We start from the raw sequence: 72,089 nt of genomic DNA, 5'->3' as shown, positions 1-72,089 counted from the left end.
GGCAGAAGAAGGGGGGGACAGAGGATGAGACAGTTGGATGGCATCACTGACTCAATGGACATGAGTTTGAGCAAACGCCGGAAGATGGTGATGGACAGGGAAGCCTGGCGTGCTGCAGTCCACGGGGTCACAGTCAGTAAGACACTACTGAGCATCTGAACAACAGCGACAACAAGAGAAGTGAGGTCACAGGGCAAACCACTGCCCCCAAACTGGGGAGAGAGGCATTTACAGAAAATTAGCACTTAGGGGACCATCAGCCTTGGTGGGAGTCAGAGATGGGCTAGAGAAACCAGTACTGAAACAATACTGGCTGGAGGCTCCTGTGAACAGATCTGAGATTTAAAAACTCCAGGGATACCCGGTCGTAGGGAGGGGCCCGCGCTTTGTGAGATTTACTGACCCGGCTCTCACACTGAGTGTCAGGGAAAAGCCCCTCATGCTTCCAGCAGGGGAGGGGACAAGGCGGCAGTCTGAGACAAGCTGCAGCATCCTGTAACACGCTCCGCCCGCAGGAGAAACTACTTAACCAGAACTTCATCTGCTGCGGTTTTATAAGAACCGAACTGACTTAGGAGAAGGAAAATACCTAACTCCAGGCCCCTGTAGCTCTCCACGTGGAGGAAGGGAAATACCCAGCTCCAGCCCACTCAAGCCACCTGTCACATCTCAGGAAGATGAGCTAAGAAACACTGTGGGGTTCACCGCAGAGGCACCAAAAGACTGGGGGCTGAACACAGGACTGAGAGGCACTCCCCTCCCCTCCCCTCCCCACACACTGCCAAAAACCTGCAGCAGTTCTTCCTACTGGGTACATCATGTCAGGCTATCAGTAAAAAATCACAAGGCATACTAAATTAAACAAACAAACAAACAAACAAACCCCACAGTTTGGAGAGAGAGAGAGCAAGCATCCGAACCAGACTCAGATGTGGCAGGGATGCTGGAATTCTTAGACTGGGAATTTAAAACAACAAGGATTAAGATGCTGAGAAGTCTCCTGGGTAGACAGCATGTAGGAACAGATGGGAAATGTGAGCAGAGAGTCAGAGAGAAAATCTGAGAATTACAGGGAACCGCTGGAGGTAGAAAATGCTGTAACAGAAAAGAAGACTGTCTTTAATTGGTGTCCTAGTAGACTAGACATGGCTGAGAAAAGTCATCTCCAAGCTTGAGGATATATCAATAGAACCAAAAAGCACAGTTACTAAAGACAAAAAATGATTTAAAAACCAGAATGGAATGTCCAAGGGCTGTAGGAGAACTACAAAAAGTGTGACAAGGTATAAGGGGAATCCCAGAAGGAGAAGAAAGAGTGAAAGCAACAGAAGTATCTGAAGCACAAATAACTGGGAATTTCCCCAAAATTAATGTCAGACACTAAACCATAGATCGAGGAAGCTCAAAGACATCAGGTAGGACAAATGCCTGTGTCTAGGCCGTATCTCACTTCTTCACATAGTGTAACTACATCTTTATGTGTGTGCTCAGTCACGCCCGACTCTTTGCAACACCCTGGACTGTAGCCCACCAGGCTCCTCTGTCCATGGGACTTTCCAGGCAAGAACACTGGGGTGGGTGGCCATTTCCTTCTCCTGGGGATCTTCCCGACCCAGGGATCAAACCCCTGTCTCCTGAATCTTCTTGCACTGACAGGCAGATTCTTTTGCCACTAAGCCACCTGGGAAGCCCTAGGCATGTCATATTTAAACGGCAGAATATCAAAAATAAAGGAAAAAATACTGAAAGGAGTCAGCAAGAAAATCACTTTGCTGATGGGCAGAGATAGTAATGACCCCTGACTTCTCAGAAACCAACACTCAAAAAGAGTGGAGGGAAATACTTGAAAGCTTGAGAGAGAGAGAGGAAAAAAAGACCAACTGAGAATTCTGTTCTGAGCAAAATGACCCTTCAAAAGTGGAAGAAAAAATAAAGACTTTCTCAGACAAAAAACTGAGAAGATTTGTTGCTGGCAGACCAGACTTGCAAGACCTATTAAAATCAGCTCTCTGGAGAGAAGGAAAGCAAGTCAGAAACTCAGATCTACATAAAGAAGGAGGAGCAAAAGAGGAGTAAGTGAAGGTAGAAGAAGAATGTTATTGTTCTTATTCTTTATTGATCTGACTGATAACCACTTACTCAAACTAATAGCAGGAGCCATGTATTCAGTCATGCACGCCTGCATGTGATGTGTGTGTATACGTATGGATAAGCGAACAGAATGCCAGTGATGATGCAAGAGAGGAGGGAGGAATCTGGATTATGTCTGTAAAGGTACTTGCACTCCCTGTCAAGTGGTCCACTGTTATTTGAAAGTGGACCTGTTCCCAGGTGGTCCAGTGATTAAGCCTTCGATCTCCAGTGCAGGGGGTGCTGGTTCGACCCCTGGTCAGGGGGCTAGGACCCCATGTGCATCATGGCCAAAAAAAAACCAGAACAGAAATAGCAGAAGCAACACTGTAATAAGTTCAATACAGATGGTAAAAATGGCCCTGGTCCACAAAAGAAGAAAAGGAAAGTGGACTCGGATCAATAGAAACGTGTGTGTGTGAACATATATGTACATGAGCATGCACTGCGAATTCCAGAGCAGCCACTGGGAGAAGCAGGACACAGCACAGAGCCACACCGCCCGGTCAGCGCACAGCCTGGGGAAGCTCCGGCCTCAGACGGAGAGGCTGAGCTCCGGCCTCGGGCGGGCGGAGCGGGGCGGGACGCGGCTGTGCTCACTTAAGTCTCTTAGCTGGAAGAAGGTGCTACTTTTACTTCCTCAGGTGGCTGGCCCTGGCAACCCTGGCCTCACTTTCAGTAGAGTGGGGAAGCCACTGGATGGCTTCAGAGGAAGTGATTTTGAATAGTGATGGCAGCAGGCAGGGCCAGAGAAAGTGGGGGAAACGTTCAATAACTCACTTCTAAAAGAAAAGCAGAGACATTACTCTGCCAACAAAGGTCCGTATAGTCAAAGCTATGGTTTCTCCAGTGGTCACATATGGATGTGAGAGTTGGACCATAAAGAAAGCTGAGCACCAAAGAATTGATGCTTTTGAACTGTGGTGTTGGAGAAGACTCTTGAGAGTCCCTTGGACTGCAAGGAGATCCAACCAGTCCATCCTAAAGGGAGATCAGTCCTGGGTGTTCATCAGGAGGTCTGATGCTGAAGCTGAAACTCCAATACTTTGGCCACCTCATGCGAAGAGCTGACTCATTTGAAAAGACCCTGATGCTGGAAAATTGAAGGCAGGAGGAGAGGGGGATGACAGAGGATGAGATGGTTGGATGGCATCACCGACTCAATGGACATGAGTCTGAGTAAACTCCGGGAGTTGGTGATGGACAGGGAGGCCTGGCGTGCTGCAGTCCATGGGGCCGCAAAGAGTCAGACATGACTCAGTGACTGAACTGAAAAGAAAATCCTGGGCTCAAAAGCCTCATTCCTGCCCCCACCCCCACCCTGTCTAAACTCAGGCAACCGATTAGCAGCAGTAGGTACGGAGCTGCATTCAGTCAACAAACGCTTTCGTCTCTACCTGCGTCCCTCCCCAGAGTTTGAGCTAATGGGACTTCCCTGGTGGTCCAAGGTTTACGACCTCCCCTTTCAACACAGGGGGAGTAGGTTCAATTCCTGGTCTGGGAGCTGAGATCCCATATGCCTTTCAGCCAAAAAAACCAAACCATAAAACAGATGCAAGATGGTAACAAATTCAACAAAGCCTTTAAATTGGTCCACATCAAAAAAAATCTTAAAAAAAAAAAATCTGAGCTACCATTTTCAAAGTCAAAAGGCAACCTATCAGAATTGCCTCTTTGGACTCTAGAGCGGGCACAGCCCTGCAGAGCAGCTGCAGTGGCCACGCCCCAGCCCCGGGCCCAGGTGTGCCCTCCCCATGAGCCCCAGCCCAGGGGCAGCAGGTGTGCCCTCCCCAGGACCACCCAGCCCAGGGGCAGCAGGTGTCCCCTCCCCAGGACCACCCAGCCCCGGGCCCAGGTGTCCCCTCCCCACGAGCCCCAGTCCAGGGGCAGCAGGTGTGCCCTCCCCACGAGCCCCAGCCCAGGGGCAGCAGGTGTGCCCTCCCCACGAGCCCCCAGCCCCAGGCCCAGGCGTCCCCTCTCCACGAGCCCCCAGCCCCGGGTCCAGGTGTCCCCTCCCCACGAGCCCCAGCCCAGGGGCAGCAGCTGTGCCGTGAGACCCAGGGTCCCGAGAATGCTGTGTGTCAGGAGCTCACTCCAGTCCTGGTTTGTTTCTGCTCTTTACACACAGCTTCCCTCACAGCTCAGCTGGTCAAGAATCTGCCTGCAACGCAGGAGACGCCGGTTCAATTCCTGGGTCAGGAAGATCTGCTCAAGAAGGGATACGCTACCCATACCAGTATTCTTGGGTTTCCCTGGTGGCTCAGCTGGTAAAGAATCCGCCCGCAATGCGGGAGACCTGGGTTTGATCCCTGGGTTGGGAAGATCCCCTGGAGAAGGATTCCCTGGGGTCACAAAGAGTCGGACATGACTGAGAGACTTTTTTCACCGTACCCACACTATTATGCTAAACCATAAGCAAGTGCTATTTTTACAGTTTGGCAAGAGCCGACATGGACAGTCTCATACGGCTCACCCTAACATGTTCCACCTGGCCCTGAGAGGCCTTTGGGCTTGAGCCGTAGGCATTTTAAACTGTTTTTCAGTTCCTCAAACTGCCGTGGGAACTCTTACTTGCAGGTCTTCACGAGTGCTGCCCCTGCCCCTTAAAGCCCTCACCAGGCGGCACTGGCGAGGCCGTGTCCTCCGGGAAACGTCGCCCGAGCCTCTGCCATCCGCACTGCTATGCACCCCGAGCCACCCCAACGGGACCTCTCCCAGTGCTGGTGACGACAACACTATCTAACACTCAGAAACGTGCTAATGCCAGACGCCCTTCTAGCAAGTCTAGTAAATCAGCTCTGCCTGCCTCTTAACCGTAGCTGGCAATGATCCTAGGCCATCTCTTTACAAGAGGATAATCATGCAATGAAGACATACACGGGTGCCTCGGAAATACTGAGAATTCAGCTCCAGATCACTGGAACGAGGCAAATATGGCAATAAGTGAGTCACATGAATTTTTTGGTTTCCGAGTGCATGTAGAAGTTATGTTTACACAAGTGTGCAATACCATATGTCTAAAAAACAATGTACATACCCTAATTTTAAAATACTTAATATTTGATTGCTATGAAATCTAACCATCATCTGAGCATCAGCGAATCATAGTGGTAATGTCAAAGATGACTGGTTGCTGTATCAGATGTGGCCATGAAAAAGTCTGAAATAGCGTGAGGATTATCAAAACATGAAGTGAGCAGATGCTGCTGGAAAATGACACCGACACACTCGCTTGACGCAGGGCTGCCTCAAAGTTCCAACTTGTAAGAAACGCACATCTGTGAAGGACAATAAAGCCAAGTACAATAAAACAAGGCATGCCTGTACCCAGGGCTTCCCAGGCGGCACACTGCTAAAGAATCCACCTTCCAACGCAACGAGTCTCAGGAGACCCAGGTTCAATCCCTGGGTTGGGTAGATCCCCTGGAGTAGGGAATGGCAACCCACTCGAGTATTCTTACTTGGGAAATCCCACGGACAGAGGGGCCTAGTGAGCTACAGCCCATGGGGTCGCAAAGAGCTGGACACGACTGAGTACATGTTCAGGCCTGTAGATAAGGCTTTTCTCTCAATCCCACCTGCCTGTATATAATCCAATCCTCCAACAACACTGTGTGGGACATACTTTTATTAGCTCCATTTTACCGATGAGAAAACTAAGGCATAGGGATGTACTGTGATCAGCTCAAGCCCAGATACCTGGTAAGGGATGGCACCACGTTTGAACCCTGTCTTTTTCCAGAGCCTCCCGAGTGACAGTGAGTCATCACCGTAGGGACTGTTTGTCTGTCTCCCACACTGGACCGAAAGTAACTCAAGGGCAGGACCAGTGTCCACACGGCCCTGAGGTGTGTGTGCAGCGCCGGCCTCCAGGGTATCTGGCCCAAAGAAGGCACCAGATGGGTGTTTTATTTACTGAACTTCACAGGAGGAACAGAAGGGATGGAGGTGTTGCCCAAGTATCAAGGGATTTGTTGCTGTTCCGACTCTAAGTTGTGTCTGACTCTTTGCAACTCTATGGACTGCAGCACGCCAGGCTCCTCCGCCCTCCACTATCTGCCGGAGTTTGCTCAGATTCACGTCCACTGAGTCCGTGATGCCATCTAACCATCTCATCTGCTGCTGCCACTTTCTACTTTCGCCTTCAATCTTTCCCAGCATCAGGGTCTTTTCCAATGAGTCGGCTCTTTTGAAAAATGCCGTGAACTACTACTTATGAGGCAGCTTGAGAACTAATTAAAGGGAGGGGCACAGAACTGAGAGGAGAGGAAACAGGCAGAAAAGGGATTTGAATGGACTCATTCTGAGGAGTGGGCGGGCGGAAGAGTCACGGGATAGAGCCTTTGGCTTTTCCCAGCAAAAGTAGATCAGGGGTGGAATAAATGATCACAGTGACTTTTCTTGCATTCTGATATTCTTGGAGAGGCAAGTAAGAGGAAAAAGAGAAAACCAGGGGCGTCGCAGCATGCTGGATGACATCTACCACTCAGACCTTTGGCTAAGCAGTTGTGGTCCTTACGCTTTTAGTGTTCATTTGGTATTTCACTGACTATTTACAATGCACGTAGGGTGTGCTTAGTAATTATTTTCTCTAGTGAACAAAGCAAAGTCACTAAACATCTGGAGATTATGCCCCAGACCCAGGCAGTTCAACATGGCAGCCACAAGTCACACGTGGTCCTTGAGCACGTGAAAGGTAGCAGTTGGGACTGAGAGGGGCTGAGAAAACAGATGCTGCAATTATCAATCCATCAAAAATAAATGAATATTAAAAAAAAAGACACCAGATTCTGAAGATTTGGTCCAAAAAATGAATTTAAAGTATCTCATTAGCAATCTGGAGAAGGAAATGACAACCCACAGTGTTCTTGCTTGGAGAATCCCATGGACAGAGGAGCCTGGTGGGCTGCTGTCCATAGGGTCGCACAGTCAGACACGACTGAAGTGACTTAGCATGCACGCGTGCATTGGAGAAGGAAATGGCAGCCCACTCCAGGGTTCTTGCTGGAGAAGCCCAGGGACGGGGGAGCCTGGTGGGCTGCTGTCTACGGGGCCGCACAGAGTCAGACACGACTGAAGTGACTTAGCATGCATGCGTGCATTGGAGAAGGAAATAGCAGCCCACTCCAGTGTTCTTGCTGGAGAAGCCCAGGGACGGGGGAGCCTGGTGGGCTGCCGTCTGTGGGGCCGCACAGAGTCGGACACGACTGAAGCTGTGACTCAGCAGCAGCAGCAGCAGCAATCACTCTATACTGATTTGAAGTGATTGAATATTCAATATAATATTGAGGTGGTAACACGATGGACGTTGTTTATCCTTAAGTCGTGTCTGACTGTTAGTGATGCCATGGACTGCAGCACACCAGGCTCCCCTGTCCTTTACTATCTCCCAGAGTTTGCTCAAATTCATGTCCATTGGGTCAGTGATGCCATCTAACCATCTCATCCTGTCATCCCCTTCTCCTCCTGCTTTCACTCTTTCCCAGCATCAGGGTCTTTTCCAATGAATTGGCTCTTTGCATCATGTGGTCAAAGTATTGGAGCTTCAGCTTTAGAATCAGTCCTTCCAATGAATATTCGGGGTTGATTTCCTTTAGGATTGACTGGTTGGATCTCCTTGCAGTCCAAGGGACTCTCAAGAGTCTTCTCCAACACCACAGTTCAAAAGCATCAATTCTTCAGTGCTCATCCTTCTTTATGATCCAAGTCTCACATCTGTACATGACTACTGGAAAAACCACAGCTTTAACTATAGGGAACTTTGTCATATGTTATGTCATGTATTATGTCATATATTATAGACGTGTTGAGTTTAATAAAACACACTGTTGAGCTAGACTGGGACCCTCTAGTGGAGGGTCTTGGGCCCTTGGGCTCACATCTCCTCGGGCAACAGAATACAAAGAAACTCTAAGGGATGAAAAACAACTGCATGCGTGGGCTGTTGGAGCAAATACGAACAGGATGCAAAACCACCACGAGCCAACCGCCCTCCTGGAGGCGCCAGGAGCAGAGGCAGGGACCGCCCATGACCCTGCACACTGGCCCACCGAGTGGGTGTGCAGACCCCCTGAACCTGCTTTTTGCCCCACCCACAGACCCGCCCCATTACTACCCCAAACACCCCCATGTAAGGGGCCAAGCAGCTCCTCTCCAAAGGGACCTATTTTTTGTCCTCACTCCCTCCTGCTGCAGCGCAAGTCCCAATACAGCCTTGGCTGGGATTCTCGATTTCTTTTTTATTTTTTTAATATTTATTTATATTGTCTGGCTGCACTGGTCTCAGTCGCACCACACCAGATCTTCGATCTTCTCTGGGGTGTGTGCGACCTAGTTCCCTGACCAGGAATGGAGCCCAGGCTCCCTGCATTGGGAGTGCCACACCTTAGCCACCGGGCCACCAGGGAAGTCCCCCGGTTCCTATTCCTTAAAGAGTCCAAAGGGCCTGTGTCTGTAACATTGTTATAATTAATATCACCTGTTTCTTTTTAGCTTCAGTGTGTTTCCTGCAACATTTTTAATGTCCTATGTGGTTTGCACTGGGTTTCTGTTGGGTGGCCCTTTCTAGGGGTTTATAAGCGAACATATAAATACAGGTATTAGCACAATACCCTGTACTCATGAGTGCTTTGAACAAAAAGCGAATCGGGGCGAGAAAATGGAGAGGGATGGGGGATGCCGGCGGTATTTCAGGTTGCTCATGGTAGGCCTTTCTGAGGAAGGAATATTTAGTTATCCAAAGAAGGAGACAAAGCTTGATTCCAAAAAGAACTTCATAGAATCTGCTCTTTCACTGTATTATCTGTCAAAACATTGAATGAATACTCATAGGAAAACTGAGGGAATAAAAACAGGTAAAATATTTTGTGCCTCCTCAAATGAATGACTTCCAGACTTAGCAGCCAAGAATAAAGATTTTCTCTTATAAACAGTCACAAATAATCAGAGAACACTCTTATTTAGGCACAAGTAGTAAAGATCTTACAAATAGATTTTCCTTTCCCTATAGCTATTGACAACCACATCATTCATTTTTATTTAATTCTGATAAAATAAAACCCATGGATGATGATGATGGGGCTGGGGACAATTAGAGCCTCAGGTCCCCAGGGCCTAGTTCTATTCCAAACAATAACTGTGTTTCCTGCATCTACAGAATAAATGCACAGTAGTGGTTCAACGGGGCAGAATCACTTATAAAATCTTCCATGTTAAGAGTGCTGCTATTACTGTGATAGGTAATCTGAGGCCCTCTCCAAAGTATGGTATAAAAACTTAGGCCCAGATTAGAGAGCTCTGCCCCAGGGAAATGAAAATAAACACAAACTGAAGCAGTGCAACTCCTGAAACTATAAAATGTAGCTGAACTTTGATCATCAGGAAGCCCTTAAAATGTCAGGTGTGCACTCACAGAGCTGTTTATTAGCGGATGGATTCCATCACCCAGAGGAGCCACAGGTTCACTGCAGTTTAATTACACTTGACAATGGACACAATGTTTGCTATTAGAACAATGAGATTGTGTACATGACTCAAGAGCTGTTTAGTGGATTCAACTCCAATGAAACAGTTTCAGAGTTCCTGCTTTCATACTCAGGGAGCCCTGGATACATCACAGATCATACCCTGTGGTTGACAGCAAGCCCCACACACCAAAACCTTGATGTAGACCAGACTCTGGGAATTAAGACTGTGACCACCACTTAGGAAAGAGTTCTACTGTATTTGTTTTATGCCTAGATCTTGGCTATACATGAATCAAAGTCTCTGTCTCTTCTCATCCCCCACAAGAAAAAAAAAGAACAGAGTATTTCCTTTATTTTCTAAAATTGCTTCCAGTTTTTCCTAGTGATTCTTAAAAATAGAAGCATGGCCAGTGGCTTAATGGTCAGCTCCTGAGACTGACTCATACATCTGAGCCATCATTTAGGGAGGAGGTACCTAGAAAAGTCCTGGGAAAAAATCTGTTTTAATCACTAATATGTTATGCTTTTAAAAATTAGGTTGTGGCCAGAATTCTCAGATTCCCTAAAATAAGAATGATTTGGGTTATTATTCTGTTGACTGGCCCTTCAAAACTTAAAAGCAGCTGGAAAGACCAAGTCTATACCCCATGAATGGAGAGCTACGTGTGTTTGATGACGTATGTTTGTATTTTTCACATAGATTTCATCTCTATCCTACCCACGATTCACGTGCCTGCAGCAGTCCACAGATACAAGCTCTTCGGTCGAGATAACAATGCTGGTAAAGGAAACCCCAAAAGGCCCAGAAAGATGCATTCACACAAGAAGGTCATAACAAAATTTCATTAGAAAGGAAACAGGTCCTTAAAACAGAAACTGTTGGAAGATGCAAAGAGGATAGTATTAATGTACTTAGGTAGAAGGCAATTAATCAGCCTCTTTGCTTCCTTAGTTTCCAGCTGTAGAAATATGCCAAGGGGGGAGAAAAAAACAACATCAACATCTCCCCTAATCCTATCGAGCGTAGGAAGGGCACTATTTTGACTCCAAAGCGAGGACTGAGAATGGGGGTGTGCGGTGGGAATGTGGGCTCTCCCTAACGACAGAAAGGCTTTCACAGTATCCGTTCCCAGACTATAAACACTCGAAGACTCCTAGCCAAGCACATAATAAAATTTTCTTCTGCCTCCCTCCCTCTCTCTCTCTGATTTCCTGTAGTTTATACTATTCACATGTAAATCGTGATTATTAGTGTAGCCTCTGACTTAAAGAATGGTGACTTTCTCTGCAAGTTTCCAAAGCTTTCTTCTGAGAAGAAAGCCATCTTTTAGGAGATATTTTACTGGTTGAGAAACGTATGTGTTCATTTCAGCAATTGTTAGATTTGAAACAAGAATATGAAAAATGACCCGCTGATAGTGATCACAACAAGAAACGTCACCCATGAAAGCCTGTCTCTACAAACAGAAGAGGAACACACACGACATTCTTAACCCAAAACTCAAAAGACGGTCTTGTGTAATAAGTCACAAATCTAATCCAAAAATCAAACAATATTTGCTCCAAGAGACGACACTCTGAAATTTTCCTACAACTGGTTTAGATCAAGAAGTGAATTTTCTCTCTTTCACTTGGGAAGTAAACACTGACTATGAGACTCCTTTCAGAGATGAATCATTTAGCCCCTGCCTCTGACGTGGGGTTAGGTCGTTTGTCTCTGGGATATAGTCTACCCTTGACTACAACTGGGTTCCGTTGATTTGTTCAAACGTTTTCTGGCAATTTCTGATTTTTTCAGACAAAGACCAGAAGCTTAAATCCCACTGAATTAACCCGTTGGGTTATTACCAAGGTGGAACAGAGCCAGAAAGCTGAAAACACACACACCATGCACTGTTGGGACATAAAAGTCTGCCTTCATAAGGACAGGATCATTCTAGGGCTCACACCCACCAGTTAGTTCAATGAACTGGAAACGTTATTCCTTCTTCTTCTTCTTTTTTTGAGCAGCAAGTACAGAAGAAACCTAATTCTGAGGTGAGCAATTCTTTTGCCTCTTAGAACACACTAGAAAGTAAAAAATAACTGTCCCCTTCCTTATAACACTGACATCTCTAGATTAACCAACAAACCAAAAAGGAGAGAGAAAGGAGGGAGAGAAGGAAAGTGGGAGGGGGAAAAAAGAGAGTGAATAAGAAAAAGAGTACAATGGTCCACAGTCACAGAATAAACCACGAAGACGCACATGGATGCACTATTCTGAAAACTCAAGTCACCCAAGTAGCTTCCATGTTCCATTAGTTGAAGAATACATTTAAATAATACCTCCAATTTGCATGCCGCTTAAGAGTTTATCCAGGACTTTCACATAATATCATTGTTTTGTCATCTGATATCATTAATTATCTTTTACACTGGAGAAAGTCCAGGATTAAGGGAGGTTAAATAAATAAGAAAGATCATGCCTCTGGTGCAAGACTGAGCCAAAACAGACCTTGGTATGGGAATCCTCTGGTGGCCCAGTGGTTAGGACTCTGCTCTTCCACTTCCCGGGGCCTGGGTTTGATCACTGGTGGGGGAATTAAAATCCCATAAGCTACGGGCCAAAACACAAATACAATAAGATAAAAGAGATCTTGTTCCATGCCTCAACCTTAGTTTCTGTTTCTTTTTTTTTTTTCTGATCCTGCTATAGCGTTCATACGTCTCAAACATGCTCACAGATATCCCCGAATTTTTATAAACCCTGTCACAAGATGATTCTGTAAGAATTAAAGCACTGCACTAGATCACACCTATCCGTGGCTCACAGTACATTAGGAGATCCCAGCAACCGGTCCCCCTCCTCCTATCTTACTGCTCAGAGAGCACTCAGGGATGGGTCGCAGGCCTCTCCTCCCAGCCCGGCTTCTCCTCCCACAGAAAACTACTCTCCCTCCAGAGAACCGGTTCTCCACGGGGGTGACTTTGCTCACTGAGGGATGTCTGGCAATATCTGGAGGTACTTTTCGGTGATCCGACGGATAGAGGGAGGTGAGCCCTGGCGTCCAGTGGAGAGAGGCTGGGGCACTGCGAGAGGTCCAACGACGCACAGACAGCCCCCGGCAAAGAGCTATAGGGCCCAGTGTACCAGTGCCGCCAGGGACGAGAGACCTCCTCTGGTCCCATCGCCCTGGGCCCTGACCTCCTCCTGACCCTACACCAAGCAGGGGCACGGGACCCACGCCTGGCCAACTGGGACTCCCCTTGCCCACAGGACTTTTGCCAGAGGTATTGGGGAACATGTTCTCTGTTTCTCTCTGAGATCAAAACGTTAAGGCCAACAGAAACTTGGACCCAGCAGACTGAGAATGAAGACAGAGAGAGGCAAGCAGAACGAAGAGGGAGAGAATTCCGAAGACTTGGCTGGAATCAGGCCCTGCCGCTTTTCCTCCTAAGCTTTGGAGCTATGTGAGCCTACAAGTTCCAATTTTGTAAGGGGATTTCTTTTTGGACTTTTGCTTATGCTAGTTTGAGGTTTCCATGATTTGCAAGCAAGAGTCTTGGCTTCTGCAGAAGTGAGTGAGACTGATATAAGAATACCTTAAATACTTTCTAACCAATGTTTTTAAGACTATGTCATTTACCAAAGCCAGTCACTCAGTCATGGCCAACTCTTTGCAACCCCATAGACTGTAGCCCGCCAGGCTTGTCTGTCCATGGGATTCTCCAGGCAAGAATGCTGGAGTGGGTAGCCATACCCTCCTCCAAGGGATCTTCCTGACCCAGGCATCAAACCCAGGTCTCCTGCATTGCAGACAGATTCTTTACCACTGAGCCACTGTGGAAACTCCTACTACTAACAAATAGCACTGAGGTCCACTAGTTAAAAACAAAGCCTCTTTCAAGTATATTTATTTTATTATTATTTTTAAATAATATTTATTTTTATTTACTTATCTGGCTGCACCAGGTCTCAGCTGCTGCGCAGAGGACTGTTGATCTTCAGGGCAGCATGTAAACTCTTCAGTTGTGGTGTGTGGGGTCTAGTTCCCGTGCTCTGTGCTCAGTCTTGCCCAACTCTTTGTGACCCCATGGACCATAGCCCACAAGGCTCCTCTGTCCATGGGATTCTCCAGGCAAGAATACCACAGTGGAGTGCCATTTCCTTCTCCAGGGGATCTTCCCAATCCAGAGATCAAACCCAAGTTTCCTGTGCTGGTAGGCAGATTCTCTAACTGAACCACCTGGGAAGCCCCTAGTTTCCTGACCAGGGATCAAACCCAGACCCCCTGCATTGGGAGCACAGTCTTAACCACCGGATCACCAGGGAAGTGTGATCTATGCTGAAAATAAGGAATAACCAAAATCACCAAAGTATGTTTTCCTTTAGCTGAACAGGGGAGAAACAAAGCTAAAGTTTTGAGGTTCATCAACCAGATCAAAGACCAATACATGAAAGAATTGAAGGAGTTATAGCGACCAGACTGAGCCCAAAGTCAGATCTCAAATGTCAAGGCAATCACTTGATAAACAATATAACAGGAGATGCACCTGAGTCTTTGACTCACCTTGAACCGAGAAGTCTGGGCTGTTGTAATGGATTCTTCCAGAAAACATTTCAAGGAATCTCCACTGGGATGGTTAAGAAGCATGTCAAAGTCAACATGTTTGGAGAGGGAGGGTCCAGGAGGAGCAGCACGGACTCTGAGCTGAAGAGGTGGAGCTGAGAGGCCCGGGAGACTGAAGCGGCCAAGTTCAGAGGGCAGGGTACCAGAGAGAGGAGTGCGGTGGGGAGACAGAACTCGAGACAAAGGACCCATGTGCAGGCATCGGCTGACTACTACCAGCACACACACCAGAAGAAACTTCACGAGACCTCACAGAGAACCACCCTGGGTTGGACTGGTGACGCCAGTGGTGAAGAACCGGCCCGCCAACGCAGGAGACACAGAAACATGGATTCAATCCCTGGGTCGGGAAGATCCCCTGGAGGAGAGCATGGCAACCCCCCTGATATTCTCGCCTGGAGAATCCCATGGACAGAGGAGCCTGGAGGGCTACAGTCCATAGGGGTGCAGAGAGTTGGACACGCCTGAAGCAACTCTGCGCAGCACACACAGACACCAGAGCTCATTCAGCCAGACTGGACACCCTCACAATTTCCAGACAATGGGCAGGATGTTCGGAAGGGTCTGGCCTCAGTAGCAATGAATAATGAGCCTTGGATGCTAAACACTGCTCTGATCTTGCTGAACAAACCTTAAAAGCAAGACCTGAAAGGACCAAACTATTTCCAGGTCATTTAACTGCATCCCAGAACAAAGCTTGAGAATATTCATGGAAACATAAAAACACCTCACACCCAACAAGGTCAAATGCATATGGGTGAACGGTTTAAAAAAAACATTACCAGGCCTACAAAGATGGAGGAAAATAGGACCCAGCTGATACTTGTGATGTGAAAGAACTGCCTGAGCAGCCCCCAGAACCATGAGAAATAATAAACTATTGCTGTTTTAAGACACAAGTTTGGGGGTGGTCTGTTAAACAATAATAAATAACAGGGAGGGGGATCTTCTCTCCTCTGGAGTGTTGTTTGTTTGTTTGTCTATTTTAATATTTATTGATGTGGCAGTGGGTTTTAGCTGTGGCACGCAGGATCTCTTAATTGCGGCATGTGGAATCTAGTTCCCTGACCAGGGATCAAACCTGGGCCCTCTGCATTGGACTCTTAGCCACTGGACCAGGAAGGTCCTATCTGGAGTGTTGAAGTGAAGTGAAGTGAAAGTCACTCAGTCATGTCTGACTCTTTTCAACCCCATGGACTATACAGTCCATGGAATTCTCCAGGCCAGAATACTGGAGTGGGTAGCCTTTCCCTTCTCCAGGGGATCTTCCCAACCCAGGGATCAAACCCAGGTCAGAGTTGCAGGCGGATTCTTTACCAGCTGAGCTACAAGGGAAGCCCAACTAGCCTCCAAACTGGTTTTCCTGATTGCCTTCTCACCCTCATAACATCTCAACGGCAGTCAGCGTGGTCTTTGTCATCTAGTCCAGGTCATGTATATCTTATGTTCCCAACCCCCAAGGCTCCCATGGCCCGCAGAGTAAACATGGAGTCACCACAACCACCCACAAAGCCCTCCACATCGCGCCCCTCCACCACCTGTGAAACACACTTAGGCCCCCAGAAGGAATCACAGTTACTCCTCTTTGTGCTCTCATACTTAAGGCACACCTAGAACATCCTGATATCATATTTCCTGCCCCATAGGAGAAATCTTAGCCATACAGTAGACTCAATACAAAAAATAAAACTAAAACACAACCTAACCTCACATCCAGGCTCCTCCTCTTGATCCTCTGGCTTCAATCATTTGGGTCTCCTTCCCACTCCTTAGTGGTAAAGAATCCACCTGCAGTGTGGGAGATCTGGGTTCGATCGAGACCCAGGGTTCAATCCCTGGGTCAGGAAGATCTCCTGGAGAAGGGAACGGCTACCCACTACAGTATTCTTACCTGGAGAAGTCCATGGACAGAGAAGCCTGGCAGGCTACAATCCATGGGGTCGCAAAGAATCAGACACGACTGAGCGACTTTCACTTTCCCACTCCTCAGATACACCTGGTAGCTCAAGCCTTGGAGCCTCTGCCCTTGCTGGGGCTTCTTTCTGGAACACTATTCCTGGATCTGCCTCTTCCAAAGGCTTCCCTTGGAGGAGGTCCTCCTCTGCCTGCCTGCAGAAAACAGGGCTACTTGCTGGTGTTCCCTGTCCTCTCCAGGTAGCACTGCACCCATTTGACATGTAATATGCTTTTCTTGGGCTTCCTCCATGGCTCAGACAGTAAAAAATCCGCCTGCAATGCAGGAGACCTGGGTTCAATCCCTGGATTGGGAAGATCCCCTGGAGGAGGGCATGGCAACTCACTCTAGTATTCTTGCCTGGAAAATCCCATGAACAGAGAAGGAGCCTGGTGAGCTACAGTCCATGGAGTTGCAAAGAGTTGGATGGGACTGAGTGACTAACACAAGAACAATGCTTTTCTTACTTATTTGTCAGTACCTGAGGGCAGGGCCTTTATTAATTCTGAATCCTGCTCTCTCTCCAGCAACACAATTGGCCTAAGACCTGAAGAAGGCAATCAATCAACATATTTGCTTGGTGGAATGAATGAAGAATGAAAAATAAATGAATCTATGACTGACTACTAAACACGGGGGCCAGACGATGCCAAGAATAAATTTTCTCCTGCAGAGGTCTGAACTAAGAGGTTCAAAGGATGACATTCTTGTAAATGATCTTACCCTCCAACTGCATCTCATCAGCTCTTCTAAATGCCTTAATTTTTTTGGTTATTATTAAAATTGCGCCTTTCTGTATTTGCATCAACAGCTCTCCTCCCTCTGCCATGAGGAGGGCTTGCCCTTCCAATGCTGTAGGCAAGATTCCATTTCCTAAGATTGAACCTGAAAAAAGAAAGAAAAACAAAAGCACCTACAGTGACCACAAAGCAAAACAATACAGAACCAAACAGAAGACAATGCGTGGAATGCAAGGGGGTACCAGAGGAGTTTCTGGGGTTCTAGAATAGTCTAGGTCTCGATCTGGTTGTTGTTCACTCAGGCTTGTTCAAGTGGGTGAAAATCCATAGAGCCATTTATGATATAAACACATTTTAAAGCAGACCTATTCATAATAAAAAGTTATCAGCAATTCTCTGGTGATCCAGTGGTTAAGACTCCCCACTTTCACTGCCAAGGATCTGGGTTAGATCTCTGGTAGGAGAACTAAGATTCCACATGCCTCGAAATGTGGCCCCCAAAGAAACCCCAAACAAACAAACAATAACCTACCTCTTAATTAGAAACTAACAAAAAAAGCATCTCAATAACCTACGTCTTAATTAGAAACAACAACAGCAACAAACTGTGATGAATGCTCAAGGTGCTGTACCCATCAGCGCCACGTCACACCTCACCTCCCCGACTGGGTGCCCACCATGTGGTCTGTGTCGTCTTGATGTCGGGGCACCTCAAGATCAGAATGAGGAACAGTCTTTGCTCTCCAAACACTTCCCATGGGATCGGGGCCAAGACAGCAACACTCCCAAATGAACCAACGATGACAATGAAAAGAGCAAGAAATAAAAAGCATGAGTATTCACTAAGCCTTTTCCCACACACCACCATGGTAATTACCAAATTACCATCTAATTTGGTAATTAGATATTTTTAAATGCCAAACTGCACTGTAGTAAATAGTGACCAACAGAAAATGGCCTGTTACCTACCTTGTGGGGCGCCAGCAAGTGCCCTCCCGCCCGGCGTCCTTGGAGCCAATGGAAGGAGACCCAGTTGCCTTAAGAAGCAAAAGAAAGCGTCGCATCTTCGCCGAAGAAACGACCGGGAGAGCTCCGGCTCCAGAGCACGCGCTCTCCCAACAGGCTGTGCGCGGCCCTTTGACTGGCAGCCGGGAGGGGGCGGAGTTCTCGCGAGGTCTGGACCCGAGTCTGGCGTGCAGCCCCTGCCCACAGCCCCCGCCGCCATCTTGATTGAGGCGGGGAGTCTAGCGAAGTGCTCCCCACACAGCCACCCTGCCGAAGGGCCTGAGGTTCCAGGTGCGAGGCCTCTCCATGCGGCCCCTGCGAGCCAGTGAAACTAGACTGAGCACGAAGGATAAGGAAGAAAAAAGGTTAGATTTTATTTTCTTACCTGGATTCTATTTTTATTTCTCAGGAATTGTTAATGCGGTTTACTGGTTCAAACCTAAATATCTCACAATGAAGGAAAAATACATTATAGTCCTGTCATAACAGGTGGCTCAGTGATAAAGAACCTTCCTGCCCATGCAGGAGAGGTAAAGAGATGCAGGTTCTGTCCCTGGGTCGGGAAGATCCCTTGGAGGAGGGCATGGAAACCCACTCCAGTATTCTTGCCTGGAGAATCCCGTGGACAGAGGAGCCTGGTGGGCCACAGCCCATGGGGTCACACAGAGACGGACATGACTGAGCAACTGAGCACACACAGCATACGTAAAATAGAAAATATAATACTGGATAGCCCTAAGAACCGAGGTATAAAAGCATGCTTAATGACTTGAAAGGATGCTCATAATGTTCTTGACTTAACTGTGGGGCAGGGGTGTGTACGACATGGCATCACACACACACACACACAATTCCAAAAAACATACACCACCGTGCTGTCACAGGCTCTCTCTCAGTGGTGAGATCGGGATTATGGTTCTTTTCCAGAGCTCAGCTCTGATACAGCCTCTTCTTTCCACTCTTTCCAGTCCCTCCAAACACATTTGCTCACTCCCAGCTTGAAAGATGACGCCACCCTGACACCCACAGTCACTCATGAGAGATGCTGAGGAGCCTCCCAAACCAGAATCATCTCGGAGGTTTGTCCTCTCTTCTGTAGATGAACCTGCATCCGCTCTACCTCCTCAGGTGTGTTTGCTCGCTCTCACCCGCTCTGTCTCTCTCACACACACACGAACCAACTCTACTTCCACAAAACTTTCTCCATGGTCTCTGCCTACCAAGCCCATCAGTGCCAAGGTCAGTGTCTCACAGTGCATCAGATACTTGAAAAATAAGACACCTGTGAGCACACCTGTTAAAGTAGAGGGTGAGAACTTCAGAAGAAAGCTGTGTGCAGAGCAATGTGGCTGAAACTGGTTTCTGTTCACTAGCAACTGGGTGAAACACTTGGAGGGTCTGGGAACCTTATGGGGAGGCCAGTGCGGTATTCATCACTAACATTATTCCTGTTTCCCGAGGTCTTTTTTAGCATGGACTCCAGGGGTGGAGCCAGCTCTCCTGACGCTAGGAGTGAGTTGCAGTAACGCTGGACACTGCGTGACTCCCAGAGAGTGTCTGAAGCCGGCGTCTGAGATCAGCTAGGGAAGGAGCACATTCCCAGTCCCTCCTTTACCCCCCAGCCCACCTCTGGTCGTGGAGGATGAAGACACACACATGCTGCCCTGGGTGCTCCTTTAAGTGAAGGCCTACCAGACTTGTTCATCGCTTCACTAAGTGTGAAGGATGTCAGTGCCACACGAGTGGTAGATGTTAGATATGTAGTTGGTTCACAGAACATGGCTGGCTGCCTTCAGAGGTTCATAGACCATGGTGGGGACAGATAACCAGGCAAAAAACAAGGCAGTGCATTCAGAGATCATGGTTACTACAAGGGTTGGCGGAGCAGAGACAGACCACCAGGAGGGAGACGGGATGCTTCCCAGAGAAGGTGACGCTGGATTTCCTTGGTATCACTGTGCTCAACAAGCAAAGTGGGCTCAACTCTTCAGCGACAAGCAGAGACCCTGAGTCTGGCAGAAAGGGAGTAGAGACAGAAGAGAGTGAAAACAGAGACCATCCAGAATGTGCAGACTCTGTACTTCCGTGCAAGAGGGAATGGGGAACAGGTAAAGGATGGCCTGGGAATGTGTTCCTTCCCTAGGCTATCTTAGACACCAACTTCAGACACTCTTCAGACAGTGAGGGGAGAGAGAACCACTCCTGGCCTTCCATCCGAGGCATGAAATGGTACCCGTTGTGTCCAAGCCTCATAGACCATAGTAGGAAGATCAGACTGGAGGGAGGCAGAACCAGATCAAACTGATACCTGTGATGGAATATTTGGTGTCAGCACCAAGTATATAAGAAGTAAAATAAATAGATAAAGTATATAAAAAGTCTATCAGTGTAGGGAATTACCTGGTGGTCCAGTAGTTAGGACTATGAGCTTCCAATGCAGGCGATCTGGGTTCAATCCCTGGTTGGGAAACTAAGATACTGCAAGCCTTGCAGTGTGGCAAAAAATAAATAAATAATTAAATATCTTGATTTTTTTATGGTGAATAAAAATTCTTTAGAGCATTGGGGAGATTTTTTTAATTTTTAGTGTTTATTGGGAGGACTAGGGCATTATTGGGCAGAATGGTCCGTCTTTAAAGGACAGGCTTCCCCCTTCTGATATCACAGAATTAACGTTCTCGAAAGTTTGAAGGGGCCTTTGTACTTACACATAGAATAACTGCCAGGCCACAGTCCTTCATGTGGGTTAACTCGGTTCCCTTTGCAGCCCTGCTAGAGTGGGTTATTGTTCACATTTCCTGATAAAGAACCCAAGGCCCCAAGAGGGCAAGTCCATGTAGCCGATCATGGGGAGCTCCCCTGTGAACCGTGGATTCCTGTTGACAGCACCCTGACATCTGTTGCATTCTTTCATCTCTTTGTCCCGTTAGTTCTCATCACAGCATCTTATCTCCATCTGCACCTGGGTGTGTGTTGTGTCTGCGTGAGCTCACGACCCCTCAAGGCCAGAACTGTGGGCGTCCCTCTCCTCTTCATGTCTCCTTAGGATGGAGAAAGGCAACGGGGTGGCCCCTGCAGGGTCCTATGGAAACAGGTTTGAAACCCAGCATCACCTCTGACTTGCTATGTGATTCAAATCAGTCTCAGTTTCCCCACCTGTAAAGGGGTGTGGTAAAAATACCAGCCGCATAGTGTTCTTGGGAAGATTGCAGGCTATCAGATGTAGCCAGTCAGGTGCCTGGCTCTCATAAATCATCTATTAATATTATTTTTTAAACTCCGCACAAGAAAATACTCCTAAGAAAAGTTTGATAATAGGGATAAAGTTTGATAATCTAGAGGAAGTGTTGGTACTGTTTGGCCCAGGAATTCTAGAGCTAGAAATCTGTGGATACACTCAGACAGGGATGACAGTCAACAAGGGTGACCAGGAGAGACATTGACGTTAAGATACAGGAGGGTTTCTATACTGATGGTCAAAAGCTGCTTCCCCGAGCCCATCCGTCCACCCCCCCCCAGGTTGCCTTGGCCTCTCCCTGGGGCCATCTGGGGAGTCCCAGGATCCAGCAGCTAAAGGGTTAACACTGGTTCCCCTGGGGAACCCCAGGACCCTGCTCCCTCTCACTGCCTGCTGCCTTCTGATTGGTCCAGACAACACTCTGGAGCTGTACCACCACCAGATCAGGGATGTTTCCATGTTTCATTTGTTTCTTTGCATGGTATTGGGGCGGGGACAGGGGGGATGCCTGGCACAAATCTGGAAGCAACCTAAGTGTTTCATAATAGGAAGCTCATTAAGTGAATTATGACATGTCCCTCCTATTGACTATGATGTAGCTTTATAAGAAAGAACAGTTGACTCTAAAGTGTAGACATTAAAGACAAGATGTACCTTTCAGCCACCAAGGCAGGTCACCTATGCATATATATTGTATAATTTCATTTGTGCAAAAGAAATGAACTAGACATGTGGGTGAATATATCTATGTAAAACATGTAATGAACTGTACATAGCATTCAACTGATACCACTTCTTATTTAAAATTTTTGGCCGTGCGTACATGTCACTATTATTTTTACATTAGTATTGTTTTGAGACAGATGGGACTCCGAACGAACTGTAGTGGGTTCTGGCCACTGCAAGAAAACTTGGCTAAAGGGACCACCGGGAGTCCTGGGAACCTGCAATGTGCACGGGAAATACAGGGTTAACACCCCTCCCCAGGCAGCCCGCTGCCGCAACCCTGCAATTAGGCTAATTAAGCAGCTTCAGGAGCTGGGCGGAAGTGTAATTTGCGGCAGACACCTGAGATCTTGAAGGTGGAGACTCCACGCGCTCCTGGAGGGGTGCAGGCTCCGTGGAGGCGAGGAGCTCGGTCAGGGCTTATCTGAAAGGATTCTCCTTCCAGACTTCAGAGGCCGCTCGGAACAGACTCCCCCCAACCCGGGGGCATTTCAAAGCATTGAGAACAGGGGAATCAGTACAGAAAGGGGGTGAAAAACAAAGTGGACACTCCCCATTCACTGAATTTTTTAAAGGGGTATTTTTCCATTCATTCAGAAAGAAAAAGGAGCCTCTCTTCACTGAATAAATATATTGGATTCTTTCAGGGCGAGAAGGTCTGAGCCAAGGCCTGGGGAGGAACCGAGGGTCCTGCCGGGGCTGCAGGCTGGTGGTTCGGGCTCTTTGCACCGCCTGTCACTTTCCGAGGGCCGCTGTGTGCCAGGCGCCGGGCTGAGGCTTCTCCTGTTTATCCATGCAGCCCATGTCTCCCAGGGCAACATATGCCACCACGTTTCACCCAGTCTAGGACATACATTTTTGGCCTTTATAACTAGAATTACCCGAGTTAGCAAATAAATTGCAGGATCCCAGTTACATTTGAAATCTGAATAAACAATATTTTTCCTTTTTTTTTTTTTGTATAGACATATCCCAAGTAGTATGCTCCAAATAAGATAAACTGATCCTAAGCACTATTCATTTTTAATCTGAATTTTAAATTTAACTGGACATACTGTATTTTATGTGGCAACTCAAAACATTTCTAAAGTACCTATAAGTCTTCAAGTCAGTGGGCCGTTTTATAATTAGTTACAATCTTTTTCTTCTTCCTGGTTCATGATGCTGCATTTCGGTGGCTTCTTGGAGTGGTCAAACTGTGATATTATTATGCCCATTTGACAGATGAGCAGACTGAGGCTGAAGGAGATTAATTCACTAGCCCCGAGGCTGCAAGCCAGTGGCACAGTCAGGATTGGAACCCTGGCAGGCTGCTCCAGGACCGCACACGTGATTACTGTGCTTCTAGCTGAGGAGCTACACTCCTGATGTCAAAGAGCAATTGATGGGTTCATTAGGAGCCACTCTGTTACACTTCTGATTTGTCTCTTTTTTTCCTTAAAATTCTGTAAAGACTTTTGGATCTTATCTGTAGTTTCTTGCATAAGAAGAGCTGGGGTTCAAGTTCAAGTCATAGATTACAGATTTTCTCTGGTATTAAAAAATGAACTCCTTATACACATGTGTATCAGTTTCTCAAGTATTTGACTATTAATTAGCACCTATAATTATAAGCCACCTTCCTGCCTAAGCATTCTATTTTTATAAGAAAGGGAAAAATAATGATAAAGTCAAATGATACACATTTCCAGGTATAGTTTTGTGTCAATAATCAGTCAGTTCAACCTCTTAGCCCTGCTACTGGATCAGAATAATTTCATATTCTCAGTGGTAACCTTGGGTACCAAGATATCCTCAAAGTCTTAATCATACTGACTCTAATTGTAAATACTTTTGAGGAAATGGTTGATAACAAATGAGAAAGATTTTTATTTCTCCCTTCAATTTCATACCAATAAAACATGCCTTTATATCTTTTCTCTAAATATTAAGTAAATTTTCCTCCTTCCATGGAGTAGGCTCCCAACCATCAAGTGGATACAGATGGTGCTGTAGCTTGCGAGTCAGAACAGAGGGTGGAGTGGGTGTACCTTGTTGCCCTGGCTGCAGCTGGGAAGGGGTGAGGGCTAAGGAAATAGACTCTAAAATTATCAGCTCATAACAAGTGTTCAAAGTCCAGCATTCATTCATCCAACAAATATTAATATTTATTTAGGCTTCCTATACGCCAGGACAGTTCCAGAACTAGAGACCTGGAATGAAAGGGAAATAGGAAGAAAACTCTTCACTCTCATGGAATTCATCCTTGGAGTGTAAAGACAGGAGATGAATAAACCAGTTATATAGTGTGGCAGGGAGTGATAAAAATTATGGAGGGAAGTACAGCAACCAGAGAAGAGGGAGTTGTTGGGGGTTCTGGGGGACTCTCAGTGGGAAGGGGACATTTGAAATGAGGGGTGTGATCACCCTCGGCATCCAGTGAATTAAGAATACACTAGGCCCCATGGGTTGTGACATCCAGGGCAGTGCTCGAGGCATTTCTTTTCTTTGTTTTAAATGTAATTCATTTAATTGTCAGTTTCATAGCTTTTTTTTTTTTTAATAATGGCTGTGTTTAACGACTGATCACAGAATTTCTTCAAATCTCCCAGTCAACTCTTGAGAGCCTGTGTAAATCAATTCCATTCACTTCCCACCCCCTGTTTGCTCATTTAATGCCTACCCATCCTTCAGGGCTTAGCGGGTAAAGACACCACCTGCAGTGCCGGAGATACAGGAGGCTCAAGTTCAATCCCTGCATCAGGAAGATCCTCTGGCGAAGGAAGTGGCAACGCACTCCAGTATTCTTGCTTGGGAAATCCCATGGACAGAGTAACCAAGCTGGTGGGCTACAGTACATGGGGTCGCAAAGAGTCAGACACTGCTGAACACACAGCTTCATACCTCAGTAGTCTTTGGTCAGGGAACTCTCAGAGCACCCACCGCAGGCCCTGTCTGCCTGTGTTGCCTGATTACATGTGAGATGACCGTTCTGTTGTCTGACCCTTGGAGAGGTCAGTTCCGTGAAACCAGCGTTCTGGTCTGTCCTGCCTCCAGGACAAGGACACTTCCAGAACTTTATACATAGTAGGTGCCCAGAGGACATTTGTTTAAGGCCTCCATGAATGAATATTTCCATTAAGGCTTTCTCCACGTCTTACATGTACAAGTTTTGGTGATATTGTAAAGTTATGTAAAACTTTGTGACCAAAGAGTAAATCATTTATTAAATAAACAGCTAGCTCACTTTCCAGCTCTTTGCAGGAGCTCTGTCTTTTTTATGTCCTGGAACCTGTTGGGAGTCTGAGTAAGCCCATGATGTCCTCTCAGAATTTTTTTAAATTTAAATTCATTTATTTTTAATTGGAAGATAATTGCTTTACAATATTGTGTTGGTTTCTGCCATATGTCAACATGAAATCAGTGACAGGTATACGTAGTCTCCTCCCTCTTGATTCTTCCTTCCTCAGAATTGTTTTTAAATCTATAAAAACATTAGCAGGCAAAGAAAACCAATTATATTAAAATGCAGTTACTTTTTAAAAAATCTAACAAATAATCTGATAATGTGTTTTTTATTAACACACTAAATGACAAGACCAGTGGGAAGTCTAATAACTGTAATTTTGAAGTAGCAATAACAGTAAAAGATATTTCAAATAATCTGTGACTGATGTGATATGAAAATATCTGATTTCCACTGGTGACAAAGTTTCAATTACTCCTAATTTTTTCTCATTTTTAAAATGAGAAAAATAATAACATTCAGGTTAGTGTTGTGTATTTATCTATTCATCTTGAATTTTACCTAAGGATCACTTGGGGCGGTCCATGGGCACCAGGTTAAAGATTCCTGTGGATAGATCCATTAGCCCAAGGATTCAAAGGAATTCAAATCAGAAGTCTCCACATAAGAAAGAGACTCTGATGGCAGCTACTGAAATAAATTCCTGCTAGTAAACAGATTTCAACCAGTATGTACTAAAATATGGAAAACTTTATTTCAGTACCAAACGGTTCCCTGGTTATGATTCAGAAAGCAAAGAATTCAGTACTGAGGTTCACCGGAAGCACACCATGGGGCAGAACGTTGCAGATTACATGCGTTACCTGATTGAAAAAGAGGAAGATGCTTACAAGAAGCAATTCTCTCAGTACATAAAGAATACTGTAACTCCAGACATGATGGAGGAGATGTATAAGAAAGCTTGTGCTGCAATATGAAAGAATCCAGTGTATGAGAAGAAGCCTAAGAAGGAAGTTAAAAAGAAGAAGTGGATCCGTCCCAAAATGTCACTTGCCCAGAAGAAAGATCCGGTAGCTCAGAAGAACCCAAGTTTCCTCAGAGCTCAGGAACGAGCTGCCGAGAGTTAAACCAAACCACAGTTTTCTATCGAGATTTTTCAGATAAGACAATAATAAACTTACTGAACAAGCAAAAAAAAAGAGAGACTCTGCAAATGAAAAGCCAAGATGTTCTGTCAGATGTTCCTGAATTCAGCTTCCTATGCCTGCCTCTTGCGGGCTTTGTGACCTTGGACACGTTCCTTAACTACTCTGAGCTTCGGTTCATCATTTGCTAAATGGGGCTAATGACAGTCACCTCCAAGGTCTGTTTCGATGCTAAAGTGATATAGAACCATGCCTGACATATAATCAATGCCCAGAAAATGGCAGCTACTATTTCTATTTTAATTACACCAGTTCTTTTTGACTGGGAAGCTCCAGTGCTTTTAACAGAATCAAACTGAGTCATTCACTGGTGACTCAAGTGAAAGTGTTCATCTCTCTGTCATATCCAGCTCTTTGCAACCTCGTGGACTGTATAGCCCACCAGGCTCCTCTGTCCATGGGGTTCTCCAGGTAAGAATACTGGAGTGGGTTGCTGTCTCCTACTGCAGGGGGTCTTCCCTACCCAGGGATCAAACCCTGGTCTCCTGGATTGCAGGCGGTCTCCTGCACTGCAGGCAGGCGGATTCTTTACCGCCTGAGCCACGAGGGAAGCCCCATAACTTAAGGGAAGGAACCTATCATGGGGCAGACAGCAGAGGGCCCATGTGTATCATCTGATTCTTCTAAGAGGACTTCAGGCTTTTTATTAGAAATCACCTTGATCAGAGGAGCTAAGAGGCCAAAGAGGAATACACAAGGGTACTGAAGCCTTGCCAGTGACATCCGCCCTCCAGATGCTGCAGCCGGACCCAGGTTGGGTGGTCCTCCAGCCAGCTTACCCAGGACTGCCCTGGTTAGTGCTTGTAGTTTCCATGGGGTTCTGTTTTATTTTTTATGTTTTAGTTAATTTTTTATATATGACTGCGCTGGGTCTTCGTTGCTGCAAGAGGGTTTTCTCAGGTTGCAGCAAGAGGGTGCCGCTCTCCGTTGTGGTGCACAGGCTTCTTGCTGCAGCGGCTTCTCTTTACTGCAGAGCAGACCTCAGTAGTTGCTGCACATGGGCCCAGTAGCTGTGGCCTGTGGGCTTAGTGACCCTGCGGCGTGTGGGATCTTCCTGGACTGGGGATCAAGCCCACGTCCCCTGCATTGGCAGGCGGATTCTTAACCCCTGGACCACAAATAAGGTCCTCCATGTGATTCTTAATAGCATCCTTTCTGTTCTTCATAGCATCCCAGTTTGTATGCTGTATTAGATAGTTACTGTGGGTAAGGACCCAAGCCCCTGATGAAATTTTTTTGAAGGAACAGTTAATATGACACATCTTCCCTTCCTTGGCAGAACTCAGAAAGGATGTTTGCAGGCTCCGGATTTCTGGTCCTTTTCTTCCAGGGTTCCAGAATCATTCTAATATATGGACTTTGGGCGTTTCCCAAGGTGGCTCAGTGGGTAAAGAATCCACCTGCAATGCAGACACACAGGAGACATGGGTTTGATCCCTGGGTGGGGAAGATCTCCTGGAGGAGGAAATGGTAACCCTCTCCAGAGTTCTTGCTTGAAGAATCCCATGGACAGAGGGTCCTGGAGGGCTCAGTCTGAAGGTTGGCAAAGAGCTGGACACAAGTGAAGCAACTGAGCAAGCACGCACGCAGGGGCTGGAGGCAGAGAAGCCTGGCAGTGAAGTCACCAGCCGGCCTGCTTTGCCTGGAGTGGAGAGGTGTTCCAGATGCGGGGTTTCCAGTGTGGAAACTGGGCCAGTCCTGGGGCAGTCAGGCTGGTTGGTCATGCTATTAATAACTGGACTCAAACCCTGACGCTACTCTTTACCATTTGCGTGACCTTGGTTATGTTATTTTTTTCCTTCTCTGAGCCTCACTGTTTTGATGTCCCAGTGGGAATAACAATGTTTACCCCCACAGTATTATTATAGGGATTAGGTAAGATAATATTTTTCATAAGGATTAAGGGAAGTAATATATAACCACCCCTCCAATGACTTCCATCCAAATAAAACTTAGTAATAAAACCCAAAGTCCTTATCGTGGCTTACGATGTCCTACACAGTCTGGTCCTTGGGTAACTTCCAACATAGCCCTTCCTGTCTCCCTCTGATCCCTCCGTGCAAGGGCTGGCCTTCACACTGGTCCTTGCACACCACGCTGACGCCTTCTGGGCCTTTGCACTTGCCGCCCCCTCTGCCCGGGATGCTAGTCCTGAGATGATCTCACCGTAGCCTCTGTTATCAGCGACATCTCTACAGAGAGAGCTTCCCTGGTCACCGTCTAAAGCGGCTTCCCTGTCACTCCCTATTCCTGTCCGTGCTCCACATTTGTCCCTCACTGCGTTTGTCACCCTGACCCTGCGTTTATTAGTACTGTCTTGGCTGCCCTGGGCTCTGTCTGTCTCCAGAGTGTGTGGCCCTTCACTGCAGCACGCGGGCTCCTCTGTAGTTGCGGTGTGCAGGCTGAGTTGCCCCACGACATGCGAGATCTCAGTTTGTTAGCCAGGGTCTTGGTCAGACCTACATTCCCTGCATAGAAAGGCAGGGTCTTTTTCTTTTTTTTTAATAAATTTATTTTTAAATTGAAGGATAATTGCTTTACAGAATTTTGTGGTTTTCTGTCAAATATCAACATGACTCAGCCATAGGTGTACATGCGTCCCCTCCCTCTTGACCCCCCGTCCCGCCTCCCTCCCCATCCCACCCCTCTAGGCTGATTCAGAGCCCCTGTTGTTTGAGTTCCCTGAGACTACAGCGAATTCCGGTGGCTATTTTACATACGGTGATGTAAGTTTCCATGTTACTCTCTCCATACATCTCACCTCTCCTATCCTCTCCCCTGAAAGGCAGATTCTTAACCACTGAACCACCAGGGAAGTCCCTAATATTGATTTATAAACCATCATATTCAGTTATCTGTTACTTGATTCTCCATTGATCTATACATTCCCTGAGGCAGATACTCAGTTTTAATCACTGACTACATCTCCCGTATACCTTGGGCAGTGGCTAGCAAGGGCAGGCTGTACTTTTAGAAAGAAATGAACTCATCTGACATAGCAACAGGGTCTTCTGAGTCCAGGAGATGATACCCATCCTTGTGGCTGCTCCTCTGTGGTCCTTTGGGAAACGCTGGGAAGGTCTGCTGGAACCTGTATGTGCTTTAGGAGATGCCTGCCAGTTTGCTTATCAATCGGCTGCATCCATGGCGTCGCAGAGAGTCGGACCCGACCGCAGCGGCTGAGCACACTCAGCATGCGGCTGGCAAGCGCCACATCACGTGTCGTCAGCCATCCCCCCAGCGAAGCCCGCGGGCTCTCTTCCCTTGCTGGAGTCCGTTTCTGGGGCCACGATGAAGAGGCATCCTTTCTGAGGCAGGATGTGAGGTGGAAGATAACTTTGAAAGCCAGGATTAACCTAAAATGACATTAGCCAAGTTATGCCTGAGAATCCCTTGAGCCTAAGTCTCCCGTGGTGTGGGTATGGCCTGGTATATACAGCTCTGGGCCCGTTTTGTACACATTCAAGGTTGGAGATCCTCTGAGCCAGACTAAAGGGATGCACACGGGGGGCCTGTCTGTGCCCACGTGCTTGCGGGCAGTCACATCTCCCCTTCCTAGGACGACTTCCCAGCAGGGAGGGTGGGTGGTACAGAGCTGGGAAGCGGCCTTGCTTATTGCGGGGCTCAGCTCCACACACACATGTTCAGTCTCTGTGGCCTTGATGGGAGTCCATAGATTTGTTTGCAGTTGTGAGAATTAATGGGGAGAGTGGTAATTGTGAAAATGTGTGTCTTTGGGAGGAGGGAAGGGGGACAGGTGAATTAAATTCAGCCTAAAAATTAAGTGTACATATGCAGCGTTTCAAACTGACTCCGCAATCAACAATATTTTCAAGTTTTAAAGATGCCAAAGGCAATGCTACTTTCTACAGAAAGAGGAAAGCTAGAATCATTCATTTATCCAATATTTTCATCCACTGTATTCTGCAGTGGCGAAGAGTGTACAGAGGTGAACGGCTTCAACAAAGTCCCCTCCCTCAGGCCACTTACATTCCAGAAGTGGAGACAGTGGACTGGTGAACAAATACACTTTGGCTGGCGAGGTTGTGGGGAAGCTGGACACTGATACGCTGCCGGTGGAAATATAAAACGCCAGCCACTCTGGAAAACCAGCTGGCAGCTCCTCAAACGTTTACATATAGAGTTACCATATGACCCAGAAATTCACTTATAGATCTGCACCCAAGAGAAAATGAAGAAACATGTCTACACAAAAACTTGAAAGTTTATTGGCAGAGTTATTTATGATAGCCAAAAGGAAGACACAACCCTGCCGTCCACCAACTACTGAATGTAACGTGTCTATACAGTGGAGAATTATTAGGCTTTACAAAGGAATGACGCCCCAAAGTATGCTGCACCCTAGGTGGGCCTTGCAAACCCTATGCTGAGTGAGAGAAGCCACTCACAAAAGACCACATATTACATGATTCTATCTATAGGAAATGTCCAAAATAGGCAAATCTAAGACAAAAAGTAGATGAGTGGTTTGCTAAGGGCTGAGAAAGGGGATAATAAAGAGTGATATCCAGAGGGTACCGAGTTCCTTTTTGAGATGATGAAAATGTTCTAAAGTTGACTGTGGTGATGGTTACACAAGGCTATGAATATACTAAAAACCATGAAATTGCACACTTTAAATGGGTGAATTATATGGTTTGTGAATGATATCTCAATAATGCTGTTAAGAACAAAACAAGTACATCCTGGGCCATCACGGAGAAAATTACTGTGGAGAAAACAGAGCCGGATGAGGGGACGCAGTGATTTTGGCAGAGAGGGGTGTGCTTTCGGATGAAGCGGTCAGGAAACCCCCATCTGGAGAGGCGGCACCGCGGCCAGGATGGACTCGAGTGAGAGCGTGCGCACGGTGAGTGGGGAGCGTCTGGCAGGGCAGCTGGAGGGAGGGGCCGTGGCCGGAGTGCTGGCTGTGTTGAGGAGTGTGTGGGGGCGGAGGGAACACGGAAGATGGGTGAGAGGCTGGCATGGCAGCCGTCCACCCCAGCCGGCCTCGGGTTGATGACCGAGGGAGGCGCAGAGGGACTGAGCAGCCTGCCTGGAGGCCCAGAGGTGAGAGCCCCCGGCAGACCTGAGGATCTGTGTGCGGGCGCCCAGCCCCAGCTGCAGTCCCCATGGGAGCTGACCTCCGGCCTTTGCTGCCTTACTGGATATTCAGCCCTTCTAATCTCATTGTCAGATGCACTAACTGAGTCATTTCACTGTGAGCTTATGTTCCTAGGAGGGAAGTGGCTAAACCCTTGCAAAGAAAATGGGGGGAAAGGTTAAACTGTAATGTGTAAGTCATATCCTCACCTTCTGTCCAAAAATTTATAAAATTAGGGGGCATGCACAGTCCGTGTATATTAAAAGGCTTCTGCCCAGACTAGTTAGGTTCAAGTGATTGAGGGATGTGAACATGTAATCCTGGTGAGAGACTTTCATTTCTAAGCTATGAAGAAAATTTGCATGACACACTGCTATTTCAAGAGCAAGTTGTTTTCTCAATTTTCTTCTCTTAACAAAATGCAGAATGACTTTGTCGTCATTCAGTCTCTAAGTCATGTCCAGCTCTTTGCAACCCCATGGACTGCAGCATGCCAGGCTGCCCTGTGCTCTGCTATCTCCCAGAGTTTGCCCAAATTCATGTCCATTGAGTCGTCAATGCTATCTAACCATCTCATCTTCTGCTACCCCCTCCTCCTTTTGCCTTCAATCTTTCCCAGCATCAGGGTTTTTTCCAGTGTACTGGCTCTTTGCATCAGGTGCCCAAAGTATTGGAGCTTCAATTTTAGCGTCAGTCCTTCCAATGAATATTCAGGGTTGATTTCCTTTAAGATTGACTCGTTTGATCTTCTTGCCGTCCAAGGGACTCTCAAGAGTCTTCTCAAACACCACAGTTCAAAAGCATCAATCCTTCGATGCTCAAACTTCTTTATGGTCCAAGTCTCACATCTGTACGTGACTACTGGGAAAACCATAGCTTTGACTATACGAAACTTGGTCGGCAAAGTGATACCTCTGCTTTTTAAGGGGAGGGTCCAGTGTAGCATAGATTTGGTGTAACGTGAGTCAGTAAGGGTTGGCCTTGCTACAGAAACACCATCTGTGTTCCCAGGTGTTTGTCAGCCACGTTTCTAGATGGGTGGTTAGGATGCCTGGCTTCTGCCATGGTTTGTGATGGGTTGCTGATGATGAGATAGAATGAGGTTGGCAAGTCCACTGGGACCCAGACAAAGAGCAGGGCTGTGGGGATGAGAGTTCCAAGCTGGGATTCTGGACCCATGAATGGCTGGACCACAGGTGGGCTCAGGACAGTGCTAGAGGCCACTCCATGGGCATGTGGGAGCTGACGGTTAAATCTGCAGGAAGCTCACAAGCCGGATGTTAAACACAGCTTTTAAAAAAAACTAATTCTATTGAAGTAGGGTTGATTTACAATGTTGTGTTAATTTTTGCTGTACAACAGAGTGACTCAGTTATACATACATGTATATACTAATATATACACATATATTTCATATTATTTTCCCCTATTAAATATAGTTTATGAAAAATTTAAAATTCTACAAATGTACAATTAAATAAAGGATGTTAAATACAAAGGATAAGCTAAGTGAAAGAAGCTAGACATAAAAGGACAAATACTGTGAGTTTCTACTTTTATGAGGTACCTGGAATAGGGACATTCATAGAGACAGAAAGGATAGAGATTCCCAGGGACTTGGGGAGGGAGAAGGGAATAGGAGTTATTGATTGATGTGGACAGAGCTGCTGACTGGGATGATGAAAACATCCTGGAAATAGTGGTGATGGTTATGCAACACTGTAAATATAGTTAATGCCCCTGAATTGGACACTTAATGGCTCAAGTGGTCAATTTGATGTATATTTTATAACACATATATAACTTGAGACAAATACTCAAAACTCATAACTTTCTAATGGTTTTCCTACATTTCACTTTTGCTCTTGAGATACTTAACTTGTATGGTGGAAATGGTACATGGCATTATTGCACATCTTTTGCCAACTCTGTGTCCAGTGGCTAAAGCTCCAGCTGACATGGTGGAGCAGGAAAACTGTCCGTCTGAGCCCCGTCAACCTCAGAATTGTGGGGGGGTGGGGGGAGTGACTCTTTGAAGTTACAAAATTTTGACATGGTGTATTACTCAGTGATCAAGCTTCCCCAGTGGCTCAGCTGTAAAGAATCTGCCTGCCAATGCAGGAGACCCAGAGATTACTGGTTTGATCCCTGGGTTGGGAAGGTCCCTTAGAGAAGGAAATGGCAACCCACTCCAGTATTCTTGCCTGGAAATCCCATGAATAGAGGAGCCTGGCAGGCTACAGTCCATGGGATCACAAAGAGCCAGACACAACTCAGCAACTAAACAACAGCAACAAGGGGGAAGTCAGGACCCCTGGCAGGGAACTGAGAGTCTGCAGGTCCAGTGGCATGGGCAACAAAGCAAGCAGAAATAAATCGACAGGAACGAACTACAATGCCCACGACAACATGAATGAGGCTCAGGAGCATTGCAGGGGCTTTCCTAGTGGTTCCGTGGTCGGGAGTCTCCTGTCTCTGGCGGGGGGGCCTTGTGCAGTTACTGGTCAGGGGGAGATCCCACCTGCCTCAGAGCCGCGAAGCCCCCCGCCACAGCTAGTGAAACCTGCACACCTGGAGCACGTGCTCGGAACAAAGAGGGGCCCCTGCACCCCAAGCAGAGGAGCCCCGTGTGTGGCAGAGAAGACCCAGTGCAGCCAGAGACAAGCCAATAAACCATAATAAACAGAACACATTAGAATTATGAAAGAAGCCAGACACAAACACCTGTGTGCATTTTGCCTGGTTCTATTTACATGAAGCTCTAGAACTGGCAAGCCTGTTCTGAGCTGTGAGAACTGCTGTGGGGGTGGGCAGTTATTACTGGGAGGAGACCCGAGGGAATTTATGGGGAGGGGTAGTAAGGGTGGGTTCTGTGTCAGTTAGGGCCATAGCTACAAATGTAGACATTTGTCAAAATGGTGAAACTCCTGGAAGTTTTTGCAACTTATCATATGTAAATTTGGACCCCAGTTCGTCATCATCAAGGCAGGCTTCCAAAGGCTTTCTCAGAAAGGTTTGGAGGAGCTGGCAGGCTTTCACTGTGAGCGTGCGGCTCCATGAGTCTCATCTTTAGGGAGGTATGGGCTAGGGGGCTGAGGACCCACAGGGCCTTAATGTAAGCATTAAATGTGTCCTCACTCGCTCCTGCTACTACAGAAAGGAGGGTAGTACATTTACATCTTCAGGAGACATGCAGGAAACATCAACAGAACATGCATGTAATTCCATTCCTGCCAGCTGGCGTGACAGGGGTTTGTCTCCAGTGAGGCCGGCTTTATTTTCCCAGGAGTTTGCTGGCAGGAAGGGCTGAAACGCTGTCTTCCTGGAGGGCGTGGCAGGAAGGAGAGCAGAGATCTCTGGGGAGCCTTCCACAGGAGTCAGGCCCCAAGCAGAAAGCTGGGAGTCAGCTTCCTGCTCTTGAGGCAGCATGTTGGCGTTGTTCTTTAGTCGCTCAGTAGTGTCTGACTCTTTGTGAGCCCATGGACTGTAGCCCACCAGGCTCCTCTGTCCATGGGATTCTCCAGGCAAGAATACTGGGGTGGGTGAGCCGTTCCCTTCTCCAGGGGATCTTCTTGGCCCAGGGATCGAACCCACATCTCCTGCTTTGCAGACAGATTCTTTACCATCTGAGCCACCAGGGAAGCTGTTTATGCAGCATAGAAGCCAGTAATTCTCTCTTAGAAGAATCCCTTCAAATACAGCCCACTGTTTGATCAGGGAGACTAATCAAATTGAATCATACCAATAGAAATGAACGCAAATCCTCTTGTAGAGCCCTCCAGCTACCCCTAGGCTAAGGGGAGCAAGTGTGAGAACCCTGGAGCATGTATTTTGGGGACTTTTTAGAAAATCACTCGTGGTCCCAATTTGGAATGCAGCATTTCTCCTGTAAAGACAACATAGTTAGAGTCATTTTAAAATCCCACAGAAACCAATTGAGGAACTGAGAACATGTTGGCGTGTTTTGAGCAGCCTATCTGCATTATTCTTCCTCAACCCACTCCAATCCCATGAGGTAGTTATTATTGTTCCATTTTACAGATGAGAAAGTTGTGGCTCTGACTTGCTTTGAGTTTGTCTTATCCTTGCTCTGTGCTTTCAGAATCCAGCAAAGTCAGCTTTTCGAGTTGTCTTAAGAGGAGGATGTCATTGTATAGCAGAAACTAACACAGCATTGTAAAGTGATCTTATTCCAATTTTTAAAAGTTTAAAGGGAAATAATTTACGTGTTCTGTTCCTTTTTTACAAGTCATCTGGAAATAAATCTCTCTGTATTCTAACTGAGCATCCTCTGGCTCCTGTGCTCGGGTTGGCAGTCACTGGCCCGAGTTACATCACTTTATTTGTGGAATGACTGGGAAGGAACGAGAGGCAGGCAGAACATGGAGAGGGTGCATCTGCGCCCCGGGAAGGCTTTGTTTCTCTCCCTTTGGTCCCAGAGATGAAAAGTGGTGGGCGGGCTGAGTCATCGCATCGTCAGAAAGCGCGTGTGACTGGGGTCCACGCTGCCTGCACAGATTTCCAGATTTCACTTCTGTGCAGTTGTTTCAACCACCATATTAAATTATTGTGGCTAATTTGGGTTTGGCAGTTTTCACAGCTTTGTTTTGTGTTAATCTGTGAGTTTGCTTTGACCTTAGGGTTCCTAAAGAGCTGTGAGGGTAAGAAACGGAGGCCTCCTCTTACATTGCTCTGCGTTTGTGTTGTGTGATTCAGTGTAAATGTTAACAGGGCATTTACGAGGCTATCTTTTCTTTGAAAGGGATCTGAATATTACTCACATTTCAGAGAATCTATATTTCACCACTGCTGCCCCAGAACTTTTTTTTAAGAACATACATTTCTCATACATTTCATAAAGAAATTTCAAACTTACTGGGAGTCAAAAAATGCAAATAAAAACCAAATATGGTTTCCTTTGTAACATCTGCAAGTGTGTGTCTGTTTTAAGTTTAAAGTCTTGAGTTTCTTGGAAGAAACAAATATATCCATCCACACTGTGCAGGTAAACTGTAAATCAGTACAGCCTTTGGGAGAATATAATTATACAGCATGCATCAAGAGCTTTAAAACTATGACAACCACTGCTTGAGGATTCAACAGCCAGGAATTCATCCTGAGTAGATAACGTGGAAGAGGAAGGAAGGGAAAAAGGAGGGAGAAAAAATGCAAACTGGAATGAGAGATTTGCTTAAATGTTCCCTACTGGCACACCACAGCCCTTTTAAATGATGCTAGTGAAGAATATTTAACATTGTGATGGAAAAGCAGTCCCAGATGTCAAGAGAAAAAAATAGAATTTTAAACATGTCCTAACTTTCCTGCAGTACATATGTTTTTAAACACAGAGAAAAAAGACTAGATGGATTTGTAAAAAAAAGTCAACACTGGTGATTGCTAGATGGTGAGATTAGCAGTGATTTTTTTTCTCTGTCTTTTTGTTTTGTTTTTGTTTTGGGGCTTTTAAATTCCCCACTGTGAGTGAATATAATTTTGGAAATCAGTATGGTGAGTGAACCTAGCATGAAACAAATTTGGGTGAAGGTCCCAGATGCATCAGTTCTTCTGAGTGAGTTTGAAGAAGTTATTTCATCTCCCTCAATGTCTGTTTCTTCATCAGTAACCCGGGGATAATGTTTATTCCTATTTTTTAAAGCTCTGAGTATTAAATGAGATAAAATGCGTAAAGGAACTTAGCCCTGAGACTGACAAATAGTATGAATTCAGTGAGTGTCATCTGTGATGAGAAAAGGATGATAAATGTTTTCTTTGAATCAACCATGTGTTTAAATGTTTTTCAGGCTTCTAAGTGTGCTAATCAAACATTTAGCTTCCACTAGGAATTTCTGCGAGTCAGGGTGAGCGAGGGAGAGAAATGCCCCGTATACCCTATAGTCTAAGGATATTTCTTTGGGGCTCTGAAAGTCCTTGTTAAGCCTTTTTTAATCACAGACTAGTGATTAATTCACAGGGGCAATTCTATCCACACCTCCTGCCCCTGAGGACATTTGGCAATGTCTGGAAACAATTTTGCCCATCACCACAGAGCATCTCAGCTTCCCAGGTGGTGCTAGTGGTAAAGAACCCGCCTACTAATGCAGGAGACATAAGAGATGCAGGTTTGATCCCTGGGTCGGGAAGACCCCCTGGAGGAGGAAATGGCAACCCACTCCAGTATTCTTGCCTGGAGAATCCCACGGACATGGGGTCGCAGAGAGTCAGACACGACTGTGGCAACTTAGCACACCTACACGCACAGAGCATCTAGTGAGGAGAGGCCAGGGATGCTGTGAACATCCGCCAGTGCGTGGACTGCACCCGCCGCTGTGAGCTCACTGCCTGCCCCAAGCTGCAATGCTGCCAAAGCTGAGAAACGTCGCTCCCGGTGTGATCACACACAGTCTGACCGCTGGGGGAGTGTGTGACCACGCGAGCCTGTTGCCTTACTGCCTTTGGATCCATTATATGTTTGTTTGTAGGACTGAAATGAAAACATTTTAGAAACCCCTTCCTCCATCTAACCCCACACAGAACTGTTACTTTTTCTCTGAAAACCCACCAGACCTCAGGGTCTATTGTGCACAGGATCGTAGGTTTGTTATCAGGGTTAAAAGATGAAGCATGTTTCTGTCTTTCTCTTTTAAAATAAAGACAGACAGACCCCCTAAGAACAGACTGAAGCCCAGAATTGTAACTGGGAGATAGTTTGAGGTTTGGAGTCTGACCAGTATGAGCTCAGTAGCTTCTTCACCTGCTCCCCAAGTGACCCTGGATGAGATTTTTCACTTCTCTTAAAGTTAGCATCCTTATATGAAAAAATAGAGCTAGCAGTACCTAGATAAGTGATGGTGATCACTAAAAATACCAAGAAGAGAAGAAGAGAAGCACTCTTGACGGTCACTTTGTTGAGTGGCGTTTTTGGCAAGCACCTCAGAGTGCCCATCAAAGAAATGCATTTGACCTGTAAGCCAGTGCCACCAACCTCAGGGATAATGGACTCGATCAGACAAATCACGCAGAAGATTACGAATACAAGTTGCTGGACAAACCTGTTTTCTAAAGTAACAAGTGCTGAAGCCCTGGTCCTAGGTGCCAGGAAAGGCGTTCACAAGGCAGTGCTTTGCCAAGAAATAAGTTATCAGATCAGAAGTAAATGTCACCGGTTCTTCAGTCGCAAAATCAGCTCCAAAATGCAAAGCTGGACAGCAGCTTTGCCACCCGGACGACAGGCACTCATTTGAGAACCTGACTTAATACGCAGAGAGGGCTTGTGAATGGTTTCCAAAAGACAGCTCCCACAAGAAGAAATAGAAAAAGCTGTCAGTGAACCCTGGGGTGTTTATCCAACCTATTAGTGAGGCTGTTGCCTTCACTACACACCTCCAGGGGGCGCGCTCACATCCTGGCCTATTTGGATTGAATTCCCGAAGCTGTGCAGTTCACAGGCAGCCTCATCAAGTCAGTGTCCTTGCTTAGCAGACGACAGCAATAACAGTAACAAGACAACAAGCAGAATGTAGTATTTGGGGAGGTTTTAAAAAGCGGTTTTATTGACATGTAGTTAACACTTGATAAACTGCACATTTTTACTGAATTCAGTTTGGTATTAATATGCTTGGTCCTCCGTGTATCCCTGTAAAACCACCACTACCAGTGGGTGTGTCCTTTATTCTCCAATTTCCTCTGTGATCTTTCTTTTCTGTCCCCAACACCATCACCAGGCACCAAAACTGCTTTTTGTCGTTACAGATTAATGTGTATTTTCTAGAGATTTTAGAGTAAGCGGAATCATACAGCGTGTAATCTTTTTTGTCTGGCATCTTTGAGCATAATGATCTTAAGATTCATTCATATTATCACATGTGTCAACAATTCATTCCTTTTGATTCCAAATAATATGCCATTGAATGGCCAAACAGTAATTTGTTTACCCATGCATCTGTTGATGGACATGTATGTGGGTTATTTTCAATTTGGGGCTATTGCTATTAGAGCCTTTATAAGCATTTGTGCACAAGTCTTCATACCTATTTCCTCTTCTCTTGGGAAAACACCTAATTATGGAATGGCTGAGTCATAGATTAGGTATATGTTTAACGTTTCGAGAAACTGGCAACTGTTTTGCCAAGCAGCTGTACCATTCTGCATTCCTACCAGTGCTATTGAGTGTTCCAGATCTATGTAATCACCAAAATTTTTAGCCAAGAATATCATAAATAATAAAATAACAATGACAATATTTTAACTATAAAACTAGCAGAAGGGTGCTTTTATTATTAATTCCCAGCATTGGCAAGGGAACCTGGGAAAGCCTTGGCAATATATATCACATGCCTTGGATCCTTATTTTATTGAACAGTTCCACTTGTGAGAATTTATCCTGAAGAAATAAGGATGCATGCAGAGATATGCCACACAGCCCTGGACCCTATGGAGGGAGGTTTTGCATCCGTTAGTCTCCTCGAGAAGCAATAAAAGCTGAGCATCAGAGCTTTACAGTTTACAGTCCCCAAGCTAGCGCCTCCCTTCAAACCTGGTTTCTGTGACTCTCACAGTGTTTTTTAATCATTTGAATTTTTTGCCCACATTTCAAAATAAGGAGCTGTCGTATAAAGCTCAACTTTCTGAACATGTCTTGAAAAATTAAGAGATTAGACACACAGTGGGCCCACATGGAGGCAAGAAGAGGAACGAGGCGCCCTCCGTGCGTGCTCAGCTGCACGTTCAGTTGCTTCCGTCACGTCCGCTTCTTTGCACCTGCGTTAGCCGTAGTCCACCAGGCCCCTCTGTCCACAGCACTTTCCTGGCAAAAATACTGAGGTGGATTGCCGTGCCCTCCTGCAGGGGATCTTTTTGACCCAGGGATCAAACCCGCATCTTCTGCATTGCAGGTCAGTTCTTTACTGCTGAGCCACCGGGGAAGCCCCTAGGCACCCTGCTATACTGGGCCAAATTTATAGAATTTATCACTCGCTAGTACAAACTGTGTGTCCTTCTGTCTACTGGGAGTACCTCTAAGGGTAGACACCAAGATTTATTCTTCCAGTGGGGGAAAGAGATAGGGAGTTTGGGATGGACATGTACACACTGCTCTATTTAAAGTGGATAACCAACAAGAACCTGCTGCGTTCGCACAGGGAGCTCTGCTCAGGGTTTTTTCGGCAGCCTAAGTGGGAGGGGAGTGTGGGGGAGAGTGAACACATATATCTGTGTGGCTGAGTACCTTCGCTGTCCACCGGAAACCATCGCAACATTGCTAATTGGTTATACCCCAATATAAAGTAAAAAAATTTTTTTAAAAATCTATTCTTCCCCTCCCACCCCACCCCAGGACCTAACACAGAGAATTAAATATCTGTTGAAAAATGAACGGTTGGAAATTGCAGTTGGTTTGAGGTGTGCAATTAATTGAAACTGAATCCACTGAAAGACAAAGGCAGTATTCTGTTGGTGAGGTGCCAACAAGAGTCGCTCTCTCCATCCTCAGGAAGAATGTAAAATCAGTTGTCTTTTCAGGACTTTTGGTAACACCTATCGACATTGTAGGTTTCCCAGGTGGTAACCTGGGACAGTGGTAAACAATCCACCTGCCAGGAGATGCAAGAGACTTGGGTCTGTTCGATCTCTGAGTCAGGAAGATCCTCTGAAGAAGGAAATGGCAACCCACTCCAGTATTCCTGCCTAAGAAATTCCATGGACAGAGGAGCCTGACAGGCTACAGTCCCTGAGGCCACAATGAGTTGGACATGACCACGCTACTGAGGACACACAAACAGAACAACATATGTCGACATTTTAAAGCCGCGTGCTGTTTGATCTGGTTACCCCGCTTACAGGAGCTGTCAGGCAGACAGCGCTAGCACGTGGGCATTTGTGAACACGAATCTTAGCACTGTTGGACTTCCCTGGTGGCGCAGCAGATGAGAATCCACCTGCCAACGCAGGGGACGTGGGTTGGATCCCGGGTCCCGGAAGAGCCTACAAGTAGGGGGGCAGCTAAGCCCATGCCGCACACCCCCCAAGCCCATGTTGAAGAGCCCACGGCCGCCACTGCTGAGACCACGGAGGCCGCTCGCCCCGGAGCCGGGCTGCGCAGCGAGACGAGCCGCCTCCATGCGAGGTGCACACGGCAGCGAGGGGTCGTCCCACTCGCCTCAAGCAGAGAACGCTCAGGCAAAGCCCCCAAATGCAGGGAAGCCAGAAATAAATAAGTACAGTAAAATAATCACCACAGTATTGTTTGTGGAAGCTGGGAACTATCTAAATGTCTCTCAACAGGAGGCTGAGCAAATAAACGATCATTTATGCAGCAGCATACTCTGCAGCTTGAAGGAGTCTGTGCAGATACAGAGCAAGCTCCACAGCTCAGTGGAAAGGAAAAGGCGAAGTGAAGTGGTTGGTGTGTCTGCTGCTCGTATATAAGAGAGCAGGTGTGTACGTGTGTTTGCGTGTGCATGCCCACTTGTATGTGCTAATATGTGCACACAACAAGGGTTCTCAGCCTCGGCACTGTTGACATTCGGAGCCAGATGGTTCTTTGCTGTGGGGTGGGCCGGGGCGTTGCTGAGACCCCTGGCTTCTGCCCGCTCGGTGCCCATTGTGCAGCTCGTTCAGCAGTCACAGCCGAAGCTGTCTCCAGGCACTGCCCACCGTCCCCAAGGGTCAGATCACCCCCGCGGAGAGCCACTAGCCCAGACCGTCTCTGCAGAACATGGCAGAGCCCTGTGACTGTGGCTGCCTCTGAAGGTGACAGCTGGAAGGTCATGACCAAGAGAGGAAGGCCTTGTCTGAACATTTAGCTTCAACAACATGAATATTATAAACGTTTCATTTACATTTTTTCTGATGTCCAGATGCCTTTATTCTTTTATTCATGAGTACAATTATTTTTTATTTATTTAACAGCAGAAACATGTACTGGGGTATAGCCGATTAATAGTGCTGTGACAGTGTGAGGTGGGCAGCGAAGGGACTCAGCCACACATATACATGGATCTGTCCTCACGCAGCCCCTCCCGTCCAGGTTGCCACAGACATCGGGCAGAGTTCCCTGTGCCATTCAGTAGGTTCTTGTTGGTTCTCTATTTTAAATAAAGCGTGTGTACGTGACCTTCTCAAAGTCCTTAACAATCCCTTCCTCCGCCCCCGCCACTCCCAGCCCACCCCATCCCCCAGCAACCAAGAGTTTAGGGATAGAAAAAAAGAATAAAAATCAATTATTGGTTGTCTTTAGGTTGTTGGGATATTACTGAATGGGTCTTTCATTATTTCTCTTTCTTAAATTTTCTTTAATCCAGATGCCTTTAAAACAGAAAGCATTTTTTAAATTAAAATGTGTTTGACATGTAACATTGTGTAAGTTTACGATCTGCACATTGGGCTGATTAATTTATAATTGCAATGTGATTGCCACTGTCGTGTGAGCTAATGTGTCCATCGAGTCTCATAATTACTTTTTTGTTTGTGGCGGAAGTAATTAGGATCTAGTCTGTTAGCAAATGTGTTGTTTCTAGTACGGTATTGTTTGCGGCAGTCACGATGCCGTGTGCTAGATCCAGGACTTCTTTTTCTACCAGTTACAAGTTGGTACCTTAAACGTCTCTCCTATTCCATCACCTGTCCCCACCACAGCTTCTAGTAACCACCATTCTACTCTCCAAGACAGAACGGCTTTGGAAAATACAAAAAGTTCTAAAGCTGCTTGGCAAGGAATTCATATATCTCTTTTTAGTTTTTGTTTTTTTTTTAAGTAACAGGCTAGATCATATTAGAGACTACATAATTTTTTTCCAATTTGCCCCATTTACCAGGTGGGAAAACTGAGTCAAGAAAACTGAAAAGTCCTAAAGCCGTCTTATTTGTGACCAGTTTGCAAGCGGCACCCGAATTCCCTGAGACCCAGTCTTTGCTGCCAGTTTGGGTCTGTGAGTCTCCACTGTAGAAAACAGATCTCTCCAGTGAGTTAGAAACTCAGGAAGGTAATACTTGTAACTCGTGTTTCCCAGCCAGCAAATGTCCGTCTTTGCTCCAGGGCAGTTGAAGTTGTACAGTGGAGGCTCCCTCCAGCCCTGAGACTCGATACGTGACGAGTTCTAGCTGGAAACATTTAATCTCCATCATCTGTTTATAACAGGAACCACAGTCTCTGTGCTCTTTACCTCCTGAGTCAGTTCTTCTGGTAAATTATGTGTGAATTATAAGTAATATCTGTATGGTGCTTCAGAAAGTGCTTCCACCTACGATCATGTTGTCATAGAGATCCTTTCAGAAAGCTATGAACAAACTTTATAGATGAGAAAATACCTTCAGAGAGGTACATTAACTTGCTCACCATCACAGTTAGTGCAATGGGGTAGCCAAGTTTGGAACCAAGATCAACCGAAAAGTGTTAGTCGCTCAGTTGTGTCCAACTCTTTGCGACCCCATGGACCCACCAGGCTTCTCTGTCCATGGGATTCTCCAGGCAAGAATACTGGAGTTGGTGGCCATTCCCTTCTTCAGGGGATCTTCCTGACCCAGGGGTCAAACCCTGTCTCCCACATTACAGGCAGATTCTTTACCATCTGAGCCTCCAGGAAAGCCCAAGGTTAAACCTTTGCTCTAGAAGAGCCTTCATCAACATCTGACACTTGCCAGTAAGAATCCCATTAAAAATAAAAATAACTTTCCAACTAAGGAATTAAATTGTTAATTAAGAACCCAGACTAGTGAATGAAATAAGACAGTAAAGCATGTAGCATCATGCCAGGCATATAGTAACTGCTAACCACCTGTTAGTCATTACGATGAGCCAGAGATCTTCAAATACCAATATATATATAGTTTATTACTGAAGATATCTTAAATTGATAGTGTAGGGGTGAGGTACACCCATCAGTCTATATTATTTGGCTGCACAAAGTTTTTTTAAACATTTGAGTTGATTTCCAGCATGTCATAATTGGGCCATGTCACGTGAATGATGCTGACATAGGGATTCTGCAGGAACACTGGCGCCTATGGGCTGGAGCTCCACAGCCACTGAGCTCGGAAGACGGCCTGAGTCCTTTCTGGTTCCCACAGACTCTGCAGCCTGAAGTTAGGCCTGCGGCCTTGCAGCCCTCGCGGGTGGTTCAGAGAGGACCCCGAGGTAAAATGACGAGTCTCGGGTCTCAGCTTTGCCACTTCCCAACTGGGTGTTCTGAGGCCAGTCATTTCACCTTCCTGAGTCTCTCTGCCAGGAACTGTGGTGCTGCTTCAATAAAGCAATCTGCATAAGAGAATTTAGCACACTGCCTCTTAGACAGCTTTCGATAAAAGTTAGCTCTTCCTGTCGTTAGGTATGGAGGCAGAATAGCGGCCCCCCTAAAGATGCCTGCATCCCGATCCTGGAATCTGTGAGTATAGTGCCTCCTGTGGCAAAAGAGATGCTGCTGGTGTGATGAAGTTAAGGATTTACATGAGAGAGTGTCTTTTTTAAAAAAATTTTTTTCAGTTGGAGGACAATTGCTTTATTACAATATTGTGTTGCTTTCTGCCATACATCAACATGACTCAGCCTTAGGTACCATGTGTCCCCTCCCCCTTGAACGTCCCTCCGCCTCCCACCCCGTCCTACCCCTCTGGGTTGTCACAGAGCACCAGGGTGAGCTCCCTGAGGGACACGGCAAGTTCTCCCAAACTGTCTGACATAGATGATGTGTGTCTTTCCTGCCACTCTCTCCATTCGTCCCACTCTCCCTCCCCCGCTGTGTCCACAGGTCTGTTCTCTCTGTCTGCGTCTCCACTGCTGCCCTGCAAATGGGTTTAAGAGAGTATCTTTGATCACCCAGAGGGTCCAGTATAATCACAGGGTCTCTGTAAGTGAATGATGGAGGCGGGAGGCTTAGCATCAGAGGAGCTGTGACGATGGAGGCGGAGGCTGAAGAGATGCTCTTTGAAGATGCAGGAAGGGACCGTGAATCAAGAAAGGCACATAGCCTCCAGAAGCTGGAAAAGCCAAGGAAGTGGGTTCTCCCCTAGAACCTCCAGAGGGGATGTCTGACCTCTAGAACTGGAAAATAATAAATTTCTTTTTCAAGCCACTAAGTTTGTTGCTGTTTCTGGCTATGATTTTTCCCGTGGTCATGTACGGATGTGAGAGTTGGGCGATAAAGAAAGCTGAGTGCCAAAGAATTGATGCTTTTGAACTGTGGTGTTGGAGAAGACTCTTGAGAGTCCCTTGGACTGCAAGGAGATCCAACCAGTCCATCCTGAAGGAGATCAGTCCTGGGTGTTCATTGGAAGGACTGATGTTGAAGCTGAAATTCCAGTACTTTGGCCACCTGATGTGGAGAGCTGACTGATTTTGAAAAGACCCTGATGCTGGGAGGGATTGGGGGCAGGAGGAGAAGGGGACACCAGAGGATGAGATGGCTGGATGGCATCACTGACACAATGGACATGGGTTTGGGTGGACTCGGGAGTTGGTGATGGACAGGGAGGCCTGGCGTGCTGCAGTTCATGGGGTTGCAAAGAGTCGGACACGAGTGAGCGACTGAACTGGAACTGGAACAGGAGTAGTAAGAAACTAGCATATTAGGTTATCTTATCCTCACAATAGTTCTATAAGGTTGCCTATTCTCCCCCTTTCTGCAGAAAAAAAAAAAAAAAACAGGATCACTGAAGCTTAAGAACATTGTTCAAGAGCCCAAAGCAAGGGAGTGGCAAAACCCACAGTCAGTTTCAAAACTCTGAAATCCAAGTGCAAGATTCTCCTTGTTGTTTAGTTGCTAAGTTGTGTACGACTCTTTATGACCCCATGGACTGCAGCACGCCAGGCTTCCCTGTCCATTACCATCTCCCAGAGTTTGCTCAGACTCATGTCCATTGAGTCAGTGATGCCATCCAACCATCTCTTATGATCCCCAGTTACCTAGGGTCATTCAGCTCCTACTTAAATGATCCCAGAAACGTAAATATACTGACTTCCCGAGGCCACTCTTCCAGTGGCTGAATTGGACTTGCTGTTACGTCTTCCGTAGACTGAGCCACCTGCTGCTGCACTCTGCAGTACTTAAGACACTCGGTTACTAGTGAAGCAGCCCAGTTGGACTAGTGGAAATAAAAAAGGGAGGGGATTTATAACAAGGGCACAAAGGAGTCCTGTGTCCAGGAAGGCAGTTAGGCTTTCGGAAGAAAGAGCGCCAAGAAGCGGGAAGCTCGTGGACTCGCCAGGTGGTCACTGGGTAAGACGCTGTGTTCCCAGTGCAGGGGATCTGGGTCCGGGCCCTGCTCTGGGCTACAGCCCGTGGGATCGCAAAGAGTCAGACAGGACTGAGCAACTGAGCGTGCACGCACACACTGGGAACTAGATCCCGCTTAACGCAGCTGCTGAGCCCGGGTGATCTGGAGCCTGTGTGCCGCAGTGAAGACCCTGTGCCCCAAAACAAGACCCAGCACAGCCAAAGTCAATACTAAAGAAAAAAGTGAGGATGAGAGAATCCAGCCAGACAAGACCCTCCATCTTTCACCTCTGCCTCTCTACATTCCTGCCTCATTCTTTTCTTCTATAGGTTGCTTTCTCTATTACTCTCTTATTATGGCGGCAAATGGCTGTTCCGTGTTTACACATATCAGATGCTATCATGGAGAAGCAGCCTGGCAGTCCATCCCCAAGGCAATTCCACATTCCCCAGAGCAAGGATGGATCAATCTGGCTTCTGGCAAGCATCCACGCCTTGTCGCATCAGCTGTCACAGGAGGGCAGGGTTGTGAAGGACAAATGCGTCCTCCAGGGACTCACCTCACTTGAGGTCATGGACTCGGGGTACACACAGGAGTGATGGAGAAGCTGTTGTGAGCTGAACTGATACCCCAAGAGGTATCACACTTATCCCCCCCAAAGTTTGCCAAAAAACTATACAGATAGTAAGCCAGCTTCCTCCATGTGGAAGAACTTTGGGGCTTTCAAAAAGCTCCCTCTTGGGCTCCCCGGGTGGCTCAGTGGTAAAGGATCCGCCTGCCAGTGCAGGAGACGCAGGTTCGATCCCTGGTCTGGGAAGATCCCACATGCCTCGGCACAACTAAGCCCCTACTCTGCAACTACTGAGCCCGTGTGCCCTGGAACCTGTGCTCCACAACAAGAGAAGCCGCTGCAGGGAGAAGCCCACCCCCACAGTGAAGAGCAGCCCCCGATAGCCACAGCTAGAGAAAAGCCTGAACCACAGCGAAGACCAGGCACAGCCGTAAGTGAGCTGTAAACAGGCACTGGGGCTGCCCAGGTGGTGCAGTGATAAAGAATCCACCCACCGATGCGGGAGACCCGGGTTCCATCGCTGGGTCGGGAAGATCCCCTGGAGTAGAAAATGGCACCTACTCCAGTAGTCTTGCCTGGAAAATTCCAGGGACAGAAGAGCCTCTCGGGCTACAGTCCATGGGGCCAACTGAGCATGCACACAAATAAAAATTATTGGGAAAAAAAAGAAAGGAGCTCTGTCTTGCCTTGTGGTCATCTCCTTCCCTGGGAAGCATCCCTCGGTCCTTGGGTCACCCCCCACTCTGACTGGCTCATCAGCCTGACTGTTGCCCCACCACCCCTTCAGTCTGCACGACTTGCAGCACCCCTGCTCAGATTTACCTGTGTCTCCACGGCTCACCTCCCTGGTCCAGATGCGGGCTGCCTCGCTCCTTTAAACTGTGTTCTTCCTCTGCCTGCCTTGGAGCCTCGTACCTTCCCTGGACCCACCCTCTCCTGCCCCTGCTCACGCAGCCTACGATCATTTCCTTGGCAGCTGCATACATCTGGCTCAAACTGAGCTTGTGGCCAACCAGAAGCCCCAGATCTGCTTCCCAGGAGCTGCTGTCTGGCCACATCTCCCCATTCCCAGACTTGAATAATTGATGCCAGAATCCACGGCAATACCTGGTAAATGTTCTTATTTCTTCCAGGGCTTCTTCTGGTGCTATGGAGGGTCATTGTGAATCCTGATCCTATTATGTCAAGTTTTGGTCTCCTAGAAATTTCACCTGTATACCTTAATTTTTCAGTTCTGAAGTGCAGTGATACCCAGAATAGACCAAAAATCAGTGCTCAAAGGCACACCAGTGGATACTTCCTAAGTTGCCATGCCTCTATTAATCAACATTAAATATACTAAAAATACACTTGCAAGTAATTTCTGGTTTTATATTCCTGGAACAGGAAGGGTGGCTGCACAAATTCCTCAAATGTTTTTGATGTTTCATTTTTATAAGGATAGAAAAGACCCAAGAATATGGAGAAAGCTCTGGAAACCTTTAATTTAGATGAATCTGAATAACTCTCACAGAGTCAACAGCACTAGGATTATTGAACTTACTTCTCACATCAACCCTGAGGTATTTGTATTCCAGTTTTATAGGTTTGTAACCAAATTACACAGAAGAAAGTTTTTTTCCTGAGATCTGAATAAAGGCTGTTGACAACCTAAGTGCTTAACCCGAACACAAGAGGTGAGCAAATTATTTTCTGTAAAAGATCAGACAGTAAATATTTTAGGTTTCAGGGACCATCTAGTTTCTGTCTTGGCAGAGGGAAGGCAGCAGTAGACTATATGTAAATAAATGGACATGGCTGTCCTCAAATGAAACTTCATAAAAGCAAGCAGGTGCACCCCATTTGGCTCACAGACTGAGGTTTGCCAACCCATCCTAGAATGTTCTTCCTTCCAAATCTGCATGGCAGAACCCTACTTAAGAATGCAGCTCAAATATGACCTTTAAGTTACAAAACTAGAATTTGGTCCCTGGATCATCACTTGCCAATCCATCCTCAACCATCATGCCTTCTAGTTTTGTGGGTTAATATATCTCACTGAAGAACTTGGTGTTAGTGGCTGAATGGAGACCAGAGCCAGAGCCAGCAAGTTTGATGCCTTTCGTCTCCTCCAGGGCTTCCTGGTGGCTCAGCTGGTAAAGAATACACCTGCAGTGCCGGAGACCTGGGTTTGATGCCTGCGTTGGGAAGATCCCCTGGTGAAGGGAATGGCTCCCACTCCAGTATTCTTGCTGGGGAAATCCCATGGACAGAGGAGCCTGGTGGGCTACAGTTCTTGGGGTCGCAAAGAGTCAGACGTGACTGAGCGAGTAACCCTTTGAACTTTTGCACTTTGATTCATCTCCTATTTAATACTGCCCTGAGTGTCAGGAATTCCTTGTGAGGCTATTTGTTTTGATACCTTTTTGTGTAAATCCCCGAAATAAATTCATAACAATCTAATACATATACTCACACAAGTGCACGCATGCACACACACGCGTGCACACACACACACACACGCCTCCCCTTGCTCTGAGTCCTATCATATGATCTCAGTTTCCTGGTGGCCATGCCTTTTTCCTCTGACCAGGGCATTGTAGCATTCCATGATTCAGACTTGAGTGCAGTGCTGATTCTGAGTCCTGCGTGATCTCCTGCATGCGTTTTTAAAAACAAATATTTATTGACGTATTTGGCTGCATGCCTGCTAAGCTGCTTCAGTCGTGTCCGACTCTTTGTGACCCTATGGACTGTAGCCCTCCAGGCTCCTCTATCCATGGGATTCTCCAGGCAAGAAGACTGGAGTGGGTTGCCATGCCCTCCTCCAGGGGATCTTCCCGACCCAGGGGTCAAACCCAGGTCTCTTGCCTTTCGGGCACTGGCCGGTTCTTTACCACTGGCGCCTCCTGGGAAGCCCCTTCCTTGGCTGCCTGAGGCCTCAGTTGCAGCGCACAGATCACTGTAGGGTGGCACGGGCTCGGTTGCCCTGAGGCATGCGGAATCTCGGTTCCCCCAACCAATTGTCAAACCGAGGTTCCGTGCATTGCAAGGAGGATTCTTAACCACTGGACCATCGAGAAGTCTCTGCATGCATGAAAAAAAAAAAAAAAAGGGAAATGTACTCTGGAAGTTTGAATGCAGGCAAGGGTAAAAGGCCCAGGAAGCAGAAGAGAGATGGGGCACGATGAAGGGGCCGCGGCCATCGTGGCGGCCAGAGGAGATGTCACGGGCGACTTTGAAGAACCGGTGAGAGAAATGGGACCAGAGTCCTGATGTGAACGTGACCAAGTTGGACAGAGCAAAGCAGGCGTTTAATGCTGATTCAGAGGAGGCTCCCATTTCCAGAGACACACCCTCCCAGGAACAGGAAATTCACATCCTAGCGACACTCACTGGGCATTCTGCAGGCAAACCTGTCCTGTGAGCCTCTGGCTAGCTTAACTTTGTTTCTCAGTGTTAACAGTTTTCAGGCAAACTGTCTGATGGGTCCCTTTAGCCTTTAGAAACACAGAAGACATAGACAGTGATAATTGGTTGGTTTTAATGACACAAGAAGACACAAGTAAGAATAACAAAAGTCCTGGACTTTTCATCAGGTTTATTTGCGTTTTTAATGCTTAAATAAGACTTGTTCATTTGTTGGGACTTCCCTGGCAGGCCAGTGGTTAGGACTTCGCCTTCCAGTATAGGGGCTGCAGCTTGAGCTCCTGGTCGGGGAGTAAGGATCCCACATGCCTTGTGGCCAAAAAACTGAAACGTGAAACAGAGACAAGATTGTAACAAACTCAATAAAGACTTTTTTAAAAAGTAATCCACATAAGGAAAAAAAAAAGACTTTTTTTGTTGTTGTTATCTAATGGCCTTTAACAGAGTGCTTAACAAAACGGGAGCTATCATCAGACCCACAGTGCAAATCTCAATTACGGAGTCAGGCCAGCTTCTTCAAAGCTCACCTTCCTCATCTGTAAAATGGGAATATGAGTGGAACTGACCTCACATACCACCAGGTGTCCTCCATTTCTCCAGTCTTGTGGCCACTCTAGATTTTTTCCCCCCAATGTAGCAGAAATTTACTGAACAGCAGGAGGAAATGGAGGTGTTTTCTGAAGCCCCTACCCCATCTTGGCCACTGGAAATTTTTCACTAGAAATATGTGGTCTTCATTATCCTGCTTCCCACCACCCCACCCTCCCATCTTTGACCTCTTCTGCCTATATCTCTAGGTTCTTGAGATTTCTGCCTATCTTGAAATTCCACCTTTTCCCCATTCCATTGTTCTAACTGATCCTCATCAATTTTTCATATCTATCCCTTAACCCTTCTGATAACCATACTTAGATAGCTGGACTCTTCTACTCAAAGAGACCATCGCAGTATCTATGAAAAGCCCTGTCCTTTTGACCCAGCAGTTCTATATAATATGAAGGTTTATCTCTCTGGTAAGCTCAGGAAAATACTGCCCATTGAGACTATTCATGTCAGCACTGTTTATAGCAGACAAGAAAGCAGCCATCCAAATATTCAGCAACCAAGAACCAGTCAAACAAACCTGCATGTGGTCATAAAGGAGGATCTTTTGCAGTTGTGAAAAAGAGGCAAGAAGCTCTCTTTGCACTAATGTGGAAAGACACCAAGATAAGTGAAACAAGCAAGATATCTAAGAAGATGTATGTTATACCAGAGTTTGCCATGAGAAAGTAAAACATTGAACAAGAAAATGTTGGTACGTGCTTCGCGTACAAAAGAAGACTCTGAAAGGACACCCAGGAAACTAACAGAAAGGGGCAGAGGAGGTAGGAATGGGTCAGGTGTGAGCAGGCATAGGACTCCTCGTGCCGTTGCTTTTATATGTTATCTTTTCAAACCATGTGAGTGCATTAATACTCAAAAGCTTGAATTTTTTAAAAAAAAGCTATCAAGGTGTATAGGGCACCAATAATTTTCTAAGAGGATGTTGCTGCTTGATGTTAAAATGTTTTTGTTTCTCTGCATTATGTAAAAAAATAGATGAAATTAGGTAAATCATGTCCTTGGAATGGTACCGCCTGCATAGAATGTAGTGAAAATGGAGGTTATTCAAGGCAGCATGTAGAAACGATCACCATGGAAAACACCTAGGTAGTGGTATCCTTGTATTACCTGTATATTAATGCGGTGTAAAGTAAAGAGATTGAATTTGGACTTCAGACCAACCTGGGTGGAAGCCAGCTCAACGCCCGCTGCGTCACCCTGAGCAGCTCAGGTCGGCCACAGACCCTCGGCGGCTGCGTGCGGTGGGGCTCACCACACACCAGGAGTGAGTGGTGTTCGTTTCTTCAACACGTGAACTCTTAATACTTACCGATAACGTGCCAGGCGCTGTTTTAGGCTGAGACAAGACCTTAAAATCTAAACCAGAACTTCCCCATGAAGAGCATGTTTGCCTTTTAAAGAACACTGGCAACATCTGAAGACATTTTTCTTCTTTTTTTAAATTTTTTTTTAATTGGAGGATAACTGCTTTACAATATTGTGTTGGTTTCTGACGTACATCGGTGTGAGTCAGCCGTAAGTACAGTGTATTTCCTCTCTCCTGGGTCTCCCTCTCGCTCACTTCCATTCCCCTGCCGCCCAGGCCCTCATAGACCACTGAGCTGAGCTCCCTGTGTTACACAACCGCTTCCCTCTAGCTCACTCTTCCACACGCAGTCATGTATATATTTCACTGCTGCTCTCGGTTCAGCCCGCCCTCTCCCCCGGCTGCGTCCACAGGTCCATTCTCTGTGTCAGCACTGGAGATCGTTTTTGTTGTCACGACTCGGGGCGCAGAGGAAGATGCACGTGGTGGGTAGAGACCAGAGATGCAGCTGAAGACCCTGCGATGCACAGACAGCCCGCAGCCCCAGACACAACGTTGTCTGGCCCCACTGGCAGGAGTGCCGAGGCTGACCGCTCCTGCCCCACCCTGTCCTGGAAAAGAGAAAACAAAGTTAGAATAAACAAGTAAAAGGCAAGTCCTGATACCGCTCCGTGCCATGAAGTCAGTGAATCCAGGAACGGACAGAGTGGCCGGGATGGCTCTTGCCTGGGACAGAGGGGATGTCAGGGCGGGCCCCTGTGTGCACACGTGCTCACCCAGTCCTGTCCGACTCTCTGCGACCCCGTGGACTGCAGCCCGCCAGGCTCCTCTGTCCATGGGATTCTCCAGGCAAGGACACTGGAGTGGATCGCCATTTCCTCCTCCAGGGGATCTTCCCGACTCCAGGATCGAACTCACATCTCCTGCATTGCAGGCGGCTTCTTCACCACTGAGTCACCACCACAAGCCACGGGGCTCCTTGAGGACAGGACGTTTCCTCTGAATACTGACAGGAAGGAGCTGGGCAACCTAGTGTCTAGGAGACAAGCCCTGGAGGCCCAAGAGAAAGAGAGCAAAGCTTTCAGGCCCAGCCACGCCTGGCTTGTTCAAGAAGGAGGAGGCTGCCAGAGTGAGGCTGCAATCCGGTGAGTGGAGGTACCTGGAGGTGATTCAGGTACCAGAGGAGGAGCAGGGGCCAGACACCTGCTGAAAGCTTCTGTCTCGTTCGAAGTACGGGAGCCCAGTGGGGAGGTTTTGCACAGGGAGCTGGCCTGGTCAACTGTGCATTTTAAAAAGCCATTCTGGCTGCCCTGTGAACAATCTGTTGAAGCAGGGCAAGAATGAAACAAGAAAAGCAGTAGATGGCACTTCCTGCTGGTCCAGTGGGTAAGAATCCACCTGTCAACGCAGTGGACACGGGTTCAATCCCTAGTCAGGGAAGATCCCAGAAGCCTTGGAGCAGCTGAGCCCCTGCACCACAGCTACTGAAGTCTGCATGGCTAGAGCCCCTGCTCTGCAACAAGGAAAACCACTGCAATGACAAGCACCGCAACTAGAGAGTAGCCCCCTGCTCGCTGCAACTAGAGAAAGCCCATGAGCAGCAGTGAAGACCCAGAGCAGCCTCATAAATAAATACAAAGGACGAAAAGCAGGTAGATGCACCATCCAAATAAAAAGGGGTGGGGGGGAGTACCAGGGAAAGGATCTGTGATCCATTTGTGGAGATAAAAACCTGCTAGGACTCTGTGGAGAAGAGAATTAATTGAATAGCCCCAATCAAATGAGTCACCTACAAAGCAGTCTATAAACAAAAGGAGCTTAAATCTTGCAATTTGAAAGTTGTAATTTAGTTAAGACCCAACTTGAGAATGCACTAAGATTTTCAGCTTGCTCCACTGCCCCAGCATGCTGATGGAGGGTGAGTTGGCAGTTTTGATGTTTGAAAGTTTTGGAGTGAGGAAAACAAAGATGAACACCAGGGAAAATAAGAAATCTAAAGATGCAACAATAATTCCAATTTGGGGAAGGTTACAAGAGATAGTCGGTGTGCTCTGATTCTTCAATAGGAGGTTATCAGAAGACTCAGGAAATATTTCCGATTAAAAAAGAGGATTCTGAAATATACAGGTCTCCACTTCGGAGTCTGATGCTCACATAAACAGTGGATTGTCAGCACAGTTGACGGTGGAAAAGCCACGTCAAACACGGCATTAACTGGAGTCCATGTCAAGCCACTTACAAGTGGCTGTTTAAAGATTTTTAAACATAGGGGATATTGTTTATGAAACGTAATCTAATCACCCAAGCAAGAATGACATGAATTCCACGGCAACTGTGGAGATTAAAGAAGTGTTTTAAGGACAAACTCCGCATGAATCCCTTATCTCCCATCCCTGCTGTAAATTTTGCTCACCAAATAAAAGCTTTCAGGAAAAATGTTGAGGGATAGAGACAATCCACTCTAGGGAGAGAGACTTTCAGAATCCCACTTTGAAAGTGGGATATAAACACCACTAACCCTATGGGATTAAAAGGCATCGTTAGGCTTTGTTCTGTTTTATATAAAGTCTAAAAATAAGAAGAAGGTAATATTAATAGCAGCTGCTGTTTACTACGTGTTCTATGTGCATCAGCTCTAATTCTCCAAAGAATCTGAGGTCTTCCCTCTGTAGATGAAGGAAGTGGGGTCCAGAGAGGCTACCTGACCTGCCCAGAGACACACAGCTGTTGCAGGGTTTCCAGGCTTCCGACCTGGCGAGGCGTTCTCCAAGCCATGCCCCCGTCACATCCTGAGCGAGCAGTCCGGTGTCTCTGGGCGTAGGGGACGGAAGAGAAGAGACACCACCTTCAGAGACTAGCAGCCCGCCTTAATGGAGCACTCTCAGGGTGCTCATTTCTTCAGCTCAAGGTTTCACCTAAGGGTACCTCCTCTGATTCTAATGATAAATCTGGGAGTGTGGACTTCTGCTATTCCCATGCTATAGCTGAGTGACCTAGGCTCATGTAGGCTCAGTAACTTCTCTTGAGGTCACACCACCACTGATTGGTAACAGGATTTGAAACCCTCTGGAGGGAGGCACTTGGGGATCTACATGCTTAGCCAGTCCTCTGCTTCGAAACAAATAGGAAAGGAAGCACAAGGAGGCAGGAGGTATGATGGAAGCGCGAACGCAGCTCAGATAGACCCTCATCTCATCCTAAGTTCGTTACTTCTCATTGTTGTTGTTCAGTCACTCAGTCATGTCCGACTCTTTGCGACCCCACAGACTGCAGCACGCCAGGCTTCCCTGTCCTTCACTATCTCCCAGAGCTTGCTCAAACTCATGTCCATTGAGTCGGTGATGCCATCCAACCATCTCATCCTCTGTTGTCCCCTTCTCCTCCTGCCCTCAATCTTTCCCAGCATCAGGGTCTTTTCCAGTGAGTGGGTGGGCTCTTTGAATCAAGTGGCCAAAATATCAGAGCTTCAGCTTTAGCATGAGTCCTTCCAATGAATATTCAGGGTTGATTTCCTTTAGGATTGACTGGTTTCATCTCCTTGCTGTCCAAAAGATGCTCAAGAGTCTTCTCCAGCATCACAGTTCGAAAGCATTAATTCTTCAGCACTCAGCCTTCTTTATGGTCCAACTCTCACATCTGAACATGACTACCGGAAAAGCCATAGCTTTGACGATACAGACCTTTTCATAGCAAATATTAAATGGTAATTATGTTATCCTGTGAGGATGTATTTGTTCAGTGTATGTCTCCATGTAATCAGCTGTAAGAAACTTGTCTTGCTTGACGTCTCAGACACAGTGCCTGTGAGAGCCAGGCACGTGGTCCGTGCTCCGCCAGTACCCTCTGTTTCTCTTGATTTTTTCGGTTTGAGTCATGGAAGCAGTCACTGAAGCGGGGAAGGGGATGTGCGGAGGGTCACAGAATGAGGGACTAACTAATGACTAGTTAGTTAATCGCTAACTAGTTAGCGCTATAGTCATAGTTAGTGCCTAACCTAGAAAGCAGGCACGTTTGCTTCCTGCCTTCCAAAATCCGGTCTCATTCTTTCCCCCAGAACCTTAACTCTAGCTCCACGTTGATCCCTCGGTCAAGAATTATCCTCCACGTGTCCAATCAAAGAAGGGAAACTTAAAAAACTTCAAAATGGGCAGCTCTGGAGCTCGAAGATCCAACCTGGAACATCATTAGGAGTATTTAGGGCAAAATTGTTACTTTTCTAGTGAGCGACATCTCAGGGGTGTCATTCCCTCTATCCGTGCCTAGGACGTGGTTCTCTTTGGCTGGGGTGGGATGCGTCCCGTTGGATGTTCTAGTTCTTACTGACCCAGCTTTACTCTGCTTCCTGCATCTTGACAGCACAGAGGTTACTGACATGGAAAGTGACTTTGTAGTAGGTAAAGGCGACAGAGTGCAAGAAAGCTGGCTCCAGGGACCTGCTTGGCCATGGGAGACAGTGTGTGTGTGTGAGTTGCTCGGTCATATTTGACTCTTTGCGACCCCCATGGCCTGTAACCCACCAGGCTCCTCTGTCCAAGGAGTTCTCCAGGCAAGAACACTGGAGTGGGTGGCCATGCCTCCTGCAGGGAATCTTCCCGACCCAGGGATTGAGCCTGGGTCTCCCACATTGCAGGCAGATTCTTTACTGACTGAGCCATGAGGGAAGAGTAGGTAGTAGGAAACAGATTCGGGACTCAGAGGCTTGTTGCGTCCTAACCAGCTGCCCACCTGGAAGGTTCGTCCTTCATCTGCCACACTGAAGAAATAAATGTAGGTGAGGCCAGCCCGTGGGGCTGCACTTGTCTGGGTAGGATCAGAGTCTTGGCTTTTCAAGTCAATACACCCAGCTTATGCCACTTTACAAGCTGGGCTTCCTATACTTCTCCAAGTCTTGTCTATATGAGATTATTAATAGGACCTCCTTAGAGTTTTGGAGCCAAGATTAAATGAGATAGAGTATAAATCATTTAATACAATGGTTAGGGGGAAAAAGTGCTTGATAAATGATTGCTATTATTAATGTTATTAACAATCCTTCATTTATAAAAAGAGGTCTCCATTCTTCACACGAAACAGAAATCTTCACTTTCCTCTCATTTTTTTCTTCCTCAAAAGGAAACAGAAACTTGCGGCCAGGACAAAAATGATAACACTGCTCTAAGCTGGCGCAATAGTTTACTTTTTCAGGTCACCATGTTTATACTGGGACGATGCTGGTGAATCTGTTAATACTAAAGCAAAAGGAAGTGTAGCCCAGACCTTTCAAGTGGCATCCTTGATTTTCATGTTTTACCCCTTACCTCTGCCCATCCTTCTAGTGATCATCTGTATTTTTCAGGTATGTTTTTCCTGCACGAATCCCATCTACCCCACTTTTTATAAGCGTGAAGATTAAGTGGACAAAGACAAATTCAATTAAGCTGCAGGCTTCAGTGGCCAGGAGCTATTTTTCTTGGAGAAGGAACGTCTCAGGGGTGGAGACGTGTGTGCACCGCACTCCTGAATGAAAAGGAGGCAGAACTTGAGTATAAATCACTCGACAAACTGAACCCTCCTCTATTAATCTTTTATTCAGAAGCAGACACTGTTTTAAGGGGAAATTAAAGGCAATCAATAAGCAGGCTTGCCTGGGCGGCTTCTGAGCTTGAGATGCAAATATTATTCCAAATTCTGGATTCCAGAGAGATCTCTCCATTGATATGTTAATAACCTCCTCGTGTTTCTATGACCTCAGATCCTGGGAGGGCGTGAAGCTATACTTACAGGAAACAAAAGGAAAGCACTCGTAGAATAAACATTTGCTGTAAGTGGACTTTGACTGTAAACCCCAACTTGCCTTGTGCTAAGGGAAGGCTGGAATTCCCCCTGAGCCCCGTACTGATACACTGAACGTTTGACGTGTTTAACGTATTTAAAGAGCTGCCATGACTGATTCTCTCTGGTGTCACCTGACATTTCAGCTTCACGATCATGGTACATAAGACAGCAAGTGTTTTGGGGTTGTCATCCCCAAACGAGGCAACCTTTAGCAACTGGAAATACAGCCCATGAGGCTGCAAAGAGTCAGACACGACTTAGCGGCCGAACAACAACCAATCCAAAGTGATTGCAGCCAGATGTTGGTCACCTATGTGTAAATTCAGAAAGTCAAAAACAAATTCAGAGATTTACTTAGCACCTGTTGTAGGCAAGATATCGTTCTAGGGTACTGGGGAGAGACAAATGTGTTTGGGATGCAGCTTATGTGTTTAGGGGCAGATGGGCAACAAACAGTTTAAAAAGTAAAGGTTAGTGAGGCTGTGGTGAGCGCCTAGAAGAACAAAGCCAGTGGAAAGGGGGACGGCCCCGAGGAAGGGCGCTGGCTTGTGTTTGACGGCTAGGAAGTTGCCCACGGTGGAGGAGTTATGGCGGTTCAGTGGTGAAGGCTCCATCCTCCCAACACAGGGGGCACCGTTTTGACCCCTGGTCAGGGAACTAAGATTCCCACGTGCTGTGTGGTGTGACCAGAAATTAAAAAGGAAAAAAAAAGAAAGAAAGTTGTCCATCACAGCAAGAGTGTGGTGGGTGAGCTCCGTCGCACCGCCGAGCAGGACTCAGGTCACACGGCTTCAGGCGCTCAGTCGTGTCCGGCTCGGGCCCCATGGGCTGCAGCACACCAGGCTTCCCTGTCCTTCACTGTCTCTCAGAGTTTGCTCAAGCTCATGTCCATTGCTGGGCCTTGCAGCTAATAATACTTTATGAAAAATTAAATGTGATATTCAAAAAAATTATTTCTTCCTGTCAGTAGAGGTACATATCTAATTTTATTGAAATATAGTTTATTTACCATGCTGTGTTAATTTCTGCTGTATAGTAAAGTGATTCAGTTATGCGTACATAAATTCTTTTCCATTATGGTTTATCAGAGGATGTGTATGTGTGTGTGTGTACATGCTCAGTCATGTCCCAACTCTTCACGACCTCATGGACTGCCAGGCTCCTCTGTCCCTGAAATTTTCTAGGCAAGAATACTGGAGCAGGTTGCCATTTCCTTCTCCAGGGGATCTTCCTGACCCAGGGATAGAACCTGTGTATTTTGTGTCTCCTGCATTGGCAGGCGGTTTCTTTACCACTGGGCCCAGAATTGTACCTAGCTAATCTTTAACCCTAGATGTACAAATAGAATCTCAAAGGCTGACCAAGCATATGTTTCTAAAGGATTTGGGTTTACTCATACTTACTAATTTACTATTTTTTTTAAATTGCTGTAGATTTTTAATATGTTGGTGAACTATGACTTCATGTTAGTGTCGCTAACATCATTAGTATATATAAGTTGTTGTACCATGAGTCATTTTCATTTCAGACAACACTTACTGTATTCTTAGATATCAGTTTTAGAACTACATACATTAGCCTCACTATCTGTTCATCAAAGTAGAGGTTTCTATCTAATTTGCTTTTCCAGATCTAAACTCAAATAGAGACCAACCTAATATACCATATTTCTTTTTTATCTTTTACATGAAGGGAGTTTATAATATTTCCCAAGAGTAACTTTTCAAGTGAAGTAATCACCTCTAATGTGAGGCTAAATCTTTCATAAAAGTCAGTTTTCCAGCCAAAGCCTATTTTCTTTTAAAAATTTTCTATACACCAGCGTGTGGTTGGTGTGTTGGCCAGCCTCTGAGATGGCGTCTCCTGTCCCCATTCTTCTGAAAGTCCCTCCCTCTTGTATCAGGATTGGTCCATGTGACCGTAGAACACACAGAAGTGACGGAACGTCTCTGCCCTGATTAGGTTCTCGAGAAACTGCAGCAAATCCCAGAGCTCAGGCGTCTCCAAGGTTCCTGCGGCCTTTTTGAATTGGGGATATTTCCCCGGATTTCCTGAATGGCAAGTGAGAGCAGAAAATAACTGATCCTAATAAAAAATCTTAGGAAGTACCTTAAGATTCCTGGATTATCCCAAGGCAAGAGGTCCTGAGGTGGAGAAAGACAGAGCCTCTTTCTGCTGTGTTTAGGGAAGACTTCAGAATTCTGAATGGTAGCAGACAGCAGAGTCATTGAGAGAGCCAACTGCTAAGCTCTTTGCCTGCTCGTCCCCCTCCTGGCTGGTTACTCTTTAAATGGCAGGCTCCTTACCTATAACCTGGGAATGAAATAAATACCTATTTCATCAGTTCATCATTCAGCATACGAGCCGGTTTGTGGGAAGTGCTTAGCTCTGTGTTCGGCACATGGCATATGCCATACATATTTTTGCAAATATTAAGAGGCCACGATGAGTGAGTGTTTCAGGCACTGTGCCGAGTGAGGCATCGTGATCACTCCCATTCACAGATGAACAAACTGAGGCTTGGGCAAGTGAAGCAGCTTGGCCACTAGCACATGTCTCATGAGGACTGGAGCTGAGATCCAAGCCCCTGGGTTTCCCATCTAGGAGCCTTTGCTCTGAACACCTGTGTGAGTCAGGCCCAGAGATATTTTGATATACAGATTCACACATAGAAACAGTGGTTTTCGAGGATGTTTTATCAAACTTCTGTAGTGACGTGTAGGAGTGTGTGTCTGATTTGTTTCGGTTTCGCTCTGGACACAGTTCCTCACGCCGCTTCCTTCCCCCTCTCTCTCTGTCCCTCTCTTCCTTCCTTTTCATCCTTCCTCCAGCCTCTCTTCCTCCCTTCCCCCAGCAGTAAGGGCATACGTGTGGCTTCGGTCCTGTCTGACTCTGTGTGACCCCATAGACTGTAGCCCTCCAGGCTCCTCTGTCCATGGGATTCTGCAGGCAAGAAGACTGGAGTGGGTGGCCATGCCCTCCTCCAGGGGGTCTTCCCGCCCCAGGGATGGAACCTGCACTGGCTGGCGGGCTCTTTACCACTAGTGCTGCCTGAGAACCCCAATAGGGGTATGTAATTCAGTTAAAGATTTTTAAAAAACAGGTTTTATTTTTTATTTTAATTTCTATTTTAGCTGCTTTACAATGCTGTACTAGTTTCTGCCATACGGCGAAGTGACTCAGCTGTATGCATACACATATACCTTCCCTCTGAGTCTCCCTCCCACCCGCCCCTTTATTAATATTTTTCTTATTTATTCACTTGGCTGCCCTAGGTCTTAGTCGCTGCACTCGGGATCAAGGATCCCACTTTGTTTCGGCATGTGGGATCTTGGTCCCCACCTGGGGATGGAGCCTGTGGTCCCTGTGCTGGGAGCACGGAGCCTCAGCCACCGGACCAGCAGGGACGTCCCCTAAAAACAGTAAATTTGAAATGTTCTGTGCACTCTGCCAGGGCCACAGGCTGCGGGCTGGAAAGGGACGATGGAAGAAGCAGCACGGAGAAAGGCGTGTCGAGGCCACACTCACATAAGGTTCTGGACTCGCTGCTTTACGTGGGTTCACCCTACTATGAACCAGGGTATCAGTGATCCTCAGGACAGCCCTGGGAAGTGGATGCCACTGTTATACTCGTTTTGCAGATAAGGAGGTTGAGGCCAGGGAGGTGATGTCACACATCAAGGAATTGAGAATTTGGGAATTCTCACTGAGGTTGGCCGAACCCCTTACCCCCTCCTGAGGAACGTTCTGTGAAGCCGCCGAGCGTTGCCCTCTGAAGAGCGGTTGCAGCAGGCTTGCCTTGCCCTTCACGGGATCTGTCTGTGGAGAGGTGCTTTAAGAAACAGGGCTGCCAGCAGGTTTCGATTGTTCTGCTCAAACTATTAATCCATCCCAGGTGGGGCCAGTGCAGGTATTTTTGGCCAAAGTATCTGGTCATTGGCTAGGCTATTTATTTTCCCTTAACTCAGACCTTTTATTTCCCCACCCAAGCCATAGGTCTGTAAAGAGTCCCAACCTCGGAGGCATGCACAAATGACAGAAACGTCCTGATGCACTAGAAATGGATTGCATAAAGCCCACCTCCTTTTTTCCTGACTTTTCAGTCCGGTGCCCACTTTTAAACATCATGTAAATCATAGGAAAATAACCTAATCTTCAAAATTTATTTTTAAACCACAACCAAGGAAACACTGCTTGAGTTTTTGTGTGAGTATGGTTACCACTCAAATGGTTACAGGTTCACTGGCGTTGACCATGGGTCACCAGGTCCTAACTGTAAGCCGGGTCAGACCACCGGTCATTCAAGCGACTCAGGTATGCTCAGAGACTTACTATGGAAGGACAGATTCGAAAATGCTCCAAGGTTTTCAGCCCCGAGGGATGCTGTGAAACAGGTTTCCTGCATACCCCTGAGCTCCGACAAATGCCAGTCACCACAGGCCCCCACAGAACCCCGAGCAAGATGACCCATTAAGGAACTTCCTGTTTTGAAGAGCAGCTGAGTTGAAAACCCACCAGGATCTGCCCCCTCCTCCCGGCCTGCTCGTGGCCCCGTGGCTCCCCGTTAACCAGCTTTGCCCCAGCGCACGCCCTGGGCACGCGTGCGGCCCTCTGGCTCCTCAGGGCGCTTGCCTGCCGACCCACCAGTCACACTCCTCACCCCCCAGGCCACCGCCCCCCCTCGTGGTGCTTGTCACTTCCTGCCAGCGTCCCATATACTTGTTAATCTGCTGTCTTAAAGATGAGACTGAGGGACTTCCCTGGTGGTCCAGTGGTTAATCCACCTGCCAATGCAGGGGACGTGCGTTAGATCCCTGACCCGGGACAACGCCACGTGCCTGGGGGCAACCAAGCCCATGGCCACAACCATGGAGCCTGTGCCCCAAGGCCACCCAGCCCACGTGTCAGCTCCCGAAGTCGTTGCGCCTCAAGCCCGTGCTCTGCCCGAGAGGCCACCGCAGTGAGAGGCCTACGCGCTGCCACGGAGAGTGGCCTCCGCCTGCCGCAAGGACCCAGAGCAGCCAAAATATAATTACCTAATTCATTTAAAAAATAATCAGGCCAGTCATATGGTTATAAGACCCTAAATCCATATGATTGACCTCCAAATCACACTGACCATGCAGCTGGCTTTCAAAAAGATACTTAACATTTCGGTTTCTTAGATTCCCCATTTGTAAAATTTTGCTGTCATGTTCAACTCTTTGCGACCCCATCGACTGTAGCCCACCAGGCTCCTCTGTCCTCCACTATCTCTGGAGTTTGCTCAGATTCATGACCACCCAGCATATAATAAGTACTCTGTCAAGATTCTTCATGTGTTAATACAGTTCTTTTACTCATTGTAGTTATTATAAATATAATAGGCAATCTAGTCAACTCTGTATTGATTTATAAGTTCATTCATTTGTTACTTCGTGTTTTACTAGCTCCCCTAGTAGAAAAGGAGAAAGAAATGGCACCCCACTCCAGTACTCTTGCCTGGAAAATCCCATGAACGGAGGAGCCTGGGAGGCTGCAGTCCACAGGGTCCAAAGAGTCGGACTCGACTGAGCGACTTCACTTTCACTAGTAGAAAAGAAGTAACCTGAGAGAGGGGACTCTTGAGCACAGTACCAGGCATACAGTAGGCGCCCCATGTGTTGAATGAATGAGTGAAATCAGCAAGGGATGGAGAAATTCAACCAGAAAGCCTTTACAGAACGCAGACAGAAAGTCCTGGAGAGTGGATCTCAGTGGGCTATCCCCAAGGGCAGAGCAAGCCGCTCGCCCCCTCGCGAGGAGCAGCTCTGCGGCTGCGCAGCGAGCCCCGGCCGGCCCGGGTCCTCGTCCAGACAGCCTCGCTCGCGGCGAGCCCAGGGGAAGTCGGCTTCCTTGCCTGCTCCCCGGAGACTCAGAAAGTAATAACCCAAGTCCTTTCATTTCTGAGCCTGGGTTTATTTGGGTTGGAAGAGAACTCTGAAAACAAACTTAAAACGTGAAATGTAAGACTTCAAGGGGAAACTAAAAATAGCTGAGTGGGATTCATCTTTCACCCCCTCGCCATCAGCAGTATTTATCCTGGTCGGCCTTAGGAGGCACAGAGGAGGACAGCCGCTGTTCTTCAAAGGAACGCGGGCGGACCTGTGGCGGCAGATGGCTCGGGATCCTGCTCTGGCAAACAGCATCTTTAAAAACATCTGTGCACGCAGAACGTTCTCCTTTTCTTCCTGACCTGGGCGGACAGCAGTTTCTCTACGTTTGTTTAGCTTTGCATTTATCACCACTCCCCCACGTTCTTTCTGATGAAATAGTTCAAGTCTCATTTCGAAGCTCTCACCTGGGGAAGAGTGAAGACACCAGCCCCTGGGTTCAGAGCAACTGCCTTCAATATCGCCTCGTGGTCTCAGGCAGCATCTGGACCCGGCGGTTGACAAGCAGGAGCCCTTGCTCTCGGGAACCTTCCGTTCAGTGCTAGACACGAAGGAGGGTGGAGCCGAGGGAGGGGCCGGCAGGGCGAAAGGGCTCCGAGCTGGGGTTCGGGGCGCGTTTGGAGAAGACTTTCTGGTGAGGCGATGTTGGAGTAGAGACAGAAGAAAGTGTTGGGTGAATGGCTGTCCACAGACTCTTTGGGAGAAAAGCATTCCAGGCAGAGGGAGCAGCAGAAGTGAGGTGGCCCGGAGGCAGGGAGCCCGTGTCCTGGTGAAAGAACAGCGGCGAATTAGGAGGAAGAGGTCGAGAGCAACTGAAACCGCATCTGCAGTCATCCCCAGGGGCTTCCCTGGAGGCTCAGCAGCTGAGAGTCCGCGTGCCCATGCAGGAGACACAGGTTCGATCCCTGGGTCAGGAAGATCCCCTGGAGAAGGGAATGGGAGCCCACTCCAGTATTCCTGCCTGGGAAATCCCATGGACAGAGGAGCCTGGAGGCCTACAGTCCATGGGGTCGCAAAGAGTCGGACACGACTAACAACAACAGCAAACATCACCAGGGCAAGGATGACAACCGTAATGTCTCTTCACTACCAGCCTTGAACAAGGGTCTTAACTGCACTGTACCCTGGTTTTCTCAGGTCTGCAGTGGGAATAAGAATAACATCCACCTTATACAGTTGATGTGAGCATTAAATGAATCAATATTTGCAAAGCACCTAAAGCAGTGTATGATACATAGCTGTTACTATTATTTATGAGCTGTTACTATTATTTATGATTAGCTTTATTATTGTTGCTAATTTTACATCACTTTTGTACTTGCTTGAAAACTAGTACTTGCTCCTCACCACCACTAAATTCCTGACTTCAATGTTTTGTACTTGAACAAGGTTAATTTTGGGCTTCCCAGGTGACTCAATGGTAAAGAATCTGCCTGCCAGTGCAAGAGATTCCTAGGTTCAATTCCTAGGTCAGAAAGATGCCCTGGAGGAGGAAATGGCAACCCACTCCAGTATTGCCGCCTGGGGAATCTCATGGACAGAGGAGCCTGGTGGGCTGTGAAACAATCAGTGGCTAAACAACAATCAGGTTAGTTTTATCTTTCCTTGAGCAAAACCTAGATGATCACCCACTTAGACATCGAGTCTAAGGGGATCGAGACATTTGAGTTTCTGCTGCAGTGAAAAAGGACTCAAGTTTGGGATCAAAGGCTGCCTTCGAGACAATTTAGTCTAAAAGTTAAGCTGGGGAATAAGTCAGCCCATTCTTTTGTTTCCTGCTCTGCCATTGACCTGCTGTGTCGTAGCTGTTTTCCATTCCATGACTCAGTCTTCCTTTCTGTAAATGAAGGGGCACACCCCGGAGTAAAAGCGAGCCTGGGATTGTCTTGAATTATCTACGTCCACAGAATCACGTTGCTGTCCACTCCCGGAGACCTAGTGTGGTCCTAGAAGACCAACAGCTGTACAGTCCCCTCCGGTAATAAAGTAAAAATAGACAAGCTCCTGGCAGGACTTGCAAATGCTTGCGGTGTGTATCTGATGACAAAGGTGAAATCAGTCCTTTCCCCAAAGTCTGAAGTAGGTATTCGGTGGGGTGAATCATGGTTAAATAAACCTCTTCTTTGAATTTTATTGTACTCTTGGAAATTTTTCCAGAACCTTTAGCACAAGATGAAGCCAGGAATTGACTGAACTGCACCTGAATAAAATCTGATAGAGATTACACCTGTCTCTGCTCAAAAGGTTAAGCGAAAAAGACTGGGAATCCTAAACACTCTCTGGCCAGTTATTTACATGCATGAATTAACCTTTTATGCCTCTCTCTCCTCTGTAACATAGAAGTTACTCACTCTGACAGCCTTCACTTTGCTACGAGGATCAAAGAAGAAATAATATGACAAGAGGTGCTTTGAAAAGGACAAGAACAAAACCTAACATTTGGACCAAGCTTTCAAAGATTTTTTTTTTCATTTCATTTGATCAATGAAAACAAAATTTCTTACATGATCCTTATAAAAAAAAAAAACAAACACACATTCTAAAATGTGGGTGCAAATAGACTTTTTCTAACACACTTTCCCAAGTCTGAAAACCTGAGGGATTTTGACAAACTTTTGCCAACCAGAGAAGTATCCTGTAAAGCTAAAAGTCTCAGTCTTCAGAGAATAGTTTGCTGCTTCACAAATCTTTAAATCCTCCCATGCTGGGAGTTTATTCTTTCAGCACATTACTAAAGCTCCAGTAATGAAGTGTGTGTGCTCAGCCAGGTCTGACTCTCTGCGACCCCATGGACTGTAGCCTGCCAGGCTTCTCTGTCCATGGGATTCTCCAGGCAAGAATAACAAACGTGGTTGCCATTTCCTCCTCCAGGGGATCGGATCTTCTCAACCCAGGGATCGAACCCATATCTTTTGCATCTCCTGCATTAACAGGCAGATTCTTTATCACTGAGCCATCTGGGAAACCCAGTAATTAAGCATACTGTTCTCCTAACAGAAGCCAGTTTCAGATTCAAAGCTGGAAAAGCTTCTCAATTTGTGCCTGGCTAGTAGCCACCATTTTGCTGAGTTCCTGTTGTCTGTGTAGATGGAGGGCAATGCAGGAAGAGGGAGCCCCTTCCTCAGTTTCACCATCTCCACCTGCCTCACCCGCCTTCAGCTTCTATTTTCTATTTAACCTGAGTTTTAAAAAACAAAGTGAAAAAAGTAACAGTGCAGTGAAACTTCAACCAAAAAGTAACCTGAAAGTAAAAAGGCTAACAGATTGTTTTTCAGTAGTGGCTCTGATGATAAATAATCCGCCTGCAATGCGGGAGACCTGGGTTCGATCCCTGGGTTGGGAAGATCCCCTGGAGGAGGGCATGGCAGCCCACTCCAGTATTCTTGCCTGGAGAATCCCATGGACAGAGGAGCCTGGCGGGCCACAGTCCAGGGGGTCGCAGAGAGTCGGACAGGACTGAAGCAGCTTTACACACAGCGCACTCTTAGTCTCTGAAAAAGGTTATTGTTTATTCATTTATTTATTTTCAGTGAAGCATACTTGATATACAGTGTTGTATTAGTTTCAGGTATAGGGCAAAGTGCTTCAGTAACACACACACAAGTGTGTACGTATATATGTATACATATTCTTTTTTTAGATTCTTTTCCCTTATAGGTTATTAAAAAGGTTGGTTTTTAGATGTGATTTTGCTGTTTAGCATTCCAAGGTAGAGTTTGATGCCTTAATCTAGTAGGATGTGGCTTTAAAGGATAACTTACAAAGAACATCAGTCATTTGGATGATTCTTTTTTTTTTTAATCTTCAAAACTTTAAGGAGAGTATGTGAGAGAGCAGGGAATGAAACACTTCCTTTTCGTTCAGCAGGCAAGTGTCCATAACTACGTTAAGAGTCCACCTTGTTCCGGGGGCGGGGTAGCATTTGAGGTCAGCTTCCGAAAATGAATGAACTAGGAATGCCCCAAACCAGGAAGACCTTTGGTATCTGGAGCCTCCTCGTTCTTAGAAGTCAAGGGATTTCTGTTTATTTTGAAGTGATGCCTTGAGGGACTTTTTTGTTTGCTCGTCTGTTCTTGCCAGTCAATTTTATTGGATTTACTTGTTTATTGATTGATTGATTATACAAACAATGGAAGAATACTGGCGTGTATTTGACTGAAAATAGAAAATTGCCCCCTCTCTCTCCGACACACAGGCCTTCCTCCACCCCCGCTTGTTTCTCGTTTACTTCCTGTGTTAACACTGAGGGTGTATTCTTCTTATCCGTCTTCTGTATTGTCACACACACACACACACACACACACACACACACGTGCTCTTGTCTTACCCAAAAAGGAAACCATATAGTATTCATAGTCTACAACTGTGTTTAATCAACAGTGTCTCCTTCTGGCTAAGCTACAGCCCGTCTCACTCCTCTGAGCTTTTTCAAAGATAATCTTGCATGCTGAAACCATGTTAACTTTCCACTGCCTTCTGGAGGCAACTTCTTAAGGAAGCTTTGAAGCACGCGAGGGTCGGCTCACTTCCCCTCCTGACTGAAGAAAGGCTATGCCTTCAAGCTTCCGGAAGCAGCGTTACCACGCCCCTCGCCCTGTTCTCGTCTCCGTCCGCGACAGACAAATTACACTTTTCCTGAGAGCTGCGGCTTTGAGCGCCCAGACCAGAGCAGCTCCCAAAGCCAGAGAGAGAACAGTCATGATTTTTCTTTTCTTTTTTTTAAACAAGGGGATGTGCCTCGAGAGAGGCAAGAGTTTAACCACGATGACAAACTGCTGAGCTCAATCCTACCCGGCGGGGAAGGCATCTGCTTTCTTTCCCCTGCCCGCCGACTAGTGGGTTTTGTCACCTGATCCATACAGATGAGCTTACTGCCAACAGAAGGAGGACACAAAGCTCCGGGAAGCAGAATTGTGAGAGGCTCCCTTCTGAGGGGTACGTGTGTGTGTGTGTGTGCGCGCGCGTGCATCGCGTGTTTTACATGCACATTTGTAACTTCGACACTTGGCCTGGAAGGATGTTCTGACAGAGTAAAGGCAGGAGGCCCCAGCAGCAGGCCAACCAGCGCAGGGGTGGGAACAAGCCCCAGGCAGCTTCACCGACCCTTAGTTCAGCCAGCTGACCAGCTCCAGCCCCTCTCCCGAGAGAGCCGAGTGGGTCCAGAGGCAACTCAGGGGTCAGAGTCCTGCATTCAAATCTGCATTGTTATTTAGCCTCATCTGTCTATTCCTTGGGCTTCCCTGATGGCTCAGTGGTGAAGAATCCACCTGCCAATGCAGGAGACCCCTGGATCAGGAAGATCCCTTGGAGGAGGAAATGGCAACCCACTGCACTGTGCTTGCCTGGAAAAGCCCATAGACAGAGGGGCCTGGCAGGCTGCAGTCCACAGTGTTGCAAAGAGATGGTTGGACGTGACTTAGTGACTAAACAACAACAATATCCACTGAATAAACATTGTTATTTAGTTTAGTCTCTCTATTCCTCAGCTTTGAAATGAGGAAGAACATACATCTGTATCTCTTGTGCAAACCCTTATGGCTGAATATGCTTCTGGAATTCAGGAATTGGGGACTTCAGAAGTGAAAAGTGACGCTGTGTCGTTATGTTACAGAGCTTCTCAGCAGGGCCTGGGGTGGCACTCCTAATCCACCTCACTGTTATGTTTGCTGGGAAACATAGAAAGGTTGAATTAGATAAATATAGGCCATCAAAAGCCTTGCATTAGTTCAGGTCCTATTTTGCGGCCAAATGAGTCAGGTCAAATCTAATCAGTTTTCAGCGGCAAATTCTTTTCTTTTTAAAGTGTGACTTTGGAGTTTCAGTTCTGTGGCCTCTTAATAGGATCTAGCTCACTGAGTGGTAAGGAGGATTAAATGAGATAATTAATGGTGCTCAGCCGCTCAGTAGTGTCCAACTCTTTGTGACTGCATAGGCTGCAGCACCCCAGGCTTCCCTGTCCTTCACTGGCTCCCAGAGTTTGCTCAGACTTGAGTTGGTGATGCCATTCAACCATCTCATCCTTAATATATTAATATATTTAAAAAGTATTTTCTGGGTGCCCTAGAGCAGTCAACCCATAACCCAACCAGAGTTGGCACACATTTTCTGAAAAGGGTGAATATCTTCACTTTGTGGGTTATCCATTCTCTATCAACAACTGCTCGGCTTTGCTATTGTAGAGCACAATACATGATAGAATGGACGTGGGTTCCAAGAAAACTTTATTCACAAAATAAGACAAAGGGCCAGATTTGGCCCATGAACTATAGTTTACAAACCACCAATCAAGATGGACATGACGCTAGCTCATCAAGGTGCCAAGATTTGAGTGCAGGGGACTTATCAACTAGTCAGCTAAGAAAATAACGTCTAATCTGGAGATGATAGATACAAGCAGGCTGCCTCGTTGAGCATAACCAGCCGGACAGGGGCCGTAGCTCAGGTCGTCTTTATTAAATGAAGAGTGAAGTGGGGGAGTGGGACTTCCCTGGTGGTTCAGCGGTTAAGGATCCACCTTGTGATCCAGAGTGTCGGCGTTTCACCCCTGGTGGGGGACCACAGATCCCACATGGCCTGGAGCAACTGAAACCCCGTTCATCAGCTCCTGAGCCCAGGCGCCACAGCTGGGGTCCCTGTGCCCCAAGGGAGACCCCACGTACCATGGTGAAGATCGTGTGTTCCACAGCTGAGAGCCTGACGCAGCAAGAGGAAAGAAAAGTTGGGGAAAACAGTCAGCGTGAGAGGAACCCAGGCTAGGAAAAGTCATCACTCAAAATGCAAAGCGAGAAACAGAGAAGGGAAAGAAAGGATCTGGAATTTAAATCTATGGCGATTGAAAATGGAAAAGGAGAACTGAAGAGCTCTCAGAGGATAGTCTTGAGGGGAGGGTTTCTCCAGTGTGGTCGGGGGCCAGCAGCATCAGCATCCCCTGGGAGCTGATCAGAAATACAGAGTCCCAGGCCCCCTCCAGACCTGCAGGGTCAGAGCATGCCTGAGGCACGTGCACCTTCCCACTCGCTGAGCAGTGTCGCCCTGGTCCCTGCCTGTCTCCCACAGAACGAGACTTTACATTGCCAAGAGCTGCCGAAGACTGTTTAAATCGTGATTAATCCTTTAAGAGGTGAGTCATCTTATGCCCATTTCACAGGTGAGGAAACTGAGGCTCTCTGGCCCCATGTCACCTGCTTTGTAATTTCTACAGTAAAGTTTTAGAGTCAAGCCTTCAGAATTCCATTCCCACACTCTTAACCACAAATCTTTTTTTGCTTTGCAGGAAATAACAGGAAATAGTCTCCCTCCTATAAAAACTCCAGAAAAGGAGGTGTGACATTGCGCTAAGTGACCTGCAGGGGAAGCTGGGACTCAGTTTTCAACATTTCAGTTTCTATAGTAAAGTGGGCTCTGGTTCCCACCAGAAACCACTAGGAGTAAGTGGGTTCACTGTTTAATCAGTTAAAAAAAAAAGGGTTCAGCTGGTAAGTGATTAAGAAAAGGGGATAAACACCAACTGTAGTTGATGAGGACGCATAAACTCAGAGCTTTCTCTGTGGGACACACAAAAGCAAGCGTTCTAGCTTCGGAACCTAAATCAGTCTACGCTGGCCAAAGACTGTGTTTTTCCTCCTTCCTCATAAATGCAAAGCTCAGCCTCTGTTAGCTGTCCTTAACTTTCCAAAAAGTGTTAGTTATTCTGTCATGTCTGGCTTTGTGACCCTGGGGACTGTAGCCCACCAGGCTCCTTGGTTCATGGGATTCTCTAGGCAAGAATACTGGAGTGAGCTGCCACTTCCTTCTCCATGGGGATCTTCCTGACCCCGGGATCAAACCTGGGTCTCCTGCATTGCAAGCAGACTCTTTATCATCT

General features: G+C 46.8%; 2 long non-coding RNA genes across 2 annotated transcripts; both read left to right on the top strand.

The window, feature by feature from the left end:
* Positions 1-18,135: 18,135 nt before the first annotated feature.
* On the top strand, positions 18,136-20,938 carry LOC122681389. The gene is made up of 3 exons (XR_006336955.1): positions 18,136-18,270; positions 18,874-19,033; positions 20,836-20,938. It is a non-coding gene; the product is annotated as an uncharacterized LOC122681389 (long non-coding RNA).
* Positions 20,939-31,073: 10,135 nt separating this feature from the next.
* On the top strand, positions 31,074-45,452 carry LOC122681386. The gene is made up of 3 exons (XR_006336953.1): positions 31,074-31,170; positions 43,215-43,382; positions 45,144-45,452. It is a non-coding gene; the product is annotated as an uncharacterized LOC122681386 (long non-coding RNA).
* The last annotated feature ends 26,637 nt before the right edge of the window (positions 45,453-72,089 follow it).

Source organism: Cervus elaphus, chromosome 23 (genome assembly GCF_910594005.1).
Source record: "Cervus elaphus chromosome 23, mCerEla1.1, whole genome shotgun sequence".
Lineage (NCBI taxonomy): Eukaryota > Metazoa > Chordata > Mammalia > Artiodactyla > Cervidae > Cervus > Cervus elaphus.
This window is presented reverse-complemented; position numbering and strand designations above follow the sequence as displayed.